The sequence below is a fragment of the Lycium ferocissimum genome, chromosome 8 (assembly GCF_029784015.1).
Source record: "Lycium ferocissimum isolate CSIRO_LF1 chromosome 8, AGI_CSIRO_Lferr_CH_V1, whole genome shotgun sequence".
In the NCBI taxonomy this organism is placed as follows: domain Eukaryota; kingdom Viridiplantae; phylum Streptophyta; class Magnoliopsida; order Solanales; family Solanaceae; genus Lycium; species Lycium ferocissimum.
Window position 1 is genome coordinate 17381414 of NC_081349.1, and position 72089 is coordinate 17453502.

The 72089-nt window shown below is 35.8% G+C and overlaps 2 protein-coding genes across 2 annotated transcripts; both read left to right on the top strand.

Moving 5' to 3' along the window:
* The first annotated feature begins 11888 nt into the window (after window positions 1-11888).
* LOC132067399 (probable WRKY transcription factor 75) lies at window positions 11889-14222 on the top strand. Its single transcript, XM_059460615.1, has 2 exons — window positions 11889-12361; window positions 13911-14222. Exons 1-2 carry the CDS (start codon window positions 12000-12002, stop codon window positions 14086-14088), a joined length of 540 nt encoding a protein of 179 aa, XP_059316598.1. The 5' UTR covers window positions 11889-11999; the 3' UTR covers window positions 14089-14222.
* A 17947-nt stretch (window positions 14223-32169) lies between these two features.
* On the top strand, window positions 32170-45845 carry LOC132067400 (uncharacterized). The gene is made up of 14 exons (XM_059460616.1): window positions 32170-32405; window positions 37326-37399; window positions 37517-37594; window positions 41391-41466; window positions 41800-41864; window positions 42710-42811; window positions 43435-43524; window positions 43606-43680; window positions 43810-43842; window positions 43932-44012; window positions 44089-44151; window positions 44533-44601; window positions 45038-45076; window positions 45165-45845. The coding sequence occupies exons 1-14, from the start codon at window positions 32363-32365 to the stop codon at window positions 45354-45356; spliced, it is 1080 nt and encodes a 359-aa protein (XP_059316599.1). The 5' UTR covers window positions 32170-32362; the 3' UTR covers window positions 45357-45845.
* The last annotated feature ends 26244 nt before the right edge of the window (window positions 45846-72089 follow it).

The following is a 72089-nucleotide window of genomic DNA, read 5'->3' on the forward strand; positions in this document are numbered from 1 at the left end:
GGCTCATGCTTTAGGTCAAATATTGAATGAGTGGTCTCTATTCATCCCACACGCTTCCCACTATATATACAACATGTTGCAACATATTGTGTATCACTTGGAAAACCTAAAAATCACTCAAAAGGTGCAGCCGTCACAAGACACTCCAAGTGTTCAACAAAACTAATCATAAACTGAAGGATCTGTTTCCACACTGAAGATGCTTTATTCTCTTAGTTTGTTTTAAGCTTTGTTTTATGTGCTTTAACTTGTGAACCTACTCTTCTTTTATAAGAAGCTGTTGTAGGTATTTCAAATTCTTAGTAGTTGTAGGCAGTTTACTTTTCAATCTATTAAGTGGTACCCGTGGCTAGTGTTTAGTCTAAGGTGTATTAGTTGGGTTTGGCTAGAGGTAGTCAACCTTAGGTCCTTGGCTAGAGTTAGTCAAGTGGAGGTGCTTGCAATCGGAGTATCGCAAGTGTGGAGGGGCTACGAGGGTTAGTTCCTAGATTGCATAAGCGTTATTGTAAGGGTGAGGGATTATGAGAGTTAATTCCTAGCTTACGATAGAGTTGTAACCTAAAGTTGCTCGGTGTAGTGGAGTTGAAATCCTACTGGGGTAGCTCGTGGTTTTTAATTCCTTGAGCAAGGAATTTTTCACGATAACATCCTGCGTCCTTTACATACTGCATTGCATAGGGAACTGGTACACAACCAGATCCCTTATACATTATTTGGTGAGCACACTGCTTTCAACAGTCTTGATCATAAATGGTAACCTTGTTAGGATTGTGTTTTTCTTTTGGTTTTATAGTACTTTGGTCCCTCGGTTACTGATATATAATCCTTCAATTAATTGAATACTTTTGATCCCTTTATTCAAGAATGTTAACAAATTTATCATAAGTATTAACCGTTTCACTACTTAATTAATCATGTCTTATGTTAAGTTGTATTGTTACTTCATATTTAACTGTAAGACATTTATACAAATAGTAAAATATAACATATTTTCTACATGTAGGGATCAACAATACACATTTTAATTAATTGAAGGTTAAATATGTTGGGTTGTATATGACAAGGACCAAAAGCAAGAATCTATTAATAATTTAAGAACCAAAATGGTTTATCCCTTTTCTTTTTCAATTTACTATTTTTATTTTATTTCTTTGACTTTCCTCGCCCCTCCATATACAGTCAAAACTCTCTATAATTGTCATTCGTTACAACAACATTTCACTATAACGGCCTAATTTTTTTCGGAATTGATATTTAATGTTATAATTTACTTCTCTATAAAAACATTCTACCTATAACAGCAGTGGCATTCATTATAGCGGTACATCCTTTGTAAATTTACATCTCTATAACATCAATACTCAAATACTGTGTAATAATATTTTGTAAGAAATATATAATGTATAAAAATAAAATATTAATATTTATGTTAATCATCATTACTACTATATATAAGCACCAACCTACAAGTTTTGTCGTCCTCACATTTGCTGTGTGATCCTATAAAGCTGCTCCACGTGGAACTTGCTTTTTTCCTTTGAATTCTCATTGTTTTTGTCATCATTTTCGTAAAGACAATCCACCTGGGCCATTGTATAATTGGTGTGATTTGTTGTGAATTTTTTCTTATCTCTTAGTTTATCCGTCTCAATTTATGTAACACCCAATTTTTTAGTGTGTCCCAAAAAGAATATTATATTTTTATAATTTGAAATAACTTAACTTTAAAATTTTCATTTTGCCCTTAATGAAATGATTTATAGCTACACAAATATTTAAGGTTTGTTTTAAACCACAAAATTCAAAAGTATTCCTTTATTTCTTAAACTTTGTGCTAAGTCAAACGATCTTGCCACACAAATTAGGACGAAGAGAATAATAGAGAAACATTTATTACAATCATCATTTTGAAAAAGCTAAAACTTTCTTGAATTTTGGTGATCGAATGATGACCTATATTAATCGTGTTGAATAAGTGCGATTCTCATGTAATGATTTTTTTTCCTAACTAATTTTCTTAATCTGCATAAGAAGATTTTGTGAACAATTTTATCCATCGCCTTTGAAGAATCTACGATGTTTTACAAATACTAAAAGTAAAAGTTATTATTTGATATCATATACTGTGGAAAATTAATTACTTTTAGGTCCTTTTTTATTTTATAAGATAATTTTTTCAAGAACGTAATTTTAGCCTAATAAAAAGGTTATGGACAATTTTATATGTCGCCTTTGAAATATCTATGATTTATTATAAATACATAAAGTAATTTTTTTTTAAAATGATGCCATATAGTGTTGAAAATGAAGACAATGTCATCCATTGAGATTGAGTTATCTTTAAAATCTCTTGTTTGGTTAACTTTTTTTTTTTTTTTTTTTTTGAGTATAGAGAATACATGAAGAATTAAATTTTATTGAATCTTGAGGTTCAATTTAATAAATATAGGTTATTTCTTGAATTTTGTCTGAAACTAAGGTGAAAAATCACATTTAACTAGCACAAACCCTTGATGCAAGATAATGAATGAAAATTTAATAAATGTCAAAACAAATCAATTTTTATCTATGAATAAAAGCACACGCTCACAAATTCACAAAAAGAAGAAAATATTTTTTGATTTATGAGCTTTGCAAGTTGTAATTATCATACTTTATCATAATCAATGTTAGTATGGGATATCGAGTCATTGTGTCCCTTTGAGATTTGCTAATTTTTCTACTTAAATTTCTCTCTCATAAATAAATTTTTCATTAAAAATCATCTAATTGTGTGACGAAAAAACTTTAATAATTATAAAACTTATCAATAAGATATCATTAACCTGCAAATACATTAAATTAATTATGCGGTAGAAAAATGTGTCACGTTATACGTATTTAATAAGAATTTCTATTTTTATATTTTGAGTTTGGGCCCGGGCTGAGCACGGGCCTTCCGTAACTAGTTAATGTTATGAAGAGTCTCAACCTACTGCTACTTGAGGTGAGATAGAAAAGTCAATTGTTAAGCTCCTAGATAACCTTTAAGGGAAAGCTATTGAATTCCCTTTTCTTTGAAAGTGTGGATAAATTCTTCTTCAATTCAAGCATTATATTATCACCAAGAGACTGGAATTTATGAAACAACCGACAATTGTAGAATTCTTACGTCAACTTGAAATATTTAAAAAAATTAATTAATTTTAAATGCATATATATATTCCTTAGAGTTTAATTATATCGGTATGGTATAACTAGTTACGTATTTATTAGTGATTAATTGGCCTTTCCAAACTTTAATGAATGAGATATGAAAATCAATTGAGATTTTAAAATTAAGAAGTATTTTGTTTTCGTTTATAACATAAAAAGTACAGAAAAATATTTGTTTGCATAATTACCCTCTACAGGGATATATTTGAAAACTTTAATGACGCGGGGGTATTTTTGACCCAAATTCGTAACGGAGGATATTTTTAGCCGTGTTTCCAAAGTAGAGGGACATTTTTGACCCTTTTCCCTTGTTTATAATAGCTAAATGATCTAAACATTAAATCTTTAGTAAATATACATAACAACACCTCACTATAACGGTCATGAAGTTTTCGGACAAACGCTGCCATTATAGAAAGATTTGAATGTATACTATCTCGTCAATTTATAAATCTCAGAAAAAGGTAAAGGTAATATTAAGAGTGGTAACATGTTGATAATGCAAAATACCTTTTCCCTTCATATATCCTTTAACCTTTTAAATTGTTTCATTGCTGCATATAAGAGAAGAAAGAAGAAAGAAAAAAGAAATTAAGATGACTTTTCTTCTTATGTGTGGAATTTCAAAGATTGATTAGACCAGCAGAGAGGTCATGCCTAACAGTGACTGTCGATTCGAGAATTTCAGTTCTATATATGAATCAATTTGTATAAGTATAAAACTAGAATGTGGATCATTGGACTAAAACCTCTTAAAGGACCTGGAACTTATTGGAGTTCTTGTGGAATATCGTTCACACTGTCAATCTTTTCATTCTTTTTTCTGGCTTATTGTAATAATCGTATAACATGTTTGAAATTATTATTAGGTAAAATTTTAAAGATGTTTATCCAAAAATATATAACGTTTGAGGTACTATAATAGCGTAATTGAACATCAAGCATGCATAATATTCCGCCATTTCCTTTTGTCCTCTATTTCAAGTAGGCTCACGACCACAGGGAAGAAGAAGGTTTCAGGGTGGAACCTAATTCCTTTACCCTACAATCCCAGGCCACTCGTTTATTTGACAAAAAATTATTCCCTAATTTTTTATAAATAAAATTTGTCCTATATAGTAATATTTTCATTAAGTAAATGAATACCTAGGAAAGAAATTCCATTGAGATAAGTTGATTGTTTTCTCCAAGATGACTTTAGGAGAATCAGTTTGTATATAAGAGAAGTCAGTCAAACACTTAAAGATATCATATTCAAAACCTTACGAGATCATAAATTATTCACGAAATTCCACCCTAATGATGAAGCAGAGATATCATATTCAAAACCTTACGAGATCATAAATTATTCACGAAATTCCACCCTAATGATGAAGCAGAAGTGCCCCAAAAGTTAATTATTTTTTTTCCGGCTGATTAGCTAAATCCTCTAAAGGTCCTACAGAGATTTCTTGTGCGCTATTTTTAGATATCTTATTTGTGAAAACAAGTATCTCTTGTAAAAAAGTAAAAAATTGAAAACAAATTTGTAAAAAGCTACAAAACCAATCTGTCACGATGCAAGCTTTTTCAAATATAATTCTGCATATACATGTAGACGTGTTAATCTTTCTCATCTTAACCCCGTAAGAATTTTCTACGGCTTGTAAAATTTGACAGACCTTGTGTATCAAGATTTACGTATATATGGCGGTAGAGATGACTCAATTACTCTATACATATGTTCTGGTGGGTTAATCAAGTTTAATTTTGATTCTAGAGATTACATTACGTATTTGCTTACGACGTATAGTCTTCAGTTTCTTCGGTCTTTGTAGACATTTACCGTAGTTGGATATTGTTGAAAACAGACACAAAATGTCCAATACGTGTACTAGATTGTGTTAAAAGTAATAATAGCAAACATTATTCAATCCACCATCTGGCGTTATTTCATAAGCTTGCTATTAGTTACATCCCTAATCCAGTGATAAAAGAGGCTGCGCTTGTGACCACCTATGTTAATAAAATTAATCTCGATTACTGCTGTTAGTTTTCGAATACATCTAATTTGGAAGAATGTAATATGATAATACCGTCTTTTGTTACACTTTGGAAATTCCGTAGGACATTCACACTTACACTTGTAACGATCTGACAGGTCGTTTTGAGTTCTAGAACCTATATATCTCATAGATTCTTTTTGTATTTTATGACTTGCGGTTGTAGATAGCACGGATTCCGAGGGACACGGGAGCCTTTCAAAGCACTTGAACATAAACTAGAAGCTACAAAGATAAGAGCTAACCAAAGTCAAATGATTAAGAAAACGGGCTTAGCATATTCATGGTTTGAAGGTTTTTGTATACGATAAAAATAGGGGTAAAAAGTTATGACCCTCCGACGACGGGTCGGAGCAAAATATGAATGTGGACTTTAAAATGTGACATTGGTTCGAGCTCGGTGATTTGGATGAAATGAAGTCCGAGGGGTTGTTAGTCCGTTAGGCCGAAGTGACGTCGGGTTAGCATGAACGCGAGAAATCCGTGACGGGTCGGATTGCTAGCCGCCAATTCCGCCGTCCATTATGCTACAGCCGTTGTGGCGCCGCCAGTAGTAGTAATTAGTGTATTTTACCATATTTGAGTGAAAATTAGGGTTTTAACCCTTGTAATATGAATAGGGGTAAACCCTCTCATTAGGATCATCTGATTTCTACTCTCACATTTTGTAAAATCTCATATTCAAGTCTTAAGTTCTATAAGACCAATTACAGGGGTAATCAATCACAGATTCATGCTACTTCTATCCTTGTTCATTATATATAATTGATTCCTCCATATTTCATTGCGTGAACGACAAATTAAACCACATATTCTTTAAACCGCATACAAATTGAATTGTTACCTTTTAGGGGTAAACAGTTTGGCGCCCAACGTGGGCTAAGGATAATAGTGGTGATTTGTTTACAACCATACTTTCACTTGTTCTCTTGAAGTTTGTGATTTCAGGTTAACCCCAAAATGTCAAATAGCAGCCAATCAATTCACTTGAACAATAACGGTGAACCAGGTCACCATGGCGAAAACAACAACAACGAGTTGCCGGCCGACGAGTTATTCGAATTCGAGAAATGAAGGGGCAGACCAATCAGGAAGATACACGTGTCCGAAGTCAGAAAGATGTGATGTGAAAGGACGTCTGGTTTCCCGCTTGTTTTTGAAAAGAAGCTTACAAGACAAGATGTCGAGGTTATCATTCCACTTCCCATCACTCCAATAAACTCCGATCCGGGAAGTGTAGGAACTATCTGTATACGGTAAAAAGCGGGGTAAAAAGTTATGACCTTTCGAGGAGAGGTCGGAGCAAAATCAGAATGTGGACTTCAAAATGTGACATTGGTTCGAGCTCGATGATTTGGATGAAATGAAGTCCGAGGGGTCGTTTGTCCGTTAGGCTGAAGTGACGCCAATTAGCATGATTGCGAGAAATCTGTGACGGGTCAGATTTTCCGCCGTCCGTTACACTACAGCCGTTGTGGCGCCGCCAGTAGTAGTAATTAGTGTATTTTACCATATTTGAGTGAAAATTAGGGTTTTAACCCTTGTACTATGAATAGAGGTAAACCCTCTCATTAGGATCATCTGATTTCTACTATCACATTTTGTAAAATCTCATATTCAAGTCTTAAGTTCTATAACAATTTGGCTCTGTACCGGACCAATTACAGGGGCAATCAATCACAGATTCAGGCTACTTCTATCCTTGTTCATTATATATAATTGATTGTTCTTCCATATTTCATTATATGAACGATATATTAAACCACGTATCCTTTAAACCGCATACAAATTCAATTGTTACCTTTTTAGGGGTAAACAGTTCTTATAAGTCTGTATGATGATTTTGGACTTGTGCGTATGTACAGCTTAGGAATCGGGCTCAGATCAGTTTCGAATGCTAAAAACCACAATTGTTGGAGCTGCACCAAATTTTATTTTTTCCTTGAGCAACAACAGAGCATCACGTTCACGGGAAGGGGGGAGCGTTCGCGAAGGGTTTGGGGGCTAATCAACGTGGTCACATGGGAATTGACCGCGATAGCATGGGGTCCACCTCAAGTTGCTTATAATGATCGCCTGAGGTCTGATCGCGGTCGCAAAAAGGTAATGTCTAACAGTATATAAAAATTATTTCCATAATTATAGAAGGGCAAAGGTGCAATTATACCCCTCAACTTTGTGATTTAGAGCAGATATACCCCTCGTTAAAAAAGTGGTGTATATATACCCCTGCCGTTACAAAATGGTGCAAATATACCCCTGCCGTTACACAAATGGTGCAAATACACCCTTTCGCTAAAGATATTTAAAAAAAAAATCATTTAGCTTATTTTTAATTTAAAAAATGCCACGTGGCTTTAAAAAAAGTCTACCCATTTTTTAAAGCCACATGGTAATATTTTTTACTGGTGTGGCCGGTCTGGTTCGTTTAAAAAAAAAATCCCCATCACTTTAAAAAATAAGTCTACAGACCCGACCCACCAGGAAAAAAAAAATTACCATGTGACTTTAGAAAAATATGTGTACTAAAAAAATGGGTAGACTTTTTTTTTAAAGCCACATGGTATTTTTTTAATTAAAAAATAAGTTAAATGATTTTTACAAAAAATTCTGTCACAAAGAAAAAGGGTATATTTGCACCATTTTGCAACGGCAGGGATATATATACATCATTTTTTTTAACGAGGAATATATCTTCTCTAAATCACAAAATTGAGAGTTATATTTGCACCTTTTGCCTAAAAAAATACTGATTTTTGAAAATTTCTTGGATTACACAATAGAAGATTACGAGAACGTCAATGTCTGTTTCACAGTTGTGGTCACGCTTTAAGAAGTATATTTTTAGTTTTATGTTTGATTAAAATATGTTATTTATTACAGATCTGTGCTACATGCAAATTTGATATTGAAATTATTTTCGCCTCTTACATCGTGTTCCATCAAAACTCTTTATGAATTTAACTTATAGAATAAAGTTGTTTAAGGGAGGCAGAAGCTAATTAAGTGTTCCTTAATGTCCAAAATTAACTTTAATTTGAAGAAGTCTGAAGAAAAGGTTAAAAGAACTAAAATTTCTGGAGCTCATAAAATTACTTTTAGATCTCTAATCCAGACGCTTGTCATAATATATATGAAAATTTTAAGTAGATTTTTTGTTCGAAAATATTTAAGAATCAAACGTTACAAGTTTTTGGAATATCATACGTAATTTTTCAATATATATTTGTTTTTCCGGTTGACTGTTTGATCACTTCTTGTTCCTTGTCTTGCTTATTTTGATTGTTTGCCTTGGTGAGAGTAAAGCTGAAGTCACCTACCTCATCTATTCTATTTTGGACTGTAATTACCACTTCTAGAAAAGTTGAATTGATAAAAGACCATCATCAAATAAAATTAAAAAAAAATATATCTAGAAGGATGGATTAAATGAGTCAGTCAAACTACCAAAGAAGCCACCAACCCTGATGTTAAAATATTCTTTTGGAACTTTCTGTTCAAAATAATTAACGAGCTCATGTGCACTGGAAAATTACCAGGAATGAATTCAATGTACGTGGAAAAGTTGCAACTTCTAACTGTTGTTAGTCCAAAATTGTGGACTATTTATATTCATTCATTCCACCAACATGGAGTGAGAAAGTTAGAAGTAACTAATAAAGGTTAGAAACGTGTTAGTACTTCTTTTATTTGTTTTATTTTTCCTTTGTCCAGATTTCGTTGAATGATTGAACAATTGTCCCTGTAAATCATATATAAGCAGCTACTACTGTGTTATATTTCCTCTTTTTCTTTTTTTGAGCTTTTTTTCTCTCTTCCTCAATGAATCAGAAACTAAATTCTTCGTTTCAAAATAGTTGTCACTTTTTTGTATTTCTAAAATTAATTTGATTAATTTTTAGAGTTAAACAAAATAAAATTAATTTAATATTTAAAAAATTAATATTTAACTATTCAAGTTATACCAAAAGTACTATAAATTGTTCCTTTTCATATTAAAAATATGTTGAGAAAGACACCAGTTTAAAACAAGGTTTCATTAACATCAATTGAATGAGTATTTTGTCTTGGATAAAAGTCAAAAGTTCATTTAGGCCTCATTTGTTTTCATTAAGATTAAGACGTCTGAATCTGAATGCACATCTGAATCATTAAGATGTTGTCTCTAGGTCTGAACACTGAATGATTAAGACTGTTTGTTTTTCAATATCTGAATATGCATAATGTATTTATTTAAACATAATAAATATAAAATTCAAATTAAAAAGTTACTAAATAGTAGAAAATAAATACAAATTTAATAAAAAAAATATTATTTGATAAAAAAAAAACGAAACATTTATGCTCACTAGTAATGGTGGAGATGTTTTGTAGTCGTGGTGGGTGGTGAGTGGGGGTGTAGAGGTGAGTGGGTAGTTGGGGTGAGGGGTGGAAGGTAGTGGGGGTGGGGTTGGTGGTGGGAGATGGGGGGTAGTGGGGAGCGGGGGTGGGTGGTGTGGGGTAGGGGTTGATGGTTGGGTTGGTGAGGAGTAGGGGTGGGGTTGGTGGTGGGAAGTGGGGGTAGTGGGGGTGGGTGGTGTAGCGTGGGATTAGGGTTGGTGGTGGGGTGGGGGTGGTGGGGAGTGGGGGGCTGGAGTGGAGGGTGCGTGGGTGGTGGGGTGGGGTTGGAGTGGAGAGCCGGTGAGGATGGGATTGAGGTGGAGGGTTGGGGTTGGGGTTGGAGTTGGTGATAAAAAAGTTTCATATAAAAATACCTCTTAATGATATTAAGACTTGGTTTAAGATCTTAATGATTAAGATCTATTCAGATCCAATAAATGCTTAGATCTTAATGTAAATAAATACACTTAATGGCTTAAGGTCTGAAACAAATGAGGCCTTAGACAAACGTGGTGATTGATTGACTGCAGAAAAAGAAGCATTAGAGGTAGCGCCGCCATACATTTTCCAATTTTGATGACCTTTGGAACAATACAAAAGGTTCAAACTTCAAAGTAAATGACATACGATATTGTTTTTCTTAAAATCAGATTAAATAATTTTCTGATCATGTATATCGAAAACGAGTTTTCTTAAGGATTCGTGTATTACTCTCTCAATTAAATTATTAAAAAGAACTCATATATATTTATTCACTTTAGCAATATTGTCTTTCGGAGCAATAGTAGAGTTGTCTCCATATAACCTATAAATCACGAGTTTGAAGTGTAAAAACAGCCACTAATACACCTATTAGGGTAGAATGTCTATATCACACTTGGAACAAGATTGCAGACCTTCCTCGAATCTTACTAACACGGGATACTTTATGCATCGGGCTGCTCTATTTTTTTAAAAAAAAAATATTGGGATATTGAGTTGGCACTCAGAAGGATCTTCTTGAAATTTCTTAAATCTTTTTTTTTTTTTTTTTTTTTTTGTGAGTCGGCTAAACTTTATAAAACTTCAAATACTGGAATTTAAAGTAGTTTTGCTCGGTCACACGTGCTTTGACCAGGAAAGGTTGAAGGAATATAGCCGTCCACTCCTAATCGTGAAGCTGGTGGGTCACTTTTGACCAGCTAAAGAAGTCTTAAATTTTTATATTCAAGCATGCTCCCCTGCTATCATACACGTGAATAATATACACTTGCTAATCTTTACGCCATTTATAATTCGCTTTTCTTGGACTATAATTCTTAAGAAATGTATTTATATTCTTCTCTGTCCTTCAACAAAAATATATATATTAAGAGGAATACCTTATTCATTTCGTTATTTTTTCCTTATGCATAACTTGCTTATTGTTTCAAGGTTATAAATCTACTATAATAGTTAATCATATATATCTTAACTTAAAGCATAAGAGCCAAATTCATTATTGTTAATGACCGAGTGGAATACGTATAATTAAACTTTGTCATGTTATGTACCAATGAAAATCAAAACCGTTTCGATCATAAATATTGATAAGGAAAATACATGTGAACTAAACATGTGTTGAATTTACACTACAAAAAAATGGGTAATTTGCGGAGGTTTTAGTCTATTCTATCAATTAGTAGAGATCAAAACCTCCGCGAATTGCAACTTTTAACCTCCGAAAATTACACATTTTTTTGTAGTGTTATCAGGACTTAGAAATTGCATCAACATATATATATAAGGTTAACGATAAATTAAAGTAAATAGGGACTGAAAGGTAAATATAAAAAGAAAGAACAACTTCTGGATGGTTTTAATTTCTCGGTAAATAAGCCTTCTACTAATTTGAAATTTCTACCATCTTCCTCTATCACACGCAGATTATGCTAAAATTAAAGAACAACTGATATCTCATATTTCAGTTATACTTTAGTGAATAAATCATTTTAAACAATCAAGTTAAATTGATATTTAACAACGGATAGCTGCTCTTCACAAATCTAAATGACAACCTAAAATTAGATTATTAATTAATTTGTTCAACCAGTTAAAAGTATTACTGTACCGATAATGTAAATATTATTTGAGATATGGTTAGTTCATGTTAACTAAAATTCTTTTTACAAATGATGAGTTTAATTTTACGTGTCGGTTACGACATGAATTAAAGCTAGAATAAGATAAACATAGTGAACAGGTAGCCACCATAGCCGCCACACTAGTCCAACTCTTAATGATAAATTCACCTTCAAAACCACATTTTCCATTCCTACTTTTCTTCACACGCATCTCCTCTCTACACCTTCCTAGCTAGCTCCTCCCTTAATTTCACACAAACATTTCATTTACACAACTATAATGGAGAATTATCAACCTATGTTCCCATCATCATCATCGTCTCAGTTTTCATTAAAGAATAACAACAACACTCATGCAAAAGATGAATTATTATTCCAAGGCAAGAAAAGTACAAATAATGGTTTTTTGGGTCTAATGGCAAGCATGGAAACTCCAAGCTCCGACATGAACAGTGGTGTTACTAATGGTTTTGCTAACTCTATGGAACAAAACGAAGTTAAATCGTGTAAGAAAAAGGGTGAAAAGAAGATTAAAAAACCAAGGTATGCTTTTCAAACAAGGAGTCAAGTGGATATTCTTGATGATGGTTATAGATGGAGGAAATATGGACAGAAGGCTGTCAAGAACAACAAATTCCCAAGGTCAGTTGTCATCTCAGTTCTTTGTTACTAGGTGGATTTTCTTTTTGTTTGCAATTTTTTTTTTTTTTTTTTTTTTTTTTTTTGGATTTGAAAATCAATCGATTCAATTATCTATTAGTTTAGCCTTTAGCCGTATTATCCTATTTTTTTGCCTAATTTTTCTCGTGATGATCGATCAACCAATGATACCTTAGTTATATTTCTATAGGGACAAGCATCCATATAACCCATGAACTTTTTTAAGGGTTTCAATTTGGAAAAAAAAATGATAGTCTCTATTTTTATTGTATCAATTATTCAATTATCATTTCAACCATTAACTTCTCCCATAATGATAGCTATTCTATCTAGTATTGTCATAATATCAACTAATTTGCAAATTTATAGAAACTTGGTGAGCAATTTTCTATCTCCAATGAAAACGCTCTGATCTCCTGTGAGATAAAAATTCAATTCTCCTTTTGGAGCTTCAACTCTCACATAAAGTTTTTTATTTCTACCAAAAGTTGAAAAAGATTTTTTACTAATAAACCAATATTCAAAATTACTCTCAAGTAAATTTTGTAGGACAAAGAATCTACTTCTAATCCAGTCAAGACTCATTTCAGTTATTATTAGGTAACTTTGGAAAAAAGAAAGTGACCCGAATCAAATAGGCCTACAAATTAAAAGGAATCTTAATAACAATCACTTTAGCCTCAAAGTGATCTATGTTAGATGTCTGGATTTTACTTAATTTCTAGCAATAACTGTCGAACTACTGTGATATTAGATCTCCAAATTCCTTAGAATCAAAGGAGTCAAATTTAGAGTATTATTTGGTTCAAAATAAGTATGATCTTATTAAATGCATATATTTGTAAAGAAACTGATCGTGAGCCTAACTCAACCAAAAAAATTAACTCAAGAGATGCGTATTGTCCAAGTCATAAAAGGAGATCACTCATCTCGTAAGAACCCTATATGAGACTCTTCAATAACATTATCATATGTATATATAGTTCGACCCAAAAATAATAAATTAAATTGAACCAAAAATAAACCTGCTCTACATCTGCTTCTATGCTTAGAGTATCATTTATTTTATGCTAAATAGTAAATTGTAAGTCAATACGTGCAAAGAAACGTATTTAATCCTTTGATGACAAATAAGAGCCGTAAGGATCCTGAAAAACGACGAGTTTCGATAAGGATTTTGATAAAAAGTAAGGATGCTGGACGTTTTAAAGTGAAATCATGAAATTAAAAAGATCAGAAGTTGTAGGAAATGGAATAATAAATTGGAATCTAAATATCACCGCATATTTCAACCATTGGATTCTCTAATCCCTGAAATTTATCTGGCTACGGTCATTATAAAAATTTTGACACCCCTGAGTACTTTCCTACTTTAAACCGCTACTGTTAGTTCGGCAGGGCTAATGGCTTAGTCATGGGAAAATGTTAGGTAGAATATAATTAACTCCACATTCTACAATAATTAAATGGAATTAACTCTATTGTCTAATATCTTTTGTTTAATATTTTGGTTGTTGTGTTAATTAATCAGGAGCTACTACCGATGCACGCATCAAGGATGTAACGTGAAGAAACAAGTACAAAGGTTGTCCAAAGATGAAGGAGTAGTAGTAACTACTTATGAAGGCGTGCATTCACATTCCATTGAGAAATCTACCGATAATTTTGAGCATATTTTGAGTCAGATGCAAATTTATGCTTCCTTCTAAATATTTCTTTACCTTCAATGCCTAAGGCATATATCTATACATTAGTCACCTGTAAAATAACACTGCAGTGTGCACATGCGTTTTGAACATAGATGAAATAAAACGCAACTTCAGTAGGGAGTTTAATTTTATCATTGTATTGTAGTAGAACTAAAAATAATGCTGCTATTTTTTTGTTTTTTTTGCAATTTGCATACTTGGGAGTTGCCGCGGGCGGCAGTCCCCTCCTCCTTTTTAACTTTATTCTTTTTTTCTTTAACAAAGTTGCTACCATCTTGAGACTTGTTTTGTGTGTCTTTTAACACTCTTTCATAGACAAAATAATTTATTTTTTTTCGGTTAAGTTCTCTAGTTTAAGGATTTTTTTCCTCTCAAGTCCCAAGAACTTCGGATAAAATTGACCTCATATCTTTGTCTTTATAAGTTTTTATTGTGGCTCCTGTTTACCCCGAAATCGGATAATCAATTGAATTTGTAAGCGGGTATAGGATATGTGCTTGGATCTTGGTATATATGAAACGGAGAGAATATGTATTCAAGAGTGCTCTTAGTGAAAATGGCCTATGGCGGCGATTCGTTTGAAAATATGATCGCGTATGGACTATATGGAATACTTGATGGATTAAATCACTCTATAAACTTGAACAAAACAGCCTTGGCCGAGTTAGAAACTGAAGGAAAGATTGTATATATATATATGATCTATTCTATTACAAGTGTTCTTAGAAAGCATGAAGGAGCCAACCCCCACAAAGGAGGGGGATGCTCCATATTTATAGTGTTGCCTCCATGGGCTTCGTACAATGTGAACTAATAAAATAATAACAAGGACAGCTCTGAACGGATTTGGTGGGATTAGACTGACGGCGCCGTCTGACACACGCATGGTTGGTGACTGACCATGGCAGGACGCTACTGACGCGTGGCTTACGTGCAACGGCTATTCGGACCAACGGTCGCTCGGGACAACGACTATATCTCTGGGACCACGTCCACGGACATTCGGAGCAGCGGACTTGACCGTTTCGATAACGGAGAAGAGAGGCTCGTTTTGCCCCGATACAGACCCTTCCCCGGAAAGGACCGGGTAACATCCGGTATATCCCTAGTCCTTCTCTTCCTCCGGTTTGGACCATATCCGGTTTTAACCGTATACAGCTCCTATGTCTTCCATAACTCTCACTTTCTTCCACTAATCAAATGATGGGTTTATTTTTCATGACTTTTCACTTGTCACGATTCAATTTGTCGAAGCCGCGATAACACCTAACTCGTCGAACTCGTTGGATGAACGCAATAAAAATGAAACCCTCAACCATAATACTTATAAACATGGATAAGTCTAACAACATATTTAGATATCATAAAACATAAGTCTAAATTCAATACGATGCGAAAATAATCAATACAACCCCAGGAATCTGGTGCAACAAGTCATGAGCATCTAAGGGAATATCAATATAACTATCTCAACATACAAATAATATAATATCTAAAGTAATAAGAAGTAATGAAAGATCAAAGGGGACTCCAATGCGCTCCGACTTAGGCCTTATTTGTTTTCATTAAGATTAAGACGTCTGAATCTGAATGCACATCTGAATGATTAAGATGTTGTCTCTATGTCTGAACACTGAATGATTAAGACTGTTTGTTTTAAAATATCTGAATGTGCATAATGTATTTATATAAACATAATAAATATACAATTTGAATTAAAAAGTAACTAAATAGTAGAAAATAAAAAATACAAATTTAATAAAATAAAATATTATTTGATTAAAAAAATGAAACATTTATGTTCACTAATAATGGTGGAGATGTATGTAGTCTTGGTCGGTGGTGAGTGGGGGTGGAGAGGTGAGTGGGTGGTGGGGGTGGGAGGTAGTGAGGGCGGGGTTGGTGGGGACTAGGGGTACTGGGGAGTGGCGGTGGGGGTAGTGGGGAATGGGGTGGGTGGTATAGGGTAGGGGTTGGTGGTGGGGATGGGGGTTGGTGGTGTGGGGGTAGTAGGGAGTGGGGGTTGGAGTGGAGGGTGGGTGGGTGGTGGGGTGGGGTTGGAGTGGAGAGTGGGTGGAGGTGGGGTTGATGTGGAGGGTTGGAGTTGGGGTTGGAGCTGGTGATAAAAAAGTTCCATACAAGACTACCTCTTAATGATATTAAGACTTAGTTCAAGATCTTAATGATTAAGACTTATTCAGACCCAAAAAGGGCTTAGATCTTAATGCAAACAAATGGACTTAATGGCTTAAAGGTCTGAACCATTCAGATTTAGACCTCCAATAAGTGCAAACAAATGAGGCCTTAGTCCGGGCAGCTCAACACTGTTGTTTCCAAGTTGTACTCCTATACTGTCCCTGGACTCTAGCTACTAGTACCACAGTTAGTATCTACACATGTAGGTGTAGTACTAGCAAACTATGCCCGTGCGATGCACTGGCCCAACATGATTAATCACTTTAGTTAGTTTTTATGGTTTGCATATTTTGCAAAGAATACTGCGATTCTCCTTAGTGAGTCTCCAAATTTTATTTTTTCTCTTAATTTTTCAATTGTTGTTAAAATTTGTCTTATTTTGGTTATGTCCGCCTCTTTTTATATTTAGTAAGTTAACAATTCAAATATCCTACATGTCAAGTCTATAATCACAAGATTCAAAGGACATTTTATTATATTATACACATTTTTTATTTAGAATCACAAGATTCAAAAGTCTATCTTTATTTCTTAAATTCCGTGTCTAGTCAAATTTAGACAATTAAATTGAGACAGAGGGAGTATATGCCAAATGAAGGAAATGAAAGGACAATTGAGAGACTGCGTTAGATCTAATTAACAAAGCAATTTGTAGAATAAACTCACCAAAATTAATAGCAAAACTCTAATTTAAACAGGAAAAATTAAAAGAAAATCTCAAATTCAGAGTATCAACTATATGAACCACCAAGCAGCCTAGAAAAAATCAGATCGAACGAGTGAAGACAGGAGAAGTAGAAGAAAGGCTGAGAGACCACCGAAATAGTGAAGAAGAAAGGCATTACCCACTTTAGTTAGTCTTTATGGTTTGTATATTTTGCAAAGGATACCGCGATTCTCCTCAGTGAGTCTCCATATTTTGTTTCTTTTCCTCTTATTTTTCCCCTTAATTTCTCAATTGTTGTTAAAATTTGTCTTATTTTGGTTATGTTCGCCTCTTTTTATATTTAGCAAGTTGACAATTCAAATATCCTACATGTCAAGTTTATAATCACAAGATTCAAAGGATATTTTATTATATTATACACATTTTTAATTTAGAACCACAAGATTCAAAAGTCTATCTTTATTTCTTAAACTCCGTATCTAGTCAAACTTAGACACTTAAATTGAGACAGAGGGACTATATGCCAAATGAAAGAAATGAAAGGACAATTGAGACACGTGGGGACTTAAAAAGTAAACGCACAAGAGGTAAAATTAATGTTAAACTTCTGAAATGTACACATGTTAGTCCCTGCTTAGAGTACAATTTCATGTGTTTTCTATAATAGAGTAATAAAATGAAGTGTAGAAGTAGAGAAATATGATAACGTTAAAGTGAAATACACGTGAACAAAGAATAGGTGGCAAACCAAGTAGTGGTACTTGTTAAATGAATTGGACCCACAACTGGAAATAAAAGGAAAGAAACCAAATACAATTGAAATAAGTCCAAATTTAGTGTAAAACTTAGTGTACAACTCAGACAGCTTTTTGTATAATTTGTTGTTCTTTGTGATCGTCCCTCTTGGACACTTATATCTATTAGAAATATGTCCACGTAGGATAAAAAAAATAGTTGGTTAAAATGTACAATTTATATAGCTTTTGGTACAAGTATTCTTTGCTATATTAGTCCCTCTTGGACTCTTATATATAATAGAAATTAGTACATCATTATGTACTCAATAAGTATCATTGACCACCCCAACTAGATAGTGTCGTGGTTGAATTCGAAAATACTCACATTAATAAACATATAGAACAAGTATATAAAAATGACAGAAACAATACCTAGGAACAAAATAATTAGTACGCATGCACAAATACAGTATTTATAGAAATGCATGATTATGAGTCTAAAACCAAGTATGCATGATAAAGACTCCAACTTCACTCAGCACCAACACTCCCCGGGCCGTGCTAAACAATTTTTCGCGTTCACTGCCCTAGGTGCTTAGGTTATACAGTGACTCATGAGGAAAAGATCTATATCCACACGTCATACCTAGACTTAGGCTCAACCAAACATGGACAACTCACACGTATATCTTAATTGCACGGACAACTCATGTGTCATATATAAACACTTTCAAGTGTGAAATCAAATATGTACATCCTTTCGTCTCAATTTATATGACACTCTTTTTTTTTAATCGATCCCAAAAAGAAGACGCCTTACTATATATAGCAACCGTTTAACTCTAAATTTTTTATTTTACCCTTAATGAAATAATTCATAGGCACAATAATTTCTTTGATTTGTTTTAAACCACAACATTCAAAAGTCTTTCTTTATTTCTTAAACTTCCACTACTAAAAAAAAGGCAAAAATCGATGGCCAAAACCGACGGACTGCGTCGATTTTTTAGTGAAAATCAACGCAACACGTCCGTCGGTTTATGTTACGTCGCTTTTCGAAAACCGACGGACTGCGTCGTTTAAAACTGACTGAAAACCGAGTGAGTCCGTTGGTTTTTTTTTAAAAAATAAAATAATGAAATGTAGCAACTTGAAATCGAACCCGAGTATGTTCCTTGGCATTAAAGGCCTCTACCACTAGACCACTCATATTCTTTGTTCGAATACTTACATTGATTTAATTTCTTAAACTTCGTTCGTGCCCTGTCAGACACTCTCATATAAATTGGGACGAAGGGGGGAATTTATAATGCATATGTATAGTGCATGACTAACAACTTATTATGAAATATATGGCTAAACATTATAGAGAACTGTTTGGTGGGCTTAAAAAAAGCATTTATAAGTCGGAAAGCTTCTTATAAGCCAAAAAAGCCAAAAAAAAATAAGTTGGGGTAGCCTAACTTATTTTTAGCTAATAAGTCGTTTTCAGCTTATGTCGCTTTAGATAAGCTAAGCCAAACGGGCCGAATTATTTTTTAGACTTATTTTAAGCACAAAATGACTTTAAATTTGGCAGTAAATTAAACACTCAAAAAAAGCTGAAAACAACTTATAAGCAACTTATAAGCCAATCCAAACGGGCTCATAGTAGCATATAATGTTAAACTAGAATGTGAGATATGCATATGCATTATACTAGCATGATAGAATGCAACAGATAGTCACCGCACAGAGAAATAGCATGCTAAGCACATGTAGCAATGTAATCCTATACCTCGAATATAGCAAATAAAACTCCGGTATCTTCATATACGCTCGTCACCTTACATATACAGTACCCCTATATACATAAATCATAATATATGTCAAACAATTCAGTTTTGGGATTACAAGTAGTAAATTGAGAAGGATAAGGCATAGAAACTACATGTACGGTGCAGTAATTGAGATTGGGATATACATGTTGCTGTAACCCATCACCCATTGGTAGCAACACTTTGGATGTTCGTTAAGAGATTAGAGCAAAAATATCAAGGGCATGTAAATGTAAATCAACTAGAGGACGAGGATCTTGAAGAAATCATGTCAACTGATGCTCCATAAGACCGAAGCACTACAGGAGGTCGCCAAGAAACTCCTTGTTACCGTAGAAGAACTTGCGAAATTGATGGAGAGCTTTTTAATTTACTCTTTATTTTTGAAAAGTTGAAAAAGCTGTTGTAAACACTATATTGCAAATTTTGATTATAAAAATGAAACTTTCAAGTTGTATTGAAAATTTTAATGTTCAAAATATTATTTAATAAAATTTAAGGCTCTTAAGCCTTTAAAGTTTTTCTTTCTTTCAACTATTGGTCTTAATAGCACTTTCTATACTTTTAAAATTTTAATTGTAGTTCACTCTGTTGAATCATTGGTTGAACTTGGCGCTGATATGACTTGTTGGGATCGAAATAACAGAGCGTCATGTGAAAGCTAATAATTGAAAACCTTGACGGCGATAAATCAGATGACAAAGAAAAACTATACTAAAAAATAAGCATAATATATTAATGTGATTTAGCCAACTCACTTACATATCAAATCAAAAACTAATATAAAAGAATGATGAAAAATACTGAGAGAATAAGTCTACCCTTAAGCAAAACTCTCTAAAAGACTACATTGTGGATACTTTTCTGTGTATTTATTGTATGAGAGAGATTCTTCAATATATAGAGGTCCAAAACCTTTTCCTCCAACAAAAGAAATAACCAAATATAAAAGAGAATTATATTTTCCTTTCAAAAAAAGTAAAGCAATTATGGTTATACTTTGACTTTCTTTCAAGAGAAAAGTAAACTCAAATATGATAAGAAAATCAGGGCAAAATCTTAACAAATCTCCCCTTTTGGCCTGAATTTTCTTGGCAAAAGTTGATCCGTCTTCTTCACATAATCTTCATCACTGCTGCTTGCTATGGTTAAAAGTAGACATGAGTTAAAAAAATTGAGCCTTGTGCATCAAAAGTGAGCACAAGTTGAAAGTGGAGCCCATGCGTTAAAAGTAAACATGAGTTGAAATTGGCCCAAGCGTTAAATGTACGCAGGGTTGAAAATTTGAGCTCATGCGTTAAAAAGTAGGCATGAGTTGAAAATTGGAGCCCAAGTATGAAAAATAAGCATGGGTTAAAAAAAACTGTATTTAAAGATGTGCAGGAGCAGAATTGTTGAAAATATGATTGAAAAATTCATCTCCACATGTAGTATTTTGGACCTTTTTTTTAGTGACAAAAAACTTCGTTATCATCAAATTGGTTGCTCTTGATTTGAACCCATCTTGGACCTATCTTCAAATGTCACGACCTAACCGGAGGGCCATGACGGGTACCCGGTGCTAACCCACCCGGGCACCTCTTATCATACATTCACTTTCACATCTAGGTGAGCCACATAGCTAAATTATACTTTCTATTCATCATTCATACTAATCCCATTGGGCAACAATACATTTATATCACCATCAACAACTATGCCCATATCAATGTACATAAGCCGACGAGGCTAACAAAATGATATCCAAAATATAAGCCGACAAGGCTAAATACATCTAACCATATACACATGTCTACGAGCCTCTAAGGAGAGTATGGCACAATATATAGGTGGAACAGGACTACGCCATGCCCATAAGTATGTACACAAAAGAATAGATACCAAAAGCTGTAGCTTCGAATAAAATGGAGCTCCGCTACGTAGTTCCTGAGTAATAAAGCTATGGATCGAGCCTATCTCCCTAGCCACCTGCGGGCATGACGCAGCGTCCATAAACAAAAGGACGTCAGTACGAAGAATGTACTGAGTATGTAAAGCATAATCAACATCATTATAGAAGCATAAGAGACAATATAAGAAATAGCATAAGATGGGAGGTAGTAGAATCGTCGTCATAAACACTTACTTGCTTTTCATAGGGACCTTCCATTTCAAATACGTGATTGTGCACATACATCCTTATCCGTATTTATTTTCATATTCATATACATATTTATATTCATAGCATACCCGACCATGAAGGATCGGTGTTTCACATACCCGGCCATGGCAAGGCTCGGTGATTTATACATACCTGGCCCTACCAAGGCTCAGGGTTGTCCGTACCCAACTGCAGTGGTGCGCGCGCGATACATATCATACCCGGCCATATAAGCTCGGTGTTACATATAGTCATACATAAACACATATACATAAGAGCGCATAAGCATCTTTGACATCATTACTATCATCGTTTCATTGCATCTATTCTTAGAGGATCACTCATCATATAAGGAATTTCATAGAATCGTAACATAATGAGAATCATGAGCTTTAGTAGTTTTCAAAGATAAATTCATTTGGAGGACATCATAGGCTTATGAAAGAATAGATATATGGCTAAGGAACCATGCTTTATTGAAAGAAGGGTTAGCCTTACATGCCTTTTCGTTCAACTATTCTATGGCTTGAACGTTCTCCTTCAATGCTCACGTTTCTACCTTCATTAGAGTTTATAGTAAATTAGACAATCGATAGCTTAGCATACTTGACTAAAGCTAGAGAAAATTGGGCAGCATCTCCTTTATTTATACAACTTCCCCTATATCATATATCAACTCCCAAACATCTATAATAACATTCACAACATCATAACAATAGTCTTCATTCACCTACATTATCCATATTTCTCAATCCACTTCAAATCATCCATATTCATGGTCATGACACACTATTACATTCACTCATATACAATGTCTATCCCATGTTTTTAACGCCATTTATAACATAATCATAGTCACAACATATCAAGAATCATGACTCAGTCCAAGCTACTACTCAAAAATATCACTATTCTCACATTCATGACCCATTTTCTATCTCCTTCTACAATCCAAGTCTTTCAACCTCTCTGTTATACCTCGCATTTTGTACATTTGAATATTCCGAGTTAATGGCGGGAAGTTAAGGACAAGGTTATAATTTTTTTTAGAATGTATAAGTTGCGTATTCATCCTTTTTATTGGAATGGAGCATTAAGGGTAAATTTGGAATAAGAAAAATTAGGGGCCAAAAGTTGGAAAAGAATTTTCATGAAATGGCCAAAAGGCCAAGGTGGCCGTGGGCCCCACCCATATGTTGGCCAATATTTTTATGCCATGAAGTGGAATATGTGTACACTACATTGTGGGAGTCAAGTATATATGTGTACAAGTCACGAAGCAAGACAAATTATCATTCATCATTTAAGAAAATTCTAGAAAATTAGAGAAAAAGGGAGAAAAAGAAAGAAGGGGAAAAACGGCCAAGAGGGGGCACATGACCGGCCATGTGCTCCCATATATATATATATATATATATATATATATATATATATATATAAGTGTTGGCATACAAGGCACAAGCCAACATTTTACAACTCTAGAAACTTGAGAGGAAAGGAAAGAAAAGAGAGAGAGGGTGTTCGGCCATGGGATGGCCGAACATGACCCATGGAAATTGAAAGAGAAAAATTATTTTCTCCTTGTTTCGCTACTAATTGGAAGGCCCTCGTCGACGTGGAGTAGTTGTGGGAACGAGAAAATCATTCGTTGTTGCTAGAACTACTTCTAGCCGAGAAGAGGAATTGAAAGAGAAGGTGAGATTTAATCCTCCTTTACATGTTTTATGGATGTCTTGAACGTGTTATAGTGTATGGAAATGGATGAAAATCATGAAATGTTGTATGATGGTGTGTGGTCGTGGATATGGATTATGTGTGTAGAAAGAATGAATTGATTTTATTTAGTGTTGAATGAATTGATTTTATTTAGTGTTTTGGTTGTTGTGGATGTGAATTCCATGATGTAGAATGAAGATTTAATGATCTAAGTAGAGCTATGGTCGTGTGGGCTGATTTGGGACTTATTGTGATCTTAATATGACTTCTTGTATTAATGAAAATGATGTTGCTAACGTATGAAATTGTTGATATAGTTTATGAATTCGGAAGAAGAAAATGTGTCATTGACGTTCCTAATGTAGTTGGAAGATTTCGGGTGGAATGGCCTATTGTTTGAGTTGTTTTGAATATTGTATAGATTGTTTGGAATGTTCTTAAATCATGTGTAAATGGTTGCGGATTAGTAATCGAATATGTGAACATTGGTATGGAATTGATCGTATGTAGTTTATTTGAATATAATGAAATGTTGTCGAATTATGTAGAAAGGAATTACTAACGTTAGAATGCATTTTGAATCACTTATGGATATTGTTAGTATGGTTGTGGGTTTGGTTGTTGTTGATTTGGCCGAGTTGAGTTCTCGGGGATGTTGAAGTTATAGGGGAAATGCTGCCGAAATTTTTGTAGACGAAGTGTTAATTTGGAATTGGATTCTCAAGTGTTATGGCTAATGGTTGGTACTTAATGATGTTATCGTAGATCGTGAGAAGTCGAGACTTAAGTTTGGATTAGCTTAGGAAGCGGCTAAGGTATGTAAAGCTCACCCCTTCTTGCTTTGGCATGTCTTAGTTGAAAATAAGTTATGATACGAATTTCGAGGTAATCTTATTCTGGTGATCCGAGGATGTTTATGAATCTTATTGGCTTCTTGATATTCGTATTCTTAATATGGTCAAATCATGGTCTTTATGTCAACTTGCATAATTAAATTTCAAAAGTTGCATAAAGGTTTGTTTTCAAAAGAGTTTGGTTCCTAAACGGTTCCGAAACTACGAAAGTCCGTAACTTTCACAGAAAGGCTCGGATCGCTTCGATTTGTTCGTAGAAAGTTCTTAAGTGAATAATATTCGTAACCCTCCGAGGCGGACTCAGATTGATTTGATGTATGGCTATGATCTCTACGACACTTTGATATGCTTACGATATATGACATGTTCCGAGTAATGTCCGAAAGCTATTTGATATAACTAATGTCCGGACTTTCAAATCACGCTTCGATTAGATTACTTCATTGAGTCCATGAAATGATTTGTGTGCATATGGTTTCTCACTACTCTGCTCGTGCAAGCCCAATATGCCTTTCACCGAGTCCCGGGTCGGGTACGTATTCGTGCACATTCCTCTGCATTGTTCACCGAGTCCCTCACTAGAGGGCCGGGTACCGTATATGATGATATGATTATTCACCGAGTCCCGAAAAAGGCCGGTACGATCGAGTCCCGAAAGGGCCGGCACGATCGAGTCCCGAAAAGGGCCGGTACGGTATATAATGCTATGATTATTCACAGGGTCCCTTGCTAGCGGGGCCGGGACACGCTATTCACCGAGTCCCTCACTAGAGGGCCCCAGGTATGTATATATATGTATATGGACATGCATACATGATTATGATATGATTTTGCTCACCGAGTCCCTCACTAGAGGGCCGGGTACGGTATATATGTACGATGATATGATGACATGAGTACGATATGATTTTACCTACCGAGTCCCTCACCTGAGGGCCGGGACACGCTATATGTATATATGATGAGTATCTGATTTTGATGTGCATGATAAATGTTTTCGAAGGCAAGTCTTATGATCTTCTGTACTCTTTACTTCAGTATGATCTCGCTTACTACATTTCATATGTAAGTTACTACATTTCATGCTTTACATACTCAGTACATATTCCGTACTGACCCCCTTTCTTCGGGGGCTGCGTTTCATGCCGCACAGGTACACCCAGGTGAGCTGAAGATATTAGCAGAAGATGTTCCAGCGGGATTGGCGAGCTCCATTTCCTCCGGAGTGCTGCCAAGTCAGAGTATTATGTCATGGGTTCATGTTCCGTGTTAGAGACTTTGCAGACAGTGTCGTGGGTATAAGATGTCGGTTATGTAAGCGGCTATGTAAGCCGATGTATTATTACGCATTGTATTATAAGTCTTATATGTTACAGATTTTATTTGATTCGAGAAAGGTAAAAAGCATATTGTTCTTCGAGAAATTTTCATTATGTATTTGTGTCAAGATTTGAGGGCCAGCATGATTATGAGTATTACGAGAGTCACGGTTCGCTCGGCCCTAGGTAAGGGTCGGGTGCCCATCACACCCTATCGGATTAAGGGTGTGACACTCTCAATACCTTAAACAACATGGAAAGACCATAAAACTTACCTTAGATGGTGTAGGAATGGACTTTGGGTGGAAACACTCGTTTAGAGCAAAACCTAGTTCCACCTCCACTTAGATTTCTTATCTTGGATGAACTTTAATGAGTTTCTTACTCTTGATTCTCTTGGTTTGATGAAGTTGATCATTAATATCTCTTGAATTCTTGTGGGAGAGGTATGGAGAAATGTTCTAGAGAGTTCTTGAGAGAAAGGGAGTGACGATGAAATGAAATGAAATGAACTTGGTCCCTTATTAATATCTCACAATCTGACCCGCTTGGATTTCACGGACCAATATACGGTCCGTATAATTTATACTGACCGTATGTTTGGCCGTACTTTTGGTCCAGTGAAGGCTGCCAATTTGGGCTAAATATACGGCCTAACATGCGGCGAGTATATTTTATACGGCCAGTATGTTGGGTCGTATAATGCCCATCTTTTTCGAACTCGTTCTCGTCGACTCGTTTGATCTCCAACCCTTATGGAACCTTCTTAACACTTGTTTAACACCTCATTAACAATCTAAGGGACGTTATATCTCTTCTCCAAGACATCATTAAGTCATCATTAATTTGGTACTCGTAAATCCTTTCCGATAGATAACATATACCTTGCCTTCCTTGGCAAACTTTCTTCTCTTACTTCGGATGTCTTTGCAAATCTCAATTAGGGTCATCAAATACATTTCCTTACTTATTGAAATATCGTATACTTCGTGCCCTTCGTTAGTCTATTCACCATGCATTAACGGAAAATTTTTCGAGGTGTAACATCAAACTTGTCGAACTTGGCGCTGATACCACTTGTTGAATCATTGGGTAAACTTGGCGCTGATACCACTTGTTGGGATCGAAATAATAGGGCATCATGCAGAAGCTGATATTTGGAAACCTTGATGGCGATAAACCAGATGACAAGGAAAACTATACTAAAAAAAAAAAGCATAATATATTAATGTGGTTTAGCAACTGGCCTACATATCAAATCAAAAACTAATATAAAAGAATGATGAAAACTATTGAGAGAATAAGTCTACCCTTAAGCAAAACTCTCTAAAAGTATACATTGTGGATACTTTTCTATGTATTTATTGTATGAGAGAGATTCTTCAATATATAGAGATCCAAAACTTTTTCCTCCAACAAAAAGAATAGCCAAATATGGAAGAAAATTATATTTTTCTTTCAAAAAAAGTAAAGCAATTATGGTTATACTTTAACTTTCCTTCAAGAGAAAAGTATACTCAAATATGATAAGAAAATCAGGGCAAAATCTTAACACACTCTTTAAAATTTTATCTTAAATTTGATGATTTGTAAGTTACAAGTTTAATAAGTTTCAAAAATAAATTATATTGTACTAGTTTAACTTGAATTGAATTTACAAATAAAAAACTGATACCAGCTGGACCTGGCCTCATAAGCCCAAAACTGGTCCAATAGAATATGGGTCATTTGCACCTTTGCTTCTGTTTTATGCTGAGTCTTTAATTTTGTCCCTTAAGATACATAACTTTTTTGCATAGCATAAACTTATATTTTCGCATCATAATATTTCACATATTATATCATAACCCTTAAAGAACTTATGCTCGTTAGGCATAAATTGATTTTTAAGGGCAAAAATTGGGAAAAGAACACAAATCATTTTTTTGCGCGGATTGCCCTTCTTTTGGGGTGGTCTTAAATTTTGCCCCTCATATTTGTGGTCTTTAAATTATGCCCCTCATATTCTTTGGTCTTTAATTTTTGCCCTTCGCATTACAACTCTGAGCGTTCACGCAGAAATCATGAGGTTCTGAGTTCGAACCCCCGCTCAAGCATAAATTAAAAGAAAAAATTGCAAGGCAAGGTTTGGGTCACGTGTATGCCGGGCTCGGCATACACTTGTTAAGGAATTACCAAATTTATGCCGGATCCGGCATACTCATGCCTTATGGGCAGACTTGGCATAAGTATACGGTCCGCATAACTTTGGTAATTCCTTAACAAGTTTATGCGGTGGGGCAAACTTTTATCTTGGGACCGCATAAACTTGTGAAGGAATTACCAAAGTTATGCCGGACCCGGCATACTTATGCCAAGTCTGCCCATAAGGCATAAGTATGCCGGATCCGGCATAACTTTGGTAATTCCTTCACAAGTGTATGCCGGTGGGGGTATAGCGAAATTTAAACTCTGCCTTGCGAATTTTTTTTTAAAATTTTGACTGTGTGGGGGTTCGAACCTGGAACACATGAGTTTTAGCCGAAGGGCAAAATTTAAAGATTTCAAATATAAGGGGCAAAATTTAAAGACCACCCCAAAAGAAGGGCAATTCTGCGAATTGCCCAACACAAATAGCCATCCGGCCCAAACTATTGACAACCGGATGGCCCAAGAAGCTTAAAAGACATTTTTTAAACTTTTAAAATAATTTTATTTTTAGCCATTTTTCAACTAATTTCAGCATATGTTAGAAATTGTATCATTGTTGTATTGAAACTGTATCATTGTTGTATATAATATGTATCCCTACAGTATATGTTTAGAAAATGTATCATTGTTGTATAATTTATGTTTAATAAATGTATAATCAATATACACTTACTAATTATACACATGTTATATATGTTTTGGGATATTTCTTGAAGGCTCAATCAATGTACACTTACTAATTATACACATATTATGTATATTTTGGGATATTTTTGAAGGCTCAATAAGAATTTTTTTTGTCGACCTTTAGTGGCGACTTTTTGATTTAGTCGCTTCAAGAAAGTCTGATCTTTTTGCGGCAAACCTTTAGTGGCGACTTTTTTATCATTTGGAGCGACTAAAATCGCCATGAAAAGTTCTAATTTTTTTTTTTTTTTTTGTAGAGAATGGACTGTGGGCTAGCGCCTGAGAATAATTTGGGCCAAAAGAGTCAAATTGCGGTATTAACCCAAACATGAGCCAAGCAAATTCAGGTCATTCGCACAAATGTCGTTATTCGGGGGTGGGCTTCAATTTTCCCCCCCTCAAATTGCTGGTCTTTAATTTTTGTCCTTTGGCATTTAAGTGGTCGACAATACCCCTGAGATTCTGGGTTCTAATTAGGGGTGGGCGTTCGATTTTTCGGTTCGGTTTTATCAAACTTCGGTTTGGCTATTTGGGGTTCGGTTTTTTGAAGATGGACACCGAACACCGAACCAAACTAGTTCGGTTCGGTTCTTTCGGTTTCGGTTTTTTAAAGTTCGGTTCGGTTTTTTTAATTCGATTTTTTTGATATAATATTAGAAGAGATTCCATTAACACTAATTCATATTCTCAAAAGCAATAAAACATAAAACTGATAAATTGAAATCAAAATCAAACAAACAGGATACACAAGAACAGAAAACTATAATCATGACATAGGATTACTAAGTGTTATATACATACCGTAAGAATAATTAAGAAAACACATAAAGGACATACATTAATCCTAAAGAGACATCCTAGTTACCTTTCTTTGTTAAAGATATTTGATTTTTTTCAATTGAAGTGGAAAATTAGGGATACAAATGCAAAAGAGAACTTATTACAATTGAGTTTTTTTTTTGCTTTAAACTTAATGGGCCTGGACTATTTTTTTTTTTTTGGGTAATGTATTAAATTTCGGTGCGCGTTCGGTTTTATCAAACTTCGGTTCGGCTATTTCTGTTTCAATTTTTTTACGGTGGACACCGAACCAAACTAGTACGGTTCGGTTCGGTTTTTCAGTTTTCGGTATTTATGCACAGCCCTAGTTCTAACTTTGAGATTATTAAAAAAAAAAATCACAAGGCAGAATTTTGTAGCAAATTAGGCCTATTCGAGCAAAGGATTAACTTATGTAGAATCCCAGCAGAGTAAAAAAAAATCGTAAGGAAAGTTATACCTTAAGGTATAATTTATATATATAAGTTATGCCTTAACTTTACCCCTTGTCCAGCATAACTTTTGCCTTAGACATAACTCGGAACTACAGAAGTTATGCCTTATAAGGCCTAACTTGGAACTACATCACGACTAAGTAACTTGGAACGACATCAAAACTCAGAACTACATAAGGCCTAACTTTTGCGTAACACTGCCTTCCGAAATTATCTTTTTACTGAGCCGGAATTTGAACCCAAAATATTGGGATATTTTCGACCGCTTTTTTAGACGAAGGGCAAAAAGTAAAGATCAACAATTTGAGGGGCAAACATTAAAGACCATCGCGTTCGAAGGACAATCCGTGCAAAAAATGAACAAATTCCTAATGACTAGTTAGTGTCCTTTTCCCAAAATTATAGGAGATTTTTACATGATAAATTACTTCTCTAAGAGTATTATCATAAATGATAGTACTTTTAGTTTATTTCTAAAATGACAGATCTTTTATGAATTTAACAAATCTTAATTCTTAAGATAACTCACGGATAAAGAAGGACCACCAATTAAGGAATTCATTTTAAATCTTGATTAATCATACCATGTCTCTTTCATCATCGTCATCTTGTTCACTAATTTAAAAATTATTATACGCCTAGTCGTATAATCCTAATCTTTTCTCTTTCATCATTATTTCTCCACTATTTAAGAAATTTGTTTACCATTAATGATCCTTTTTTTTTTCAGCTTGGTTTTAGTATATGTTATACCATGTATATTTTTATTATACCGTGTATATACACGGTATAATAAAAATATACATGGTATAACATATATAAATACATATGTGCAGTGGCGGAGCCATGCCAAAAAATTACACTATGTAAATACTTAAGAAAAACTTTTTTATGTATATATACTATGTGTTGATCCCTCTTAATTTCGTCGTATATTTACTTTTTTATATTTTGACACTCGTTCCTAAAAATTCTAGTTCCGCCACTGCATATGTGGTATAATAAAATATGCATGGTATAACATATAAATACATATGTGGTATGATAAAATATGCATGGTATAACATATATAACCATATGGTATAATAAAGATATACATCGTATGTATGTGTGTGTTTATATACATAATGATAAAAATAAATAATAATAATAATAATAATTAGTAGATGTGCATTATATTTTATACATACCACTGATACATGTTTTATTACATATTATAATTATTGAAATAGAAAACATGCAAGTACCACCAATTAAAGTTATAACATGTTAAAATGAGAATATTCAAAGGACCAAAAGGAAGAATTTGCATGTATATTATATAAGAAAGAAAGACACGAAAAAAAAAAAATGACAAAAGAGAATGGAATCGCTGTTGTGGGAGATAAAACTACACCCGAAAAATAGGATCCGACTAAAATTTAGAGATTTTATTTGAAAGTTGTTTTATGTGTTAATATTTAGTTGTCATGGAATGATAACTAACTAATGTTGCTACTATTATGCAAATATTCTTAAATACTGCCTTGTACTAATTTTTGGGCAATTTGCAGGATTGCCCTTCGCTGGGGGTGGTCTTATTTTTTTAGCCCTCAAATTGGTGGTGTTTAATTTTTGTCCTCTGCCTTTGCAAATTCTGCCTTAGAATTTGTACGGACAGTTTTGCAAATTCTACCTTAGACAGAATTTGCAAAGACAGTGGACAAAAATTAAAGACCACCAATTTAAGGGACAAAACATAAAGACACCAATTTCACGAGCAAAAATTAAAGACCACCCCAAATGAAGGACAATCCGTCAAAAAAAAAAAAAAGAAGATGTTTATTCCCCAAATTATAGACCACATCATTTGAAGGGAAACAGTGCAAGCCCTCTACGCTCATCCCTTAAAAGGCCCGCCTAACCAGCCCGAGACCATTTTTTTATGCGGACTGTCCTTCAAATGCGCTGATCTTTAATTTTTATCTCTCAAATTGTTGGTCTTTAATTTTTGTCCTTCGGCTAAAATTTTTAGGTTTCGGGTTACAACCCCGTTCAGTCAAAAATTTTAAAAAATTTGTTCAGGTAGAACTTGAATTTGCAAGTCAAAATTTTGCCAGAATTTCGCAGGCAAAACTCTGCCTTTGCAAAATTCTGTCGGCAGGCCTAACTTTAGCTTAAATAGGCCTAAGTTTGCTATAAAACTCCGCCTTGCAATTTTTTGACTGAGTCGAGATTTGAACCCCAAAACTCATGATATTAAGCGAGGGATAAAAATTAAAGACCACCAATTTGAGGGCTAAAAATTAAAGACCACCCCAAAATAAGGACATTCCTGCGAATTGCCCGCCCGAGACCAGCAAGGCCCAAAAAGTTCTGGACTGGCTCAGCATGTTCCCACTTCCCAGTCGATAGAAGCATATTCTTCCTTACTTATCCGGGTCCTTTTCGTAAATCCAAAATTCTGCAGCTTTCTTCATATTAAAATCTATTTATGTATATTTATAAATTATATATTTTTTTTCTCCCTAAAAATAAGGTTCAGAGCAGAGTCACAAAAGTAGGGTTGATCGATCAAACTGACTCTGCCTTGTTCTCCAAGTTGTCAATTTTAATTAATCAAACTCACCCTCACTGACGCACTTAGAAATCTCAATGGTTTCGTGTGTTTGATGATCGATTCCGAGAAACAAACTCAATGGCTCTCCCTCTCGGCAAACTCACTATCATCGTTGGTGCTGGTTCGTTACTCTCCTTTACTGTGTCTATATTTATTTGTTTGCATACACGTGTTAATAGTCACTATTGCTAGAATTTTAGTTACTACACTTTAGACTCTAGGTGAATAGGATGTGTAGCGCTTATTATGTTATCTATGGGGAACTCTTTTGTTGCTATCACAAAACTTGCAAATTTAGCGGTTTCCTAAACCCTAGGGGTCGTTTGGTAGAGAAAATAATAATGGTGTTAGCTTTGCTATTATTTAATCCCTAGATTATTTGGTAGTATTTTCAACCTATGTATAACTACTCTCTCCGGTCCCAAAATAAGTGTCACCTTAGCAAAAATCACATCCATTCATAGATCAATAAGTACAATGTGGGGTTTAGTAAACTACCCCTATTTATTAGAAGTTTTTTTTTTTCCAGAATTGAGCAATATTAAAGAGGACTACTTTTTTAATTCTAAGGGCATAGTTGGAAACACTTGCCAATTTTTGTCTTGAATTCCTAAGGTGACACTTATTTTGGGACAATTTTATTTCTAAGATGACACTTATTTCGGGACGTAGGGAGTATTGGTATTAACTTTGATACTCCCTCTGTCCTAAAATAAGTGTCGCTTTAGCAAAAATAATCTGTCCCAAAATCAATGTCGCTTTAGGAATTCAAGACAAAAAAATAGTAATTGTTTTCAACTATACCCTTATATTAAAGAACTACTTCTTTTTAATAGTGCTCAATTCTCAACCTGCAACGGTGGCTCAGTTGGTTGAGCAAGGGGCTACCATAATAGAGGTCTCAGGTTCAAAACCCCTTGCATACGATAGCAGGGGATTTGCCTTATGGGTTGAGCTCGTCGCATGGGGCTTGCCTAGTGCGGGTTATCTCTCTTGTGTGGTTTACAAGCTATTTGCACAGGAGTGGGGTTTACCCTGTGCGCGCGCACCCGAAGGGTAGCTGTTGCGGGGCCCCTTGTCATAAATATGTAGTGCTTAATTCTTAATAAACATCTAATAAATATGGGTAACTTAGTAAACTTTACCTTATATTTATTGTTTTTCTTAATGGGCGTGAAATGAGCTAAATCGACACTTATTTGGGACGAAGGGAGTATTATTTAATCCCTTGTTTGGTAGTGTTTTCAACCTATGTAGAGGTGAGGAGGGTCAATGACCGGATGATGACGGTTAAGTTAGTTGTGGAAGGGTTTACCTTGGAACATTATTAGTGCTTACGCGCCATAGCGTTGGCTTGGACGACGAGGAGAAAGGCAGGTGCTTTTGGGAGGATTTGGATGAAGTGGTGGGAGGTATACCGCCCACGGAGAAGTTATTCATAGGAGGAGATTCAATGGACACATCGACTCAACCTCGGGGGGTTATGATGATGAGCATGGAGGTTTCGGCTTCGGAGTCAGGAATGGAGGAGGAGTATAACTTCGGATTTCGCTCAAAGCTTTTGGATTAGGTGGTAGCCAACTCAAGTTTCCCGAAGAAGGAGCGCACTTGGCAACCTTTCGTAGTTCGACGGCCGCGACGCATAGACTTTTTTGCTCCTTTAAAAGAGGATAAAGGTCTTTGTAAAGACCGGCAAGGTCATTCCGAGCGAGAACCTTACGACCCAACATAAGCTTTGACGGATCTGGGATTACGAGAAAGAAGAAAAAGAGGGTCGCGGACGACCGGCCAAGGATCGGGTGGGGAGTCCGACTTTGTCGAAGGCCCGGTGAGGGGGGAGAAGTTGATGGCTATGGGGCCGTTGGGACAGTTAGGGGGAGACGTGAGCGTACGTGGGATACGATGGCGAGCCGCATGGGAAACGACTAGAGATGCCCCAGGAGTTCTTGAGAGGCGCCATGGCAGCGCGGCGGAGGCGCGGTGGAATGGAGAGTCGGGCGGAAAGGTGGAAGCAAAAGAAAGTATGTGGCGTACGCGGGTTGGTAGACAAAGATGATGAGGAGAAGCGGACGAATAGGAAAGGTATAAGATTGCGAGAGGAAGCGAAGTTGGCGATTACGCGCAAAACGGCAGCTTTCGAACGTCTATGCGAACTAGAGGACAAAGGCGGGGATAAGAAGTTGTTCAAGCTAGCCAAGGCGAAGAGAGAAAGGCACGGACTCCGGATCGAGTAAAGTCGTGCCGTGTCAAGGACGAGGATGGCAAGTGTATTGGCAGAGGAAGCTCTCATTAGACGGAGACGGCAACATACTTCCATAAACTCTTGAACGAGAAAGGTGATGAGACATCAGTGTCGGGAGATTTGGAGTACCCGAGAGGCGTCGCGACTTTCGGGGTATCAGAGAGTATAAAGTGGAGTGAGGTTAAGGGTGATGTTCGGCAGGATGTGCAGGGAAGAGCTACGGTGTCCCGACGAGATCCCCCGGGGAGTTTTGGAAGAGTGCGGGCAGGTAGGTTTGGAGTGGTTGGATTGTTTAATGTTATTTTTAAGACGGCGAAGATGCTCGAGGAATGGAGGTGGAGTATGATGGTTCCTTTGTATAAGAACAAGTGGTGATATTCAAAGTTGCAACAACTATAAAGGGATCAAACCGCTAAGCCATACTATGAAAGTTGGGGGAAAGGGTGTGGAGATGAGGGAGAAGAGGCGTGTCCATTTCGCAGAACCGCCGATTCACGTGTCTGGGCGTCGACTACGAAGCCATCCATCTTGCGAGGAGACCGTGGAGCAAAGATAGGAGAGGAAGAGGACCGCACATGGTTTTCATCGACCCAGGAAAAGCTTATGACAAAGTGCCAAGAGAGGTTCTACGCTGAGATGCGGGAGGCCGCAGGTGTACCCGTAGCGTACATTAGGGCATGGTATCAAGACATGTATTTATGGAGCCAAGACCACGGGAGAGGATACTCTTAGCCCATTTTTATTTGAGACTGAGCACTTCCCCGCGAAATGGAGACGGGGTTGCGCCGGGATGGCTCTTAGCCCATTTTTATTTGCTCTAGTGCATAAAATGGATTGTCTAACGCGCGAATTCAAGCCGAGGTGCCATGGTGTATGTTATTTAAGCCCATCCGGATGACATAGTCTTGATCGACGAGACACGCGGCGGAGTGAACGCTAAGCCGGGAGGTTTGGACACAAACTCGGAGTCTAAAGGGTTCAAGTTGAGTAGGACCAAGACAAGAGTACACGAGTGCAAGTTCAGTGACGCGACACATGAGCCTGGCGTGGAAGTGAGGCTTAGTACCCAGGCCATCCCAAAAAAAAAGAAGTTTCAAATATCTTGGGTCTATTATACAAGAAACGGGGATATTGACGACGATGTCTCACATCGTATTGGGCGCAGGTGGATGAAATGGAGGCTTGCTTCGTGAGCTTGTGTGATAAGAAGGTGCCACTAAAACTTAAAGGCGTGTGTTCTACAAAGTGGTTATGAGACCGACCTTGTTGTACGGGGCAGAGTGTTGGGGCTCAAAAGCTCTCACGTCCAAAAGATGAAAGTTGTGGAAATGAGAATGTTGCGATGGATGTGTGGGCACACCAAAGCGAGATAAGATTAGGAATGAAGATATCCGGATAAGGTTGGAGTAGCATCATGGAGGACAAGATGAAGAAAGCGAGGCCGAGATGGTTTGGGCATGCGAGGAGGAGAGGCACGGATGCAAAGGCGGAGGTGTGAGAGGTTAGCTATGGATGGTTTCGGTAAGAGGTAGGGGTAGGCCGAAAAGTATTAGGGAGAGCGTTAACGACGGACATGGCGCAGGTTCAGCTTACCGAGGACATGACCTTAGATAGGAGGTTTTGGAGGACTCAGATTAGGGTAGAAGGCTAGTAGGTAGTCGCTGTTTCGATCTATAGTCTATTGTCCTTTGTTTCTTGCTACTATATGTTGTTTCTTGTACTTCGATTATCTTATTTATCTGTGGTATTTCATCGCTCTTTTTTTTTTTTCGCTCTTGTATTTTGACTTATTCGCTTTCTTTAGTTTCATTTGCATTTTGCTTTGAACTGCTTGTGCTTATCTAACCTTTCTCGTTGTGTTTTCTCTTGAGCCGAGGGTCTTTCGGAAACAGCCTCCCTATCTTCCGAGATAGGGGTATGGTCTGCGTACACTTTACCCTCCCTAGACCCCATATTGTGGGATTTCACTGGGTATGTTGTTGTCGTTGTTGTTGTATAACTATTAGGTATACCCCTACTCAATGCTATTCTTATACATAGTAAACCATGACATTAATAATACCATTACTATTCCTATTCTAAATACACACTATTCAGGTTATTTAATACAACAAACCAAGCAATTAGATAAAAAATAACTAAGCATACCAACATTGCTAATCCCAGCATTACTAATACATTCTAATCACTCCTTCTCAAAAAAACAAATTATATTCTAATCAGTACTATTCTTATATAGCCTACCTAACGACCCTTAAGTGAATGCCAATTTGCAATGGAAGTACTACCGTGACTATTGTTTCATCAATTTTTACATTAATGCTGGAAAAGTTTGTGACCCGGAAATATCAGCTTTAAATAAACATCTACTTCCCTTTTTGGTTCAAAAGTAGAGTTTCTTTGTCGTTTTTGAGATGTGGAAACATCTTTCGAAAATGCGAAGGGGAAGATGCGTACCATATAGGTCATATATGGACCCTTTTCCTAGCTGGGAGCAATAACCCTTTATTAGTTTTTGGGTGTGCCTTTCATGCCTTAACAAAGTAGAAGAGTAGAAAGTTTTGGAAAACTAGGTATGATGTGAAAATAAGACAGAAGGAGAATAGCTAGACGAGATTAAAGTGATTTTATACAACTTTTGAATTTTACACATTGGGAGAAAGAACTATCTAGGGAATTTTAAGAATTGCAACTTTCTTTTATTCTGCATAATATTCATTGGTGTTAAAACAATAAAGTTAATAAGGTAAAGACAAGTGCATCGGTGGTATCGAATAACTTATCTTATATTTTGTGCAGGCATTGTAGGGTCAGTACTTGCTAAGGAAGGACGATTGCCAAGTGTCTCCGATATTTTCTCAGGAGCATTTAAGGTCTGGTTGCTATTCACTGATTAGTGTTTTCAGAGCGTTGGTTGCGTTGATTTTAGTTTCTCTACCATGTCAATTTGAAATGAGCTAAATCTAACACATTGTGTCCTCTGACTGCAGATTGCTTTGAAGGGAATTAAACAGGATAATTCAACCAATTCAACTCCAAAGCCAAAAAATGATTCTTTGCTGCAGCAGGTTTTGCAGTTTCCCCTTGCTTGTTCATTTTTGCTGCATATGGTTTTACTCATCTTTGGAACTTGTGATTTTTCTTAGTTTGTTCATTGTATGATTATGCTGGAGTTAGAATATAAAAATTTCTTGTAAACCTAAAGTTTTGCATGTCATCCTCGACAAGTGGATATCGGTTTGGAAGTTTCTTCATGGAATAGGTAGAAGGCGTGGGATATAGAAGATTGATTTTTGTATGTGGGGCATGCCATACATATGCAGTAATTTTTCAGTAGGTGTCCGGCCCATATGAGAGTCTGAGAGAGGAGATTAGGACGTCTTTTGGTCAGCATAGAAAGCTTTAGCATTTTCTTTTTGTTGGTTATTTTGGGGAACTAAACTTTGGAGGGGATCTGGGAGAAAATTTAGTTAATAACTGAAGGATGGGAAGTAGCTTGTACACATAGGAAATTGAATGGTGTATTGAGAAAGGAATGGATTAGCATATGTGGAGTATCCTGTTAAACTGCCAAACAAATGTGGCAAGGAAGCTTTGATAACAGAAGCCTGCAAGCTAGCTAGGCAGGTAGGTGATCGTGGAAGGTTTTTTGTTGATACAGAGAGGCTATTAGGAAGGAAGTTGTCTCCCCAATTTAATCATAGCCTAGTGTATCATTGCTTTCTATGAGAAGACATTATTTGTCCAAGTCTTGGACTATTTCTTTTTTCTTGGATTTTTCACCAGAGTATTATGGTTATTGAAGATAATGGTATTACTAGTGTGGGTACTTTGAACCAAGGGCTATTTTATTAGCATTTTAAGCTAAATATTTCTCTCAGTTCCAGTGTCTCTCTTATAACAACTCTCCCATAAGGCCATAACAAAAATACCACTTCATTCCTTTTTCTGATGCACTTATTTGATTAATGATAGACTTATTTTTTTTTATAACCATGGTGCCGGGCCAGCTTGGGGGCACCTCGACTAATTCCACGGGATACCTATATCTCCCACCAACAACAGGTACCTAGTAACTCTATCCACCAATGGTTAGACAGATGGGAAGAAATCACCTAGTGTTTTTGTCTCCACTGGAATGTGAACCTGAGTAAAATGATAACTTATATGTGTCACAAATAGTTGTTTCTTTACAGCGATTTTACTACTACATGCGTTTTAGTTTTCAAAGTTAAAAAGGACTGTGCCCCAGCGCTTGATGCATATGGCTTAAAATGCCCCCTGTTCCAGTTTTGCATTTTTCTAGGACAACAGTATAGGTGTCAAGGAGAAATAGGGGAGGTGGATGATTTGTTGAGCTGATGGGAGGCATCTTTTACCCAATAGCGGAGAGATGAACCAAGATTTCATGATGAACAGGGTTAGGAACTAATACTTGATTTAGACGTGCAAAATTGTCCTCTGGAAAAGGAAATGCTGAATGAATTGGTCGTAAATTATGAGATTTTGTAATCATTCGCGTTGACGGCTATCATGTTGTGAAGGAACTTGTCTCTGAAATTAACTTGGACTTAACTCATTTTTATTTTATATATTGAATGCCTACACGTGTCCATTATCTTTCCTCGTTTCTTCACCTATGTGGGCTGGTGGGCTGGACATAGGTCTTTGGCTATCTCGAGCTATTTTGTGAATAAGGATCTCTGGGCTCAAGTAAGCTCAATGTTTGCTTATTTTTATGTTTATTATATCGTGTCCATTATGAACTTGAGCTCATAGGTCTTTGGCTATCTCGAGCTATTTTGTGAATAAGGATCTCTGGGCTCGTTAATGATTGCTTAGATGTCCATGACTCAATTCATCTGACCCGTTAAGATTGCTTTGTGTTTTTTTTTTTTTTTTTTTTTACAATGGTAACATTTCTATATATTAACTGGTATACTATACCAAAATGTATAGTCCCCAAGTAGACAATTACAAAAGTAGGATCACTCTAGCTATGTTTCTTTTACAAATTGTCTAGAACATCAAAAAATATACATAGATGCTATTAAGTATCTTTCTTTTAGGTTATATATTTGATGGTCATTCGGTATTGAGATTAGAGTGAGTTCTTGGGGACATAGATGGTGCGGGAACATCATCCTAAGATTCACATTTCCGAACATGTACATAATTTCATGTCAAAAGGAGATGCTAGTCCAAGAATTATGGAGTATGCAAGGGGGGTAGTGCATTCGTATTTGAGGTTTAGGAGGAATTCTTAAATTTGAGAGGTTGAAAAATTTCGAAATTTGGTCGCTCCACAAACAAACTTCACAGGATAGACAATATGCATGGAAATGGGAGGCAGGGGAAACAATATCTTTTCAGTTAAGTCCCGTTATGAGAAGCTTCCTATCTAGGGAGGAGTCAGTTTTTCCACGTACCTCAGTATGGATCCCTAAGGTACCAAGAAAGATGTATTTTTTCACTTGGCTAGTAGCGAGTGGGGTGATCTTTATGACAGACAACTTGAGGAAGAGAAAGATTACTCTTGTAAGTTTGTTCGTCATGTGTAAAGAATCAGGAGACGATGTAAATCACCTCCTTTTGCATTGTCGGACAGCATCCTGTTTATGGTGTGACATTTTGAGATGGTCCGGGGCACCGTGAAAGAAACATTGTTCAGCTAGACTTTTATAGACGGAGGAGAAGGCACAGGGCATGGGTTGCTCCTCTAGCACTTATGTGGGCCTTACAGAGAGATGAATAGGAGAGCTTTTAAAAGAGTAGGGAAGGATCTTGTACACTTCAGGAATAACCTCTTATCCCTTATATGCTTTTGGTGCACCCATGGGAGTCTTGTTTGTATAGAAGATTGTGTGTCATTCGGAGAAAACCATGCAATTTTGTAAGGTTTTCTATTGTTTTGTATACTCCTTTTATACGGGCATGCTCTTTGCCCTTCTTTTAAAGAAACTTTTCCTTGTCAAATAGAAAAAATAATTTGGTCATTTCTATTTTTCTGCAACAATTTGAGAAGATCTTAATTTACTGTATTCAATTTTAAGATTTGCTTAAGCTATACATTTTTTAGAATTTCCCAATAGACCTGAAAATGTGCGCATGGACTGAAGTTCGAGTTTGAGCTCATTCTAAGCTCGTTCAGTTTATTGACATGAGTCGCGCTCAACTCTCAAGATTGATTTGAAGCTTGATTATGACTGGAGGTTGACTTATATGCACTCGACGTCAAGCTTGAATATGCAGACCTTGGAGGTTTGGGGTTTGCAGTTCATAGAATTAAACATTGTCTGGTGCTTGGAGATCATATAGCTTATATTCACTAAAACAGCCTTTTGTTGATTTCCTTCTCCTGTAAAACGTCCTTGTATATGGTTCAATATAATGCTTGCGCAGCTCAAAAGAAAAAGAACATTGATGTGTAGCAAGTATTTTTTGTGCCTTGTGTAGTTGCTTTACATTATCACTCCTTTTCTATAAGCTGTCAATGTTTTTCTCTTTAACCAAAAAAAGTGGTTTAATTGATTTCTAATATCAGCATACCTGATGCTCTGAATTCAAAAGGTCTCATATAGCTTATATTCACTAAAACGGCCTTTTGTTGATTTCCTTCCCCTGAAAAACATCCTTGTATATGGTTCAATATTATGCTTGTGCAGCTCAAAAGAAAAAGAACATCGATGAGTGTACAAGTAATTATTTGTGCCTTGTGTAGTTGCTTTACATTATCACTCCTTTTCTGTAAGCTGTCAATGTTTTTCTCTGTAAAAAAAGGCGGTTAATTGATTTCTAATATCAGCATACCAGCTGCTCTGATGTTCAAAAGGTCTTATTTACAGAGAATGATTTTCTTTACAGGTTAATAGCTTACGGCAGGAGCTGCAACTGTTGGCTTCAAATAGATCTGTTACAATTGTGACATCAAGTGGATCAGGTTTCTGTTACTACAGATTGTTAGTTGTATATGGAAGCAATTAAATATTCTTCCTGTACCAAAAGAAAAAAAAAAAAAATCTTCTGCCTTCAGGTGGAAACAACAAGACCTTTACCCCAGGAGTGCCTCAGGACATATCTGTTGTCATTTTCTCAATCTACTGAGACAAACTGTGGTCTCATTGTCAGTGTTCCACATGCCTTGCAAATTAAAATCTCTTTACCTGAAATACTTTTTTGTTTTGCTTCACTTGTAGCATTATTTCTTGCAGAGACCAATGATATTTTGTGATTCTATTTTACGCATTTAACTTGTTTTTTAAATTCTATTCAGGTTCTAGCAGATATACTGTAATCATTGTTGTTGTGGTGATGGGGTATGGTTATGTGTGGTGGAAGGTAACACCTTTTATTTCTTTCTGCTAGATAGAATTGTATGTCATCATAATGTTGGATGCAAAAATTATGTCTTGTAATTCACGTTCAAGTAACTAGCCTTCATTTACTGATCGACAACACCGTCCTTATTTCAAGGAATGGAGTGATCGGGTACAGATTATTTCCTTGCTCTAAGAGTTTATTGTTCCTAATATATGCCTTTTTTCCGAGAATCGTAACAGTTAAACTATATATCCACAGGTTTACTACATCCAAAAGTGTAGTGTCCCCCTCCAAATGCGTTACAACTTACATTGCCTTGACTATTACGTTATATCATAACCAGTCTAAAGCTGTAAAAATATCTACTGCCTGATCTATCATTTCCTGTTTACACCATAAGTAATATAAGTCTAGGCAGTTTAACTTCACTCTCTGCATGCTGTTTTGTTTGTCCTCAAAGCATCTTTGATTTCTCTCCTTCCAAATTGTCCACCATATACTTGCTGGGACAATATTCCATCTCTCCTCCTTTGCTGCATTTCCATCTCTGTTCCACACTTCATCACCTCTTTTATATTTCCTGGTTTCACCCATTTGATTTTCCTCATCTTGACAAAAATCTGGCAAAGCTGGTCTGTCCACTTTCAAACAAATCGTTGAACTAAAAGGCAATTGACATAGCGAATCATAGGTATATGATTTTAGTCTACTGTGCTGTGTGTGTGTGTGTGTGTGTGTGTTAATGAGGGGAGCTTTATAGTTAAATTATTTGCCTGCTAGTTCGGATGCCATAGGCTTGAATATTTTTCTTCCTGAGTTTCTTGCTAATGACTGCACCTTAGAATTGACTTGCATGCTTGTAGGGTTGGAAGCTTCCTGAATTAATGTTTGCGACCAGGCGGAGCTTATCTGATGCATGTGGCAGTGTGTCCAAACAGCTTGAGAGTGTATATACATCTATTGCTGTAAGTTCTTAATTCCTGATTTACGGTTCTTATCTATACTATTCTAAATGTACAAAGTCCCTACGCAAAATGTTGATAGACTTTTTTTTATCCTTTAAAAAAGATTTCACATTTGACAAAATTGTAATTTAATCATTTTTGTAATATTTTGACTTTGAAATCAACTGCTTCCTCTGTCCCAATTTATGTGATGCAGTTTGACTGCGCACGGAATTTAAGAAAGACAAAAATACTTGAAATTTGTCATCGAAAACAAGCCATAGACATATGTGTGACTATAAATCTCATTAAGGTAAAATGGAAATTTTAATGTTAATTTATTTCTAAATACATAAAAGTTATCATTCTTTTTAGGACAAACTAAAAAGAAAAGTCACATAAATTGGGACAGAGGGAGTAAAATTTTTGTTATTAAATCTGTCCTTATTTTAGTTATATAGAACCCCTAACTATGTTTTCTATCCCTTGGTGGGGAGGCAGTTAGTAAGTTTACTGGAGAGATATCTGTTAAGATTATGACCATTGCTTGCTTGCCTGCTGTAATGTTGTGTTCTATGAGATCTTCACCTTTTATGTTATGTTTTGGTGTCTTTGAAATTTATTGGGTCCCTTTATGTTGCCAGGCCACAAAGCGTCATTTAACTTCACGAATTGACCGCGTGGATTCTAAAATTGACGAGTGTGTGGACAATACTGCTGCAACGAGAGACGAGGTAAGGCTAATAATGGCTTGTAATTTTAGTTAAGTTGAAGCTTTGAGATTTCTTGTTGACGCAGCACCATTCAATGTATAGGTTTCTGAAATTCGAGGAAAAGTGAGAACATTTGGTGAGGATGTCCAGTCAGTACACCTTGTTGTCCGATCACTTGTGAGAAAATCTTCTTTCCATCAGCATTTCCATATGTATCTTTTTTTTTTTTTGTTATTTTTATTTCGCCTCGTTAGCAAGATTTGATTGTCTTGTGGAAATGAAAACCGCCTTTTCCTATATGAACAGGAGACAAAAATTAGTAGAATTGAAGGGAGGCAGGTATTTGAATAGGCTTGCTAATTTCATAATGTTGGTTTAGATTAAATTATGTCCATGTTATAGTCATGGTGGTATTCTGATCTGTGTAGAATGAAACAAACTTTGGCGTGGGAAAGTTGGTTTCCTTTGTTAGGAGCATTGAAACTAGTAGAGCAAAGGAGCAGATTGAGGTATGACTTGTCTTATTGTTTGATTTCTTCTTTTCCTAATTTTTTCTTCTAATAACCTGTTGTCTTCAATATGTAGGCACCCCCATCTAGCTCATCTAGACCTGCCCTTGAATTACCATCAGTAGCTCCCTCAGCACGGGTAAATTCTGAAACTATTTTCACATTGCTGGGTCAATAGTTTCGTTGTTTTATATTTAGAACTTATCGTGCTGCAGACCTAGTTCTTTCTTCCTTCTCTTGTTTGTGTTTGTTGGGGAGTTGGAAAAGTTGAATGATTTACTTATATCTATTGCAAGACCACGTTGGTTATGACTTGTCAAAGCATATCTTCAGTCATCTGGACAGGCACTCTGCTGCTTTTGTATAAATAGATTCGAAGTCCTCCAATTCACATTATAGAGTGATTTCTTTGCTTTTTATATTAGATTTTTCCAGTTTTTTTGAATGCCAATCTTGTGATAACTATGCACGGTCTATTAATAACTTGCATTTTGCTTCTTTTTTTTTTTTTTTTTTGTAGACCGGGTCTTTGCCTCCAAATTTATCAGTCGAACCACAATCTCCATCTGCTTCTAGCGTATCTCCGAAGGTTAGTTAATTGGTTAAATTTTGCAGCTATTAATTCTGCCCCATTTAAGAGTTCATTAACTTTATAGAAAAGCAGTTTTACAAGCAAAATTCTAATTTAGCTTCGATTGGATACAACATGGCACTGGGCCCTTCCCAGAGTGTAAGTACCTTCTAGAAGTATTTCAACCTTGTTCTGAACAATCTTACTACTTCAGAAGTAAAGATCTTCCAATAGTTTGTTGAGCTGGAGAATATGCTAGCTATAAATTGTTGGATGTGTTAATTTTGCTTGCACCACAATGAAAGCAAGAACGGTCTCAATATCTTTGAAACCTGCTTTCCAATTTTGGGGTTCAACAAAAAAGATTATTGAAGGTGTTTTTGTCCTACACATGAAGAAGCTCTTTATCATTTCTACTAATAAAAGGATCTAATCCTCTTTTAAACTTTTGCAGCGTCCTTTGCATGGTGCTGTATCTGCTTCAGGTCTGAAGGTAGTAATGATTTTCTTTTAAGTTTCAACCTTTTTAACCATGGCTATAGAGATCTGAAATAAGACCCTTTTTGTTTTCCTCTCTTCAGGATCTTGGAGGTATATCAGATGTAGTCGAAGTGTCGAGTGAAAGCAGTCCTCAGGTTTCCAATGCCGTTTTCACCTCAGAACAGAGGAGCAATGAGAACTCTGGTTATGGTGGTGTGTTTGGGCGTAAGTTTCCAGGCTTTGGTGCTTCTTTTCTCACAAGGAGCCGCAGTGCTATGCAGAATCCTAAGTGAGCCAGTTCATCAATCATTAAAATAATTGAACTTTTCTATGGTATATATTCGAGGTTAGTGTTGCTAGCTGCTGAGCATCTTGGCTCAGGGAGTATTTTGCCATTTTTGGATGGCCGAATTTTGTAGAGCCAATATTTACCGAGTTAAACTTAGGATACATGTTAAGTTCAGGCTAGAAATTGTCTACATACTGTTAGATAAGCTGAAGAAAGGCAAAACAGGAAATTGGACAAGGGGTTCTTCATGTCAAGTTATTTATCGCCTGCACTTCATCAAAAAAATTTATCTGCTGTTTCTGCATTTTCATTTGTCTGCAGCTTGTCATACCTAGGTCTTTGCATTCTACCTGTTGGGTTGATTTGCTGTCTGTAGTACTTAGACATGGAGCAGTTAACTGTCTCAATGAGGACTAATGTGTAGTCCAGGAACATGTACCATTGTCCGTTGGGGCATTCATGTTGCAAATGATACTCAATATGCATCAGCGGAGATGATCGTATTAATGAATCGTCCGGCTTTGACAAGGTTCTTGGCTGGTAGACATGAAAGCATACGCTTATGAAGACTTAACCTTAAGCATGGGTTACTAGTTAATTGGTATAAATGTAGTTGATTGGTATAAATGTTCACAGAACTCTCTTCACGTTCCATATGCAAATTACTTCTGCCTATTATCCAGAAATAAGTAGACTACTCATTTGCTTACAATGTTTCGGGCTAGGTAAGAAAGACCTTCACCTTTGAATGCTCTGGTGTTGGCGCTTGGCATCTACAATAATTTGAATAAGATTATTATGTAAATCCATTCCCTTCTAGATCTTACTTGATACGAATCGATTTGGGGGAAACACCAAATCAATACTTAAACGCTGAATTAAGGATAAACAAGAAATTGGGGATGAGAATTGAAGAAAAGGGGATGAGAAATAGAGGATAAAAGCTAGACCCTAATGATAATGAATCTATGGACAAACTTAAATGAGAAATAGAGGATAAAAGCTAGACCCTAATGATAATGAATCTATGGACAAACCTAAGTATATGAAACCTAGATCCTTTCAATTGGATTCAGTCAATAGAACCTAAGCTATTTGAAATCAAGTTAAGAGATATTCAATTGAATCCACAAGTGAACAATCTCTTCATGAAATCTATGGAAATGAGATTCAAAACCAACAATGGAATTCACCATTAACTAAGCTAACCCTAAACAAACTCACACTCCTTAGAGTATTCAATACATAATTCATTCAATCTAACTAATGAAACAAAGACAAGCTATATATATATAAGCTAAGTAAAGAAGACTAATGGGCAATTACAATGCTACCCTTAACAAGTAAGGGCGCTGTTTGGCTAGTCTTCTAAGTGTAGTCTTGATTGAAGGATTGGCCTTCAATGACCAAACATGTCCTCCTTGCATAGATGACCCTCTAATCAACCTCGCATGCATACGACCTTCTTGCAAGCATAACCTTCCTCACAGAAGTCACTTGCACAAATAGCCCTTTGTGCAAATAGCCACCTCCGCCTCTAAATCTCCCAACCAAGCAATCTCCTAAACCTTGTAGGAGCTCCATATAGAGAGACTGGCTCTCATCAATGATCATCATCAGGTGTGTAGTGTGGAAATACACACTCGAGGCCCTTTCAAACGCTCCAATATGGTGAATAAGCTCCAACGAAGATCATAGACTCTAAGTTGAGCTCACCACGAATCATAGGCTCTATAAATGCATTCGAGCCAATGAGAATCATATCATCCTCCCCTTTTTTAAAAGGATTCGTCCTCGAATCCGAACCTAGCAAAAACTAAGGGAAGACAACAACAAGCAAGATCCTCAAAGCATGAGGGTGAGTGTTAGCACAAACAAATTGACCAACATGCCAAAGATGCACAAACTTGTGGTATAACCACTCATCAATAATCAATGTGAATAAAGACTCCACATATGGGGCACCAAGAAGTTGATCCCTCCAAAGATCATTATAGGCAAATAGGTAATAAAGAAAGGTGTCACATAAAACAACTTTTTCAACTAAAGTGACCTCAAGTGTAGGCTCATTATGGGGTTCAAGCACAAGTTTAAGCAAGCCACTACTATTTGGAACACTCATAGAAGAAGTGACAATTTGCAAACAAGTTCTACCTTCTTTTTCAAAACATCCTTCCCCAACTATCATGTAATTTCCCTTCAAGGGAAGGTTTCCATCACAAGGAAAAGGGTTATCTAACCTATGCCAAGCTAGAAGTAGCATCTCCCCATCCCTTAGGTTAGGAGATCTAGCATAGTCCTTCCAAGAGATGTGCTCATTTCCTTTCAAATTGCTCCCCTTCTTTAAAGAGCACTCATCACTTTCGGAAGCCTTTTTCAAATTCGACATTGGTCCATCAAGTGGGTCACAAACCCTCAAGAAGGACTCTTCGTCATCAGGAATGGTGTCAAGAGCTTCAACCACCCCATGCTTGTCATCAAGACTAAGCCCATCATTGTCCCATAATGGGTTACTAAATACCTTGCAGTCTCCAAAGGAAATTACACTTGCAACATTACCAAACATCCCACTAGGTACATCATTTCCATAAATCATGTCAACTTCAAATAAGACATTATCTTTAAGGGAAAAAGATTCAATGGACAATGAAGAGTCAAAGTATGCAATCTTATTCTCAAAAAGACAAATGTCATCTACCAAAGCATTTTCATTATCATGACTATTCACAAGATCAATTACATCAACATCGTCACTAAAATGAGGTTCATTAAGCACGTCACAAAGTTCCTCAAATAGTGGATTATCATGGAAAGCAAATTGATTAAAACAAGCATCCACACTAGTTGGACACAAATTGATCGTGCTAGACGAATCAATTCGGTCATTGCTAGGATCAACTAGTGGGTGTCCTAACAACTCACATGACAATGTACTAACATGCATATCAAGAGGGTCAACACTAGGCGGACACAACTTGAACTCAAAAGAAGAGTCAAGATAGTCATCAATAGGATCAACTAGTGTTGGATCACCCATATCAAATACATTGTCAATTGTCACAATCGCACTAAGCTCATCACAAGATAAAGACTCATTAAGCTTAATTAACGACAAGCTATCATTTACACTCACTTCAACAACATGGTCAATCATATCATTTGTGGTGTTAAGATTAGCTATTTTACCTTGAAGTTCGTATACAACATCTCTTTTACCTCGGATTTCAACTTGGGAGTCCATTTGCCCCTTCGAGAAGCTCTCAATTACCTCATGAACTTTCAAAGTTTGAGGCTCAACATTCGGTTTGCTTCCAAGAATACCTGCACCATCTTCCAAACAACTAGAGAAGAAAGAAAAGTTACAAGGGTTAGAATAGGGTTGTGACAACTCCCTCACATCACTCCTCACAACCTCTCCTTTTTTCACTCTAGAGTTGTCACTTTTCACTCTCTTACTCCTCTCAATCTTTTCTGTCTTAATTTTATGGGAGTTGGGACAAGTGTCAAGTCCTCCTTGGGAAGGGTTAGGGAAACCCTCCACTTCACTCTTTTCTTTCACCTTACAAGGATCGTCTTTCTTCTTTATGTGTTGCTCCTTGATTAAGTGTTCCTTCATTAGGTGTAGATGCCTGGTCATCACTTTGATACATTTGTCTATTTCTTCCCGTTGTGAATGAAGGGAATCACTTCTCACTTGAGGCCTTGCATCTTCTCTACTTCCTTCACCTATCAATACTTCTCTCTTACCTCCAATATCATAATCATATGGAGAACATGGTACATTTTCATTAGGATAAGAAGAATGTCCCATTGTATTCTTTGAAGTAGAAAATGCATACTCCTTTCGTCTTCTAGGACGACTTCGACTTTGCTCAACCCACACACTTATACCATTTTGCCCAAAATAGGAAGTATCACAATTCAATGTATGTGAATATCTACTAGAGGATTCCTCATGAGGTTCATGTTCAAATTCACTATCCTCATGAGCATATTCACCACAAAGTACATAGCCATGAGGCTCACATTCATCACAACTTCCCATTTCATGCAATTCTCCATCAATTGGCTCGTAACGTAAGTGTGAGGAAGGAATATACCTCAAGTCGCCTCTATGTCCATGGTGTGTATCATGAGACTCTTCATAGCCCTTGTCTTCACCATAAGATTCGTCATCAAACTCTTCTACTCCTTCATCGTCTTCATAAGACCCATGAGAATCACTCGCTTCATAATCACCCCCGGAGTAGTAAGGTTCACCATCATATGATAGGTCATGATCAAATTGACCATTGTCGGCCCCATGACCTTCATAATCATCATGGTCATACGTCTCGTCAACTCCCTCATAGCCTCCGCCACCCTCATAGTCATACCCTCCATTGCTAGAGGCATAACCTTCAAAATCATCTCCACAAGACTCGGAAGCTATGGATGACATCCTTATCTCTCCTTCTCTTTATGTCTCCTCTTCGTGTACTTACAAAACGAGCAAACAAGATTAGTAGCAAAAGCTCCTCACGTCACTCGTATTTACACTCAAACTTACCTCTCAACCTAAGCTTCTTCCAAGGTTGGTCAAGAACCCCTTTAATCCAAATCAATCACAAGATTGCTAACCTTTGTGGAGGAATAGATTCTTGTTAATCGAAAGACGGACGACTCGATAAAGCAAAAGGACTTGAGCCAAAAAGATTCAACGAGGTTTAAACGAGAAAAGCTTGAAAGAATTGGTACGAAATAAAACAGACTCAAGAACTAGCATACATAAGTAGGACAAGTACTAAATGCACACTAGTTGAAAGGAACAAGAAAAAGGAAAAGCTAAAATCGGGAACGAAATAAAATTTCGGGCCCGGGTAGGTGATAACTTAAAAACACGATCGTGAGGCCCCAATTGATCTAAGGTATCAATTTGACGCAACTAAAAATTTTAAATTTCTATACTTTTTTTTTCTCCCTACCAAAGGGTTAGGGACACAAAACCATCAAGCAATCCCAAGAAATTTTTGGAATTGAAATGAATTAAGAACAAGATTTGAGGCTCGAGAATGAGATGAAAGTGAAAGGAATCGAAGCTTGAATCAAGATATGCACCTTATGAAATACGACTGGAGTTTCACCAAATACGATCCGTGTTTGGATATACGGTCCGTATTTGTGAAATACGACTGGGCTCCCAAAGTTATACGACTGACAACCTTGAAGTTTACGGACCGTATTGTGAAATACGGTGCGTATACTTAACCGTATTTAAGGATCAACTCCAGAGGCAGAATACTCAACTTTGGATCCCACTTTATACGAGCTGCTATACGGTCCGTAAAGTGAAATACGGGCCGTATTTAAGGATCTTTTTCCCGAGACAGTGAGCTCAACTTGAAGACTATTTGGACACGTTTCAATTTACGAGCTACTATACGGTCCGTAAAGTGAAATACGGGCCGTATTTAGTGATGTCTCCCAAAAACAGTGAGCTCGTTATGCTTCAATGAATATTCTTATACCTCGTTTGCCTTGGGATTTGTGCAAGATTTTCTGAATTTTTGTTGACCTCTTGGGACCCACTCAACCTTGTATTTATCCTTTTTGGCTAGAAAAACAACTTTTCTACTTTTGACTTGGATTTCTTGGATCTAACTTTCGTTTTTATCTTCTTCTTCACCAAGAACAAGGATGAACACCCAAAAACCCAATGTAGTAAAAATCAACTTGTTTTTGTCCCAATTTTCTGATCTGAGCTCCTTTCCACCTAGACAACAAAACCCAATATCAATCGAAGCTCAATTTTATCTAAATCAACTGAACCCACTTTGAGTTCTTCAAGCTTTGATGAAGCTTCAATGGTGAAAAACTTCAAAACCCACCCAAACAACTTCAAACTTCAGATTTAGATGTTTTCCACCTCAATGAACTCAAATCTAACTTCAAAAACAACAAAATCAAACCACAAAAACAATTTTCGATTTTTTTTGTAATTTTCAATTTTTTTTTGGATTTTCAGATTTTGAGCCTAGGATTAGAAATTGTAGGAACAATCTCTTAGCCTATGCTCTGATACCAAATGATACGAATCGATTTGGGAGAAACACCAAATCAATACTTAAACGCGAAATTAAGGATAAACAAGAAATTAGGGATGAGAATTGAAGAAAAGAGGATGAGGATAAAAGCTAGACCCTAATGATAATGAATCTATGGACAAACCTAAGTATATGAAACCTAGACCCTTCCAATTGAATTCAATCTAGAACCTAAACTATTTGAAATCAAGGCGTATGAATCCACAATAATAATCTCTTCATGAAATCAATGGAAATGAGGTTCAAAACCAACAATGGAATCCACCATTAACTAAGCTAACCCTAAACAAACTATCACTCCTTAGAGTATTCAATACATAATTCATCCAATCTAACTAATGAAATAAAGACAAGCTATATATATAAAAGCTAAGTAAAGAAGACTAATGGGCAATTACAATGCTACCCTTAATGAAGTAAGGGCCTTGTTTGGCTAGTCTTCTTAGTGTAGTCTTGATTGAGGATTGGCCTTCAATGACCAAACATGTCCCTCCTTGCATAGATGACCCTCTAATCAACCTTGCATGCATGGTCTTCTTGCAAGCATAACCTTCCTTGCACCAAGAAGCCACTTGCATAAATAGCCCTTTGTGCAAATAGCCACCTCGAGCTCTAAATCTCCCAAACCTTGTAGCATTCCACCTATGAAGCTCATAAAGACTTGGCTCTCATCAATGATCATCATCAAGTGTGTAGTGTGGAAATACACACTTGAGGCCCTTTGAAACGCTCCAAATGTGGTGAATAAGCTCCAATGAAGATCATATACTCTAAGTTGAGCTCCACCATGAATTAAAGGCTCTATAAATGCACTCGAGCCAATGAGAATAATATCATTACTCTTCTCCTTCAACCGTCTTAATGGCTCGAGTGATCTAAGTTTCTGTAGTACTTTGACATGAGTTCATAACTTCGAATCAGAAAGAAATTTATTCCCACCTCCAAACTGTATCGCAGCTGCAAAGAAGCCATTCATAGGAGAAGAAGACGTGAAAGGTTTACACAGAAAAAAAGGAAACCTAAGTAGATACTTGCTCTTTTGAGAAATTAAAGTACATGTGCCTACCATCTGCAAAGTACCCCTCCGTCCCAAAGCAAGTGTCAAGCAAAAAAAAAAAAAAAAAAAAAAGGTCCCAAAATAAGTCGCATAAAGAATTTAAAGACAAAAATTTACAAGTTTTTTCAACTATGCCCTTGACATTAAAGAATTAGTCCTCTTTAATATCGCTTAATTCGCAAAAAAATTCTACTAATAATATGAGCAGTTTAGTAAACTTCACATTTTATTTATTGATTTCTTAATGAACTTGATATTTGCTAAGGTGATACTTATTTTGAGACGGAGTGATAGCTCCTAACTCCTTGGCAATGTCCAAGTGGCGAGTCATGGCTTCAGTGAGGGACGTGCTTGATAGGTTTCCACAAATTGAAATTTTGAAGAATAACAAAATTGTTTTCTTCCGCCAAAATCGAATGCTGTATATTTTTCAACTTGACGGTTGAAGCTGCAATTATGCTCCTGACACGTGGAAATAAACTGAAAAGGAAGATTTGCTAAAACATTACTATAAGCGATCGAAGTCTATGAGAATGGGATTACGTGTTATGACACCGACTAATAGATAAATATCAGAGTTAATGGTCAGAAACGCATATGAACTCTCGCTCCTTTCGCGAGCTTCACATTTCAAAGCCGTTCCTTTTCTTACCTGAACTAGTTGTCGTATTAAAATACATAAACCACATATTATATTTATCTCGTGATCAGCTGGACATTTACTCCTGGAACATCAGACATTTTTTACTTTTGAATAATAGTTTTACTAAGTGTCATTTTTTATTTTTTTAAGTCATTAAAACTAACTAAATTATTTGATTATACAGTTCGCGTAGAATCAATACAGTGTCGATGAGCATTACCAGATTATTGAGTGAGTGATTCTAGTGTTTGGCATGTTGTTGAACCCGTAATAGCTTGGGATGTGCTAGTGGCACTAGCCAGATACCATATTACGCCAGTATGGGTTGATTTTGCATATTCCGATTAGAATATAGTGGGATCACAAACATTTTTAGTTGGATCAGAGGGGTATAGCAAACTTTAAGTGGCATTTTTTATTTATTGAGGAGGTTCAAATTTGGAGGGATATACGAAACCGCGTTGCTAAGTCTGACGGCCCTTCGACCAACCCACGGCTTTTTGTAGGACGATGTTTTTTTTCGGGGCATCACTATCGGAATCACCCCTTCATTGGCATGAGCATCAGCTTCTACCCTTGCTTGTATTTCAGAAACTCTTGGAATCTCCGAAGATGGACCTGCTAGTTCCTAAACCATCTCCAAACCATGACAATAATAATTACCGATCGTCAAAATTTGTATCAAAATCTGTACATCCATAGCCATATCTACTGGATGGAGCATCAACTTGTTGTATTTTGTGACAAGAAGCTCGTAATATTGAAATTCTGAAAAACTACTCATTATATCTGCAGATTTGTAAAGATCGAGAGGGGGCTCGCATTAATATTCAATAACGGCACAACAAAATTCAAAGAGGGAGCCTTTAAATTATGTGCGGGCTCAACAATCCGACACTTCTCTTTCAATATACATCTCTACAGACCGTATCAGGTGCCATGCAAAGACTTCTTGCCAAGTATGGGAATTTCAAAATAACGAGCATTACCCCGAACAATAAAAATTGGCCATCTACCCGATATAACAAGCCTTAACTCATTTAGATTAGTTTTCATACTAATAAGCAAGTTTCTAACTAGCCAATCGTAATATTTAATAAAAGTTTAACAACCGCACGAGCACTACAACTATATCTAACTGTGATATAAATATAGCCGCCCCAATACAATGCAACTCTAACATGATGTTTATTCTAACATTTTTAGACCTGTTAAAAAAAATCTCGGTTATCAAATATATGATGTTAATTGACTTGAAGAAAACACACACACACACATATATATATATATATATATTTTTTAGTATCCTATTTGTATATATATATATATATATACAAATAGGATACTAAAAAAGGTTCTTTGGTGGGTGTTGGAAAAGGAATTCACATTAAATATATGTCATAGTGGACATGAACAAAGGAGTCTCATTAGTGTTAGAATAGTAGTAGGAGATATAAAGGAGTTCCCCATAATCACGCATTTACACCAGGGATCGGTATATAAGCTGCTAGTTTTTTTTTTATTGTAGGTATAGATAAACTAACCAACACAATACAACATAAGATCTTATGGTGTATGCTTCTGCCGACGGTAGTATTAATTGACGTAATCAACAAGAGTTTCAACCAAGTACTTATATCATGAAGAAGCATTCTAGAAAGTAAGGTTTTTAGGAAAAATATAAGGAAGACATGATGGTTATTAATGTTGTCGTAGTAATAAAGGTTTTGGTTAGTTACCGCTTGGTGAAGAAATGGTTGGGAGAGATGAATCCTGTTATTTTTAAGAAAAGTTCTCGTGTTATTGAGCTACTACTATTATATAAGCACTAGGTAATTAAGTTCCACATGGGTACTTAGATAAGTAGGTTCACTTCTTTGACCAGGCAACTTTTGCAAGTACTCCCGATTAGGATCGAACTCAACTTTAATTGTTCAACATATGAGTGATTAAGAATATTTCAATATGAAAATTACTGGATACAATGCCAAATATAGTAAAGACTTTTGTGGCGAATCAAGATAAAGTAGCCCGTGATGCAAGGGGAATATTCACTTGTCTTCAATTTGGAGTTAGCTTTTGTGTTCTAAATTTTAACCTTTTTCACCCTGCAGGAAGGGTCCATATAGATATGTTACTAAGGATATCATTATCACTAGAGCCAGAGTCAGGATTTTAAGCTTATGGGTTCGGGATTATAATTCGTTTAAGTTACTGGGTCCTAAAGTAACAATTTATACATATCCAATGAACTTTTCAAGACAAATACAGAATTTGAATCAAAGTATAGAACCCGCAAATTTTATGCTAGCTCTGCCCCTGAATTTATTTATCATACATGATGCTATTTTGAACATAGTTAAAGACTTTTGTGAAGTAGTCAAGAGTAATTTTACTTTCCTTTTTCCGCTTTTTTTTTTTTCTTTTTTTTCTTTTTTGGTGAATGGTTTGGTATTCTTTTTCCTCTTGCATTTCACCTGAAAAACCTATGTCAATTTCGTCCAAAAATCTATGGACAGCCATCACTTCTTTTATTCTTTCATTTTTTTTATTTTTTTTAACTTAGACGTCTTGAATTCTTCGTTGGAGCGAAGATCAAAATAGATTTTGATTGCCAAATGTGTAATGGAGTAGATGAGAATATTGCACGTGTGAAACTGGCAAAATATCAACTTTTGGGTGGTTCTGGTGGTGTGGCTTCAGGTCCCCAACCAATGGCTAAGTCTGTCTCTACGTTTTTAATTAATTATAGAATAGATACTTAGGCTGCTTTCATAGTATTGCCACCGGTTGCCTCTTAACTATAAACTATCTCAAATTGATCACTCAACATACTATATTTAGATACTCTATTTATTAAGATATCATGTTCAAAGTTCAAACTTCTTAATTTAGAGCTGGCATTTTTATTTCGTCCTTCTTACTCCGTATATTTGCTCTCAAATGTTATTCTCACTCTATTCCCAATAACCATTCTCTTTCTCTGCCACTATCATGGGCCCACTCATTTCTACAACCAATAGAAACTAAGTATTTCCCTAAAAATATCCAGAAAAACAATGTTTTATCATTGTAAACGAGTTTGATATAAACTTTGTGGCTTCTATAACAAACTTTTTAGCTTCTTATATTTGTAAGTTGCACTCCCTATGTGTCTAACTTGTTTGTTTTAGTTATTATTTGGATAGTTAAAAAATATTTTCTCTAACCATAATTTTTCTCAATACCTTTTAAATATATTTTGAATTATAAATTATTGTGACTTATAATATTTTTTATGTAGTTTCTGAATATGTAAATTTTATTAAAAAAATATTGAAGAGAGTATGAGCCTATACCCATTTTGAAGTTGTTCATTGATAATTTGACAATTTGTGCTGTAGAACAATAGTAAGTTAAATAATCACTCCAACATCCTTAAGGATGAAGATTCATGGAGTGAGCGGACATTTGGAATTTAAAAAGATCCATCATAGGTAAAGTAAAAAATATTCTGAAGTGTGTGGTGATGACATATATAACACCCTTTTTGACATTATAAGGTTTTTCAAGCAAGGTCTTTATCTTCTTTAATTACTTCAGAACCTCGAATCGACTTCAGTAACTTTTTATGTAAATTTATACTTAGGATGATCTTATATAAACAAACCCTTTCAATAAGCAAGTTCCAAGGCGTTATGTAGTCTAGGTTAAGTTAGAATGAATCACTATTATTTATTAGTAGAATGGGAGGTTCCCTTGTTTGACCAGGCAATTTCTGCTTTAGCCAATTAATTTTATATAGTTTTAAATCTCAGCCTGCTTTAAAATATTTAAGAGCCAAAGGCCAGGATACGCAAAGAGGTCTGTCAGATGTTCAGTTTGATGGATAGCAAAATGACAGGAAGAGAGCACTCAGCAGGTAATTCAGCGTTCAAACACGTGATACTGATCTTTGTGCTTAACATTCAACTACTTACTTGACGCTTATTGATTTGACTATTTTTAGAAAGTTATTTTACTAAATTATTCTTATTAATCAGTATATTTTGGAGAATCCAAAGTTTAATAACTATAACTTTATATAGTTGTTTAATAATAAGAGTACTATTGGAAAGGTAAGAAATCTCTTTTAATTTACTAAAATGAAGAAGTACTCCATTAGTGTCAAATTATTTGTTGTAATTCTCTTTAACACGCCCTTTACAAAATATTAGTCAGGAGAGTTTATTTAAAACTATTTTACCCTTCATTGTTATTTAAATAATCATAATATCACTCCATAATTGAGGTGTTTGTAGTATCTTCAACAACAATAGCTACTGAGGGTGAAATGGAAAAAGAATATTTTGGCTTGAATTTCTAAAATAACATATTATTCGAGACAACTATTTTTAAAAATCATGACAGTTAATTTGAGACTATGGGAGTGAATTTTTGTTGTTTTAGTATAAACGGGGCCAGCCCGGCGCACAAAGAATCCAGCATTGGTAGGGTTCGGAGAAAAGTCGCACCCAAGGAGTGTGATGTAGACAGCCTACTCTAATGCAGGCATTAGTGGCTAATTACACGACTCGCTCCTAGACTTATAGATCACGCGAAGACAACTTTACTATTACTTCAAGACTCTCATTTCTCCGAGTAAACACCAAGTAAAATAAATAGGAGGAAGTAATAATTAATTAAACACAAGTGAGTTAGCTTTTATTTAATTAAATTCTTTGTTAGTTTAAGGAACTAGGCAACCGACAGCTTTCCTAGAATGGCAAATGGTGAAAGTTTACCTTTTCCCAAGATTCTGCTTTTCCAATAAAGAATCAACTTACTCCACTAAGAGGCAAATGCAAAGGTTATTTGGCAACTCTTTTTTTGTATTATCTTAACCATCTCTTGTGCTTAGCCATATTTGGCTTACAACATTTTCTTTACTACTATAAAGTCTTATAAAAGCAAAAAATGTTTGTTTTGGTTAACAAAACAAAGTTTTTAGTCTAAACATGCCATATTATTTTAATATGTGGCGTAAAGTAGGAGGAATTTAATAATCTGGACATTTCTGATAAGGTTTAGTAATCTGGAGATTTGATTGATAGACCTGTAAAATTAGGGACTGCAGTTTATTTTTATTTTTACAAACATCAAAACTAAATATATTTGTAATTCTCTTATAAAATACTAGTAATTCAAATACTAGTAGCTAGGATCTTCAAAAATTTGCTCATATAGGACAATTCTAAAGAGCAATCCAATTGCCTAAGAAAGAAGAAAGAATAAGAAAAGAAAATGGTGGTATGTTGCATAATTTCTTATTCTGAATTGTCAAATCATTTCAAGGTCCATTCGACGTCACTGAATCACTGAGTAATCTATTCACAGAGAGCTGTTTTCTTACATATACACTTTGTGGTGATGTTGACTTGCAAAACTGACAGAATAGAAACTGTATTCCAAAAGGCCATCATAATCCTACACAATAACGTGTCAAATTTATCCTTCTATTTATGGAGTATTAGCTCCCGTTTTGCCCTTTTTTTTTTTTTTTTTTTGAACTCGAAGTTTTTTTTTGACATGTAATTTATTTGAAAAAAATTGAAGTTTTTGAAACTTGAATTGTTTTGAATTTAAAATTTTAAAATCTGATCAAATTTATTGCCAAACAGATATTTCAAGATAAAAATTTAATTCAAAATCTATGACCAAACGATAGCTTGTGATATTCCAATAAAAAAACTCCCGACGTTACGTAAAGGTCTAAAATTATCCTTCGCCAATAGCCACTAATGACCGTTCAAAATGTTTTTTTTTTTTTTTTGACAATTGTATAATTCAATTATTTTCTCTTTTTATTTGGATCAAATGGATCTCTCTATTATTCAATTTGGAATAAATTAATATTTGTACTCTTCAATTTGGAGCAAATATTCCCTCAGTTTAAGTTTCGATAGAGATAATACCATACTATTGAATTTCCCGGCTAAGCGATAGGGAAACTTAAATTATCCTTTTATATTTCTTAAATTGGAAAATAGGTTTTTTTTTTTTTGGGTAAATTAAAAATATGTTTAATTATCATTTCACACGATAATACTAAATGACAAGTTTATTGCTTCAAACCCAAAGATATTCTGTACATTTTAAAAATTCAAATAAGAACATCAATATTGTTTTTGTCTATTTAAAGTGTAAGCGTAAAAATAAGTAGACATTGTACCAAAAAAGAGAGTAGACATAACAGCACAAATAATCAAGTTACAAAGAATAACTTTGATATTGCAAGTGGAACTGTAGAAATTTTTAAAACTAAATACTAAACCTGAATGCCATAATTACGGGGTAAATGGTGATGAGCTAAACAGAGGGGCAGAGACTAGAGAATTGGACGACGTAAAAAACAAAAGTATAAATAAATGATAAAAAAAGAATGTATAGTTAAGTTAATAAAGAAAATAGTGTTTAGAAACAAGTAAAATAAATATGTTGCTCAACATGGAACAAAGATAATAAAAAATGTAAAAAAGATTATATATTTTTTTCCTTGATTGAAGTAAACTTAACACGTGCTCCTATTATTTAACGAAAACAATACAACACTATCACTGAATGACAAGAAAATAAAACAAAATAAGACTTACCGCCCAAAGAATACATATTTCCAAAACAAACAATAACAAAGAGCTAGAGAGAGATAAGTGAACTCAATACTTTTTGATTGGCAATTTCAGTTTCTCCAAGAAGACCAAAAAAAAAAGGAAAAACAATAAGAAATGCAAAGAAAAATTTCGTGAGAGCAAATTTACTCCAAGTCAAACAGTAAAAGGGTAACTTTGAACTAAAAGTGGGAAGAAGATAAAAAATGGGGACGATTTTCAATGTGATTTTCCACATTGCAATCGTTAATACAGTGAACTTGGGTATATACTTTTGGTTCTTAAGATAAAGCAATGAATGATAAATTATACCTTTTCAAATTGTAGAGGAACAAATTATACGTACTCATTATTAATGAATGATAAATTATACTCCAAAATTTATCATTCCCTCTCAATTGTCCCCATGATATACTAGTAATGAACGATAAATTATAACTTTTCAAAAAGTAGAGGAACAAATTCAACTCAAATCCATTATTAAATGTTTTTTTTTTCTTGCTCCCGTTTGGCTATACATTTTGAAGTTGAAACTTGAAATTTGAAAATTGGAGTTTTTGAAGTTGTGATTTTTGAAACTTAAAGTTGTGTTTGAACATGCATCTCACTTGAATTTTTTTTTTGATGTTTTGTGAGTGGAAGTCCCAAAAACTGAAAACTTGAAAAATTTTCGAAGACTGATTTTCAAAATTTGATCCAAAATCTATTGCCAAACACATATTCGAATATAAATTTTTAAAATTTAAGAAGCAGAAGTATATAGTTTGAGTACTTTTCCTTACTCGAGAAAATGACATTACTATATTGTAATTGTAAGAAATAGAACAGTATAGTTATTTCTACTAAATATTTCAAAAACTAAAAGAAGGTTTAAAAATAAATGTATGTTATAAATACACCGTATTATGAATGTTCATTTAAATACACAGTCAACTGCATAAACTTATAATTGGATAAACTTGCAATCAAGCAGGTAGCTTGCAAGTAGCTCAAGCTAGCAGCTTGTCAGCAGCTTCCTGAAAAGCCTTGCAGCAGCTTCCTCAGGCTTGCAATCAAACAGGCAGCTTGCAAGTAGCTCAAGCAAGAAGCTTGCCAGCAGTTTCTGAAAAGCCTCGCAGTAGCTTCTTTTCCTCTATAAATAGGAAGTCAATTCAGTTCATTTGTACATCAATTAAAAGTCGAATAATATATTAGCCTCTCTCTCTCTCTATATATATACTTGTCTTTGGTGTATTTACTTTATAGTCTTGATTTATAACATGTTATCAGCACGACACTCTGTCATATCGAGCAAATACTTTAAAAGCTTCGAAGGTATAGCCTTTCTCTTTCTTAATTAATGGCAAATCTTTCTAAATGTGAATTTATTGCCCTGGATATATCGGGCAAAAGCTACCTGTTTTGGGTACTTGATGCTGAAATTCATCTTGATGCGACGAAACTGGTAGACACCATCAAAGATAAAAATCAGGCATCTAATCAAGACCGTGCCAAGGCAATCACTACAAAAAAATGGGTAATTGCGGAAGTTGAAAGCTACAATTCACGGGGATTTTAGCCTCCGCTAGTTGCTGGAGGAGGCTAAAACCCCCGCGAATTGCAACTTTCAACCTCCGCAAATTACCCATTTTTTGTACTGAATGATATTCCTCCGTCATCACCTTGATGAGGGCTTCAAATTGGAATATCTCACTATTAAAGATCCTCTTATGTTGTGGAATGATTTAAAAGATAGATATGACCACCTGAAGATGGTTATTCTTCCATAGGCACGTTTTGATCGAATCCATTTGAGGCTACAAGATTTTAAATCTATCTGTGAGTATAATTCTTCAATGTTTAGAATTATATCTCAGTAGAAATTATGTGGTAAAAATATCAATGATAGTGATATCTTTGGAGAAAACTTTCACCACTTTTCATGCCTGGAATATGCTCCTGCAGCAGTAATATCGAGAGATGGGGTTCAAAAAATATTCTGAACTAATTTCACATCTTCTTGTAGTCGAACAAAATAATGGGTTATTAATGAAAAATCATGAAAGTTGGCCTACTGATTCTAGTCCATTCCATGAATTGAATGAGTTTAACTTTCACTAAGCTAAGCTTGAAAAAGGTCGTGGCCCTAGCAGTGGTCATGACTTTGGTCGAGGGAAGAGCTATAATCTTGATGATCGCCTTGCACCAAATAAATCCCTTCAAAAGAAGAATGAAAATGTCACACCCCAACCTTTGGGGGTGTGGCCGGCACCCGAGCGAACCAACTGTGATATCTGAACTCTATAACATGAATCATAGGTCGACGAGGCCGCTGAATAACAATTGTAAGAAGTACATCATAATAACCTGCAGCAGAAAAGACCCCACAACATATATAAGCATAACTAGGATCGACAAGGCCATAACCAAGAAAGATGACTATCCAAAAGGCCGGGAAGGCCAAAGAAAACACTTGTCCACTGACTGATAGTCTGTAAACCTCTAAGAGCACTAATATGCATCAATTGGTCGGGACAGGGTCCCGATATACCCATACCAATACTCATAATATATATACGAGCATGCATTCCTACTCAAGACTCTGACCAACAACTCCGGAGAAATGGAGTACAACAACCACCCGCTGAACATCTGGTACCCTATCGGGGTGGACAGAAAGGATGTCAGTACGAAAGATGTACCGAGTATGTAAGGCGATAAGCATAAACATAACATAAACTTAAGAGATATAAATAACATAAGAAGAGGTACGCAGAGAAAATTTGAAACGCAGAACAAAGCCACTGTGGGCACCCATAACTCTGATATGAATGTAAATACATGCTCGTAAAATCATTCCTCACTGTGGAGGCATCTATCATAGCATATAAATACCTCTGTGGGGTGAGCTCATCATCATCTCTGCCCAACTGATCAGTGGTATACACAGCTATGTGTCTGCTCCACCGTCTATGACACGATGCGATAATGAAAGAAATACATCTAGGTGCACATCTACGCACCCGGCCGACTATAGCGCGGCTCGGTAATGAAAATAATATATATATATATATATATATATATATATATATATATATATATATATATATATATATATATATATAAGTGTAATGCAAGACTGACCTCATAAGGAATATCATAAGAAGAGTCGGGGTTATCTATCGTCGCTATCCTCCGAGTGTTGTTATTGTCGGTACGTTCCGTATTCTTTAGAATCAAGAAGCAAAAATACAGAGAACATGAGAGTTAGGTGGTATAATTAACATTAGATATGGATTATATCCGAAGTACGACTCAATTCCATAGAATGCAATATCTTTGGCTCAATTCAACAATCAGTGTGCTATAACGAACATCTTTTTTCAAATCAATAAACGGGGAAGATACGAACTGCGTAAAGGTATTTCAATACAAGCTAGTCGTGAAAGAGGAATCTTATTTACCATTATGGAATGAAAGCGACTCAAGTTTAATGGAAACATTTCAACGAAAGATTATCTGAATTCTAGTCATGCCGAAGAGTATAGAGAAAAGCCTTACTTACCTCGTTGACAGAGCTATATATGTTTACCGAGCCCTCGAACGCGTTACGAACGATTTCCTACATAATACGAACCATTCAAGATCAAAACCAAGGTCATAGCTTATAGAAATCTTCATTTAAACATTTAAGCGAGCAACTTGCCAGCATGAGTTCGTAGGCTCTTTTGCAGCTCAATTTCCCCGCAACACGCTACTAAATTCTACTTTTCTACCCCTCCTCACTAATACGATCCCATTTATATCCTCACGACTTCAAACAGCACATCAAAACCATACAAAACAGTCCAACAACTAAGCTATATCCATAGAAGTTTCTTAAAGAATTACAAGAACTTATTCTATGGGGTTTTCAACCAATGGATTTATTAGTTGTAGAGTTCAAAGAGATCAAAAGGAAGTTAAAATATGCCTTAGATGATCAAAATCACTCCAAACTCCAAGTACCTTCAAGGTGAAGTTCTTATCCGAGAAGCAAATTCGCGAAGAAATCACAATTCCGTAATTGCCATGTTGTTCTCCATGTTGAAGTTGTTTGATTTGCTCTTAGGTGTGTTTGTGATTGATGGGAGAAGGTTTGAGAATATTAGTTAGGGTTTTATGGTCTTTTATGGTAAAGAAATGAAGGAAATTTAGTCTAAGGCTATGCATATATATAGGGGCAAAATAAAGCCACCGACTATGTTCGTTGTTCCCGTAGCAGTTTTCACCCTTGGAAGGAAATGGGAATTTCTCTCTACTCCGATGTCGTATCGATGAACGGCTAAATGCACTGGAAACTAGACTCGTAGACCTTAAATTTGGTGGGTGGATCACCCCGTAACTGCAAGTAGATTGAGAGAAAAGCTTCGCAACATCTGACCCAAATTTCAGTGAAATTTACAAACTGAACTTGCGACGCCCTTTGTCGACTTTCGTATTACAATTCGTTTGACTTCCAAACTTAACAAGAGAACATTATACGATTCAAATGATTCATATCATTACTTTCTTAGCATGTAAATCACTCCTAATCTTACCCAAAAGTACAAGTTATCGTATTCCCGACTTACAGACTTTTTACGAAACTCATCTTTCTTTGATTCATTCACCGTCCAAACTTTTCGCCACTTACTAATCTTATTTATAGACTCTTATAACCATTTATATTAATAAGCTCAATCCCTTTTACACCATAAGATAATTTATTCTGAACTTGCGTCGACTAAATCATGATGCGACTTTAACGTGCGAAAATCTGGGGTGTAATGTCACACCCTAATTTTCGATAGGGCGTGACGGGCACCCGACCCTTATTTAGGGCCGAGCGAACCCACTGACTCTCGTAATGCTCATAATCAGACTGGACCTTTGAATCATAACATAGATACACAATGAAAGTTCTTCGGAAATAAACATGCTTTTTATCTTTTTCAAATCAAATAAAATCTGTAACGTATAGAAACATATAGAACTTATAATACAATGCATAATGACACGTCGGCTTACATAGCCGCTTACATAACCGACAACTTATAACCACGACACTGTCTGCAAAGCCTCTAACACAGAACATGATACCATAACACAATGCTCTAACTCGGCAGCACTCCGAAGAATATGGAGCTCGCCAATCCCGCTGGAACATCTTCTACTAATATCTTCAGCTCGTCTGGGTGTACCTGCGCGGCATGAAACGCAGCCCCCGAAGAAAGGGGGTCAGTACAGAATATGTACTGAGTATGTAAAGCATGAAATACGGTAAGCGGGATCATACTGAGGTAAAGAGTGTAGAAAACCGTAAGGCTTGCCTTTGAAAACACATATCATTCAAATCAATGTCATATAATCATCATATAAACATATAGCGTGTCCCGGCCCTCTAATGAGGGACTCGGTAGATGAAATCATCATATACATATACATATAGCGTGTCCCGGCCCTCTAATGAGGGACTCGGTAATTAAAATCATATCACCATCATGAATGCATGCTTATATATATATATATATATATATATATATATATATACCGTACCCGGCCCTCTAGTGAGGGACTCAATGAATAGCGTGTCCCGGCCCTCTAGTGAGGGACTCCGTAGTAATCATATACATATATACCGGCCGGCCCTGCAGTGAGGGACTCGTGAACAATGCAGAGGAATGTGCACGAATCCGTATCCGGACCGGGACTCGGTGAAGGATGCATTGAGGCATGCACGAGCAGAGTAGTGAGAAACCATATGCACATAAACCAACATCATAGACTCAATGAAGTAAGTAGTCGACGCTCGAGAGTCAAATCGAAAATCATGCTAAGTTCTTTCAAAAACAAGTCGTTAGGGCTATACCCAAGTAAATCTCGGGCCCACGTATATACGTCAAACCAACTCGCCCGCACATGAAAGTTAAAGTCATTACACATTATAGAATCATTTGTGAGCGTTTCAAAGCAACTGGTTTTGTTTGCGAAAGTTACGGACGTTTTTAGACATAGACTCTTTTAAAAACGAAATTCTTTACGCAATGTTTGAAATCCAAGTATACATAAGGCTTAAGGACCATATGAGAAATATCATATCATGAAGCAAATAAGAATCATATATATACATACTCGGAACGTAAGAGTGGAGTTACCCCGAAGCATAAATCATGTCATATCTTACGTACGTCTAAGACATGCCAAAGAAGGAAAAGGTAAGCCTTACATACCTTAGCCGCTTCCTAAGCTAATCCGAACTTACGTCTCGACTTCTCACGATCTACAATAATGTCATTAGGCATCAACCATTAGCCATAACACTTAAGAATCCAATTCCAAATTAATACTTTATCTACAAAAATTTTGGCAGCATCTCCCCTATAAATTGGACATCCCCGAGAATTTAACTCGGCCCAATCATTATCAACAATACCAACAAACGTAATAACAATATCAATAATCAATCCCATCGCATTCTAACATTAATAACTCCCTTCATATAATTCGACGACATTCCATTACATTCAATTCAACTACATACTTTCAAATTAACATCAACGCTCACAAGTTCAAGTACCAATCCAAGATCATTCAACTAAGATTCAAGAACATTTCAAATAATCCGCTCAATGATCAAACAAACCAATCCAATGCACAACCTTACCCGAAATCATTCCAATTCAACAAGAACATCACCAACACAATTCTTTCTTCCAAATTCATAAACTATGTCAATGTAAATGATCCATTCGTTAACAACTTCATTTTCATAAATTCAAGAAACCATATTAATATCACATTATCGTCCAATTCAGCCCACGCGTTTATAACTTCAACTTGGATCATTAAAACTTCATTTTTCACCATAGAATCCACAACACAACAATCCAAACATACTAAATAAATTTAGTTCTTCACTTCCACATAAGGGTACATACACATGGCCAAGTCTCAATATACCAACTTTCATGAGTTTTCATCCATTTCCATATACTACGACATACACCAACCATTCATAACACATAAAAACAAGATTAAATCTTACCTTCTTCATTCACTTCTTCACTCGGCTAGGCCTTGTTCATGGCACAAAAATGGTTTTCTTGTTCCAACAACCACTCCACGTTAATGAGGGCCTTTCAATTGGTAGGAAAACTAGGAGAACATAATTTTCCATGATCAAATTTTCTTGGCTCTCTCTCTCCCTCTCGGTTTTCAAGCATGGCCGAATGGCCTCATTTATTTTTCTCCATATTTCTTGATTTTTCTAGAGTTGTGAAATGTTGGCTTGTGTCTTGTATGCCAACACTTATATATGTATACATATAGGAGCACATGACCGGTCATGTGCCCCCTCTTGGCCGTTTTTCCCCTTCTTTTTTCCTCCCTTTTTCTCTAATTTTCTAGAAATTTCTTGAATTACAAAAGGTGAACAAGTCTTGCATGGTAATGAATTGTACATATATATATATACATACACTAAGCATCCATGTGGCCATGGCCTACACCTCATGTGGCCGGCCACATGGCTATATTATTCATGAATTTCTAGTTTCCAAAACTCACATTTTGACCCCAAATTTTCATGAAATGTTCAACTTTCCACAATTCATTTTTGATCCCATATTTCATGAAATATTAGTTTCCATAATTCAACTTTTACCCCAAATTTTCCTTAATATTTTCATCCCATAAAATCATAAGTGACTTATGCCTTAAAACAAAGTCGGAAAGGTAACCTTGTTCTTAACTCGTCGCAACCAACTTAAAACTATTCCGATGTACGAAATGCGGGATATAACATGTAACATCCTTCCCCCCTTAAGAACATTCGTCCTCGAATGTTGAGGGATATTTTAATTCTTGGGATTTTCAAAAATTTCGGCAGAGTTTCCTCTGTAAATAGGACTATTCAAAACCTTTCAAACATCCAAAACAAATGTCCAAAGCCACACAGGGCCACACAACAGCATAACAATATCAATTTGGCCCTCACGGCCTTCTATTTATACAAAAATCATAATAGGTTAACCATAACTCACCTCAACCGTCCTTTGCTGAAGTCTGCAACATACTGGCCATATCTGTCTCAACAATAAAATCTAACAAGATATATAAAAATTCAGTATATATAACTGTAAAGGAGGTATCGTATCACACGAGCATCGGTATAAATCTGAGGTCTGAAACATATTGGGGGTATCTAGCCATCACATCCTCCCTTGTCTCCTTATGTCGTTTTCTTCTACGTTATCACTTTGCTAGAGTGCCTTTAACAGAAGGCACATTCTTAGTGTGCAACTCACGGACTTGCTAGTTACATATGGCAATGGGGTTTCTTTTTACAATGGATCTTCCTTCATGGACGGGTCCTTTTCTATGAACGGATCCTTTTCCATCGATGGGTTTCCTTCCATGGAATAACTCATGTTCCTTTCTGGTCTCATTTCAGTTCTAGGATTCATATCAGGAGGTGGAAAACCACTCCAGCGTCCCTGGCAATTATCTACCAATTGTACCTTTCTTCCATATCGACATTACTGGAAAGGAAAACAAGGTGAGAAATAGAAGTTTAAATACTTATGACTCCGCTCGAACCGCACGATCTAGATTTCAAGGAAGGTAACAACCTAAATGTCCTGTAGCCTCCAGATTATAAATGTGGCGCGCTACACATTCATAATCAAGATTGTACCAGACACGGCTTATAGACATCCCTAGGACAGACCTGCTCTGATACCAAGTTTTTCACACCTCAACTTTGGGGGGTGTGGCCGACACCCGAAGGGCCGAGCGAACCAACTGTGATATCTGAACTCTGTAACATGAATCATAGGCCGACAAGGCCTCTGAATAACAATTGTAAGAAGTACATCATGACAATTTGCAAGCAGATTAGGCCCAACAACACATATATGAATAACTAGGGCCAACAACGCCACAACCAAGAAAGATGACTATCCAAAAGGCCGGCAAGGCCAAACAAAACACTTGTCCCCTAACTAATAGTCTGTAAACCTCTAAGAGCACTAATATGCATTAACTGGTCAGGACAGGGCCTCGACGTACCCATAGCCATACGCATAATATATATATATATGCATGCATTCTTACTCAAGACTCTGACCAACAACTTCGGAGAAATGAGTGCAACAACTAACTGCTGAACATCTGGTACCCTACCGGGGTGGCACACCAACCTGTTTATCTGTACATGCGGGCATGATCACAGCGCACAAAAAGAGCATCAGTACGAAAGATGTACTAAGTATGTAGGTCGGTAAGCATAAACATAACATAAACGTAAGAGATATAGACAACATAAGAAGAGGTACGGAGAGACAACCGAAGAACTCAGAATAAAGACACTGTGGGCACCCATAACTCTGATATGAATGTAAATACATGCTCGTAAAATCATTCCTCACTGTGAAGGCATCTATCAAATTAGGTGGAAAGTTTCATCGCTCTCTCATTTTGATTCACATTCCCCCATTTGTGAAATGAAAGTCCAGAAGATCGTCCATTTACAGAAATAACAATTAGATGCCGGATGCGTTTACTGATTTGCAAAGGACAAGTAAGTCGCATATCCCTGCTAAAAATGAGCCTATCTGAACTGATGTCCCAAAAGGACAATCTGCTAGTGCCATAGCTTCTAAATCTCATACACGCCTGAAGCGTGGAAGACCATTGGATTCCAAGGATAAAAATTCTAGAAAAAAAAGCACGAAAAATGATCAAAATTGCACTATGAAAGAATCTCATGGCGAGATTCAAGATCTGGTTAATCCTGATATTCCTGAAGAGATCAGTGAACCCGAGACTCAAGTGAGTTAAAAACTATCACTAAGTTCTAGGGCTGGGTATAAATACCAAAAATTGAAAAATCAGACTGAACCGAACTTCAAAAAATCGAAACCGAAATAGCCGAACCGAAGAACCAAATGCCTACCGAAATTTAATACGTTACCCAAAAAAATAAAAATAGTCCATGCCAAAAAAAAAACCCAATTGTAACAAGCCTTCTTTTACTTTTGTATCCCTAATTTTTCACTTCAGTTGAAAAAATCAAATATCTTTAACAAAGGAAGGTGACTAGGATGTGTCTTTAGGATTAATGTATATCCTTTATGTGTTTTCTTAATTATTTTTACGCTATGTATATAACACCTAGTAATCCTATATCATGGTTATAGTTTTTTGTTCTTGTGATCCTGTTTGTTTGATTTTGATTTCAATTTATCAGTTTTATGTTTTATTGCTTTTGAGAATATGAATTAGTGTAAATGGAATCGCTTCTAATATCATAGCAAAAAAACCGAATTGAAAAAATCAAAACCAAACCGAACCGAACTTCAAAAAACCGAAACCGAAAGAACCGAACAGAACTAGTTTGGTTCGGTGTTCGGTGTCCACCTTCAAAAAACCGAAACCAAAATAGCCGAACTGAAGTTTGATAAAACCGAACCGAAGAACCGAACGCCCACCCCTACTAAGTTCTACTGGTGATGGGATTAAATTGAATTAATCGAAAATTATGTTAGATAATGTTTTTGCATATAATGTTGCACTGAACATTATGAAAGAAAGTGAGGATCAGGAACCTCAATCTGTCGAAGAATGTCGACGAAGATGTGATTGGCCAAAATGGCAAGCAGTTGAATCTGAATTTAACTCACTTGCTAAACGGAAGGTTTTTGGACCGATAGTCCAAACACCTGATGCTGTAAAACTAGTTTGCCATAAATGGGTCTTAGTGCGGAAAAGAAATGAGAGAAATAAAATTGTGAGATATAAGGCACGCCTTATTGCACAAGGATTCTCTCAAAGACCAGGTGTCAACTATGAAGAAACGCTTTATGGATATAGTTACAACTTATCTTTATGGCTCACTTGATAATGAAATTTTTATGAAAATCCCAGAAGGATTTAAAATGCCTGAAGCATTTGGTTCAAAGTCTCGGGAAATGTATTCAATCAGATTACAAAGATCATTATATGGTTTAAAATAGTTAGGACGCATGTGGTATAATCGCCTCAGTGAGTACTTGATAAATGAAGGTTATATAAATGATGCCATTTGTCAATGTATTTTTATTAAGAAAACAACATCTGAATTTGTTATACTTGCTGTTTATGTTGATGACATAAATATTTTTGGAACTCCAAAAGGCGATTGAATTTTTAAAGAATGAATTTGAGATGAAAGATTTTGGAAAGACAAAATTTTATCTTGCTCTGCAAATTGAATATTTAGCAGACTGAATTTTTATCCATCAATTTGCCTATACTAAAAAAGTTTTAAAATAGTTTTAAATTGACAATGCACATCCTTTAAGTACTCCAATGGTTGTTCGCTCACTTGAAGTAAGTAAAGATTCGTTCCGACCTCAAAAAGAAGATGAAGAGCTTCTTGGTCCTAAAGTACCATATCTTAGTGCCATTGGTGCACTTATGTATCTTGCTAACACTATAAGACTTGATATAGCGTTTTCTGTTAATTTGCTCGCAAGATATAATTCTTCTCCTACATGGAGACATTGGAACGGGATTAAGTATATACTGTGATATCTAAAGGGTACTATTGATATGGGTTTGTTTTATGCTAACAAAGGTAGTGCATATCTTGTTGGTTATACAGATGCAGGTTATTTAGCTGATCCACATAAAATGCGATCTCAAACAGGCTATTTGTTTACGTACGAAGGTACTGCTATATCATGGCTATCTACAAAGTAGTCCATTGTTGCTACTTCTTCAAATCATGCTGAGATAATAACTATTCATGAAGCAAGTAAAGAATGTGTGTGGTTGAGATCAGTGATACATCTCATCAGTTAAAAGTCGAATAATATATTAGTCTCTCTCTATACATTTATCTTTGATGTATTTACTTTATAGTCTTTATTCTATAATAATATATGGTTTTTATTTGGAAAATTAAAATGATCCAAGACCACTCTATTTGGATGGACTAGAATTAAACCGCGGCAAGTGAGAAGGAACAGACAGTCTGAGGAACTCAAAAAAAATAAACTTTTTCTTAATTTGTTTTAGCAATTTTCTCTTGTTTCTTTTTGGCTCGCTTATCCATCTCTCATTCTCAATTATCACACGCACAAAACACACAACTATAATAAAAAGTTGAAAGCAACAGTCACCCTTCACCTGTCCCTTTCCTAGCCACTCGTTTATGGGTCTTTGTTACATCTTTGACTTAAATTGTTTAATTAGTTTTTAAACACTTATAGTAAGGCTATGCCTACTGGCTATTAGCCTAAAAAGGTGGTAGGGTAAAATCTTTATGACCTGTTTGGTCATGATA

What these genes read in the sequence shown, in the direction of transcription:
- LOC132067399 (XM_059460615.1), top strand. Translation starts at nt 12,000, where the DNA reads ATGGAGAATTATCAACCTATGTTCCCATCATCATCATCGTCTCAGTTT. An exon ending in AAGAACAACAAATTCCCAAG is followed by an intron (nt 12,362 to 13,910) that starts GTCAGTTGTCAT and finishes TTAATTAATCAG; the next exon opens with GAGCTACTACCGATGCACGC.
- LOC132067400 (XM_059460616.1), top strand. Translation starts at nt 32,363, where the DNA reads ATGGCTCTCCCTCTCGGCAAACTCACTATCATCGTTGGTGCTG. An exon ending in ACCTTGTTGTCCGATCACTT is followed by an intron (nt 43,681 to 43,809) that starts GTGAGAAAATCT and finishes CTATATGAACAG; the next exon opens with GAGACAAAAATTAGTAGAAT. An exon ending in TATCTGCTTCAGGTCTGAAG is followed by an intron (nt 45,077 to 45,164) that starts GTAGTAATGATT and finishes TCCTCTCTTCAG; the next exon opens with GATCTTGGAGGTATATCAGA.